This window comes from the organism of the source record quoted next, unplaced genomic scaffold, assembly GCF_019419815.1.
Source record: "Pyrus x bretschneideri cultivar Hongxiangsu unplaced genomic scaffold, Pyrus_bretschneideri_v1 Contig66, whole genome shotgun sequence".
Classification (NCBI taxonomy): domain Eukaryota; kingdom Viridiplantae; phylum Streptophyta; class Magnoliopsida; order Rosales; family Rosaceae; genus Pyrus; species Pyrus x bretschneideri.
This window is the reverse complement of record NW_025999805.1, coordinates 518,506-572,825: the sequence shown is the minus strand read 5'-3', so window position 1 is coordinate 572,825 and position 54,320 is coordinate 518,506. Positions and strand designations below refer to the sequence as shown.

General features: G+C 36.6%; 5 protein-coding genes across 6 annotated transcripts; 1 reads left to right on the top strand and 4 right to left on the bottom strand.

Moving 5' to 3' along the window:
• Nucleotides 1-10,922: 10,922 nt before the first annotated feature.
• On the bottom strand, nt 10,923-11,534 carry LOC125472181 (leucine-rich repeat receptor-like protein kinase PXC1). The gene has a single exon (XM_048573305.1). It carries the CDS (start codon nt 11,532-11,534, stop codon nt 10,923-10,925), a length of 612 nt encoding a protein of 203 aa, XP_048429262.1.
• On the bottom strand, nt 11,531-12,921 carry LOC103941129 (leucine-rich repeat receptor-like protein kinase PXC1). Its single transcript, XM_048573304.1, has 2 exons — nt 11,739-12,921; nt 11,531-11,562 (listed from the first exon to the last, which is right to left on the bottom strand). The coding sequence occupies exons 1-2, from the start codon at nt 12,919-12,921 to the stop codon at nt 11,531-11,533; spliced, it is 1,215 nt and encodes a 404-aa protein (XP_048429261.1).
• Nucleotides 12,922-15,449: 2,528 nt separating this feature from the next.
• LOC103941126 (probable serine/threonine-protein kinase WNK11) lies at nt 15,450-17,626 on the bottom strand. The gene is made up of 3 exons (XM_009351316.2): nt 17,149-17,626; nt 16,444-16,941; nt 15,450-16,163 (listed from the first exon to the last, which is right to left on the bottom strand). Exons 1-3 carry the CDS (start codon nt 17,149-17,151, stop codon nt 15,777-15,779), a joined length of 888 nt encoding a protein of 295 aa, XP_009349591.2. The 5' UTR covers nt 17,152-17,626; the 3' UTR covers nt 15,450-15,776.
• Nucleotides 17,627-28,664: 11,038 nt separating this feature from the next.
• On the top strand, nt 28,665-34,476 carry LOC103938497 (probable WRKY transcription factor 20). The gene is made up of 6 exons (XM_009348499.3): nt 28,665-29,109; nt 30,716-30,880; nt 31,400-31,937; nt 32,032-32,197; nt 32,280-32,438; nt 33,667-34,476. Exons 1-6 carry the CDS (start codon nt 28,867-28,869, stop codon nt 34,154-34,156), a joined length of 1,761 nt encoding a protein of 586 aa, XP_009346774.2. The 5' UTR covers nt 28,665-28,866; the 3' UTR covers nt 34,157-34,476.
• A 1,016-nt stretch (nt 34,477-35,492) lies between these two features.
• LOC103938496 (scarecrow-like protein 21) lies at nt 35,493-38,332 on the bottom strand. Of its 2 annotated transcripts, none has more exons than XM_009348497.2 (2): nt 38,176-38,332; nt 35,493-37,503 (listed from the first exon to the last, which is right to left on the bottom strand). In XM_009348497.2, exon 2 carries the CDS (start codon nt 37,289-37,291, stop codon nt 35,681-35,683), a length of 1,611 nt encoding a protein of 536 aa, XP_009346772.2. In that variant the 5' UTR covers nt 37,292-37,503; nt 38,176-38,332; the 3' UTR covers nt 35,493-35,680. The 2 variants fall into 2 exon arrangements, with proteins under 2 accessions (XP_009346772.2, XP_048429305.1); XM_048573348.1 differs by lacking the exon at nt 38,176-38,332 and adding an exon at nt 38,144-38,164.
• Nucleotides 38,333-54,320: the final 15,988 nt, after the last annotated feature.

Sequence of the window (54,320 nt, the reverse complement as noted above, 5' to 3'; positions counted from 1 at the left end):
GAAAGTCAATTTCATTACAAAGGCAATAAATATCTCTTTCTAAAAGAAATATATATATATATATATATATAAATAAAAATAAAAATAAATAAATAAAAAGATAAATAATAAATAAATAAAATACATAAAAAGAATCAGGCCCACTCCACCACCACAATGGTTTTTAGGCCAACAATAATCTCCAACCTCAACTCTGCCGAGTCGTTTCTCTCTCCTTGTCCACTTCAAGCTCGGGTCTAGTTCATCATCATCATCATCTGCCGGCCCAGTACTCATTGCTACCCACTAGAACTTCAAATCGAACTATCATCTGTTGGGGAGAGGGACGACATGATTGGCTTCATAGCCATCAACCATGACAAGCGTCACCATCTGCTCCGTTCTCCTCGTAGAATGCTTGGTCGGAATAAAGGGCAACAATTTCATCTTTCTCTTTGAGTCCACCAGTAATAAGCTCAACTCCCATGGCCCATCCTCACTCAACTTTAAGTTGGTCCAAATCCTCTCCCAAAGCCTCTGCCACCAAGGGCTCCAAGATCAGATGCCATGAATTGAAGCAGTTGTGACGGCGACGCCAGTCTCCTTCGTCCTCACTCCACCCAAACCCCACCTGCTACACATGGTGCGCACACCCAGGGCAAGTGGACCTCCAGGCTAACCTTCATTAGACACCTTCTTTTTCTGCTCCTTCGTCTTCTTCTTCTCATAGAAATGGCGGAGTCACCTACAAACAAAAGGAAGACCCGCAGATGCACAAGATATAGATGCAGAAGTGGTGTTTCTCTTTCTCTCTCAACAGAAATTGTTGGTGGGTCGCTAGACCGCAGGCGCATCAACGATGCGCTAGGCAAACACCTAGAAAGTCCACCTCATCCACGTTGAGAGCGCTTCAGGACTTTAAAGCTCTTTCTCTAATTCCTGCATCCCCTTTCTCGAGCTTTCAGGTTCGAGGTTGAGATCATCAAACGATTCCTACGACTCCACATCACATGCTTGGATCAATATTCACTCTCGGCTGGCGAAGAAATCCATCTCCTCTTGCTCAACAATTCACGCCATCTCCACAGCCATCTTTTTCTTCATCGCCATTGTTGGATGCAATTGCAGCCTACTCACTGCTCGATACGCTTAAAGTTATGGAGGCAGCGTCGAAGACATCGGCACCACCTGATTATCTTCATCCACATCAAAATCAACATCCTCATCATTATCGTCTCATCGTTATTGTCTCTACCTTCGTTCTCGAACAAGTACTCGAAGGCGGATTCCCCAAGCTCAAAAAAAAAAAACCAAAAAAAGAGTTTAATATGATGCTCCAATGTCTTTAATATCGGTCTAATTTCGCTTGCTGCCAAGTGTAAAATGTTGAAATCATTGGATTTACAGGGTTGCTATGTTGGGGATCAAGGCCGAGCTACTGAGGAATAAGCGGCAGCTGGTGATCCCTTTCGCCGCGATGGCAAGCAGTGCAACGGGTGTGCAGTGGTTGTGGTCAGTGGCTGTGCTCTGTGGTGATAGTGTTGGAGCTTCGGATTCTGGAGGTTTATTTTCCATGACAGAATAGGAAAAAGGGTTTCTTCCTTTATCTCTTCCTCGCGGCTGCCAACAACCTCGAGCTCGTCACTCTAGCTTGATCAAAATTGGCTAAGAACTTCAGTGAAATGACTAGTCGGTCGTGAAGCTCAATGCCTTGCAACAACCTCAAGCTCGTCATCCTGGCCACCATGATCGAAATTAGCGAAGAGCTTTAGTGACAGCTGTCAAACGACTAGCCGGTCGTGAAGCTCGACGCCTTACTCTGCCTCAAGCTCCAGCTGCTTCTGCAACTCCGCCATAGCTGCTGCCTTTGAATGTGATTAACAAAACCAAAGTTTGTCGACTCACACCTACTTGCCTTTATTGCTCTGCACTACCTCAAGCTGCCATGACACTCATCCTCACCTAAGCTGCCATACCCTCTGCAAACTTCTCCTATCCCGCTGCAGGTGGCTGCCTTTCATCCCATACAGCACATATATATATAAAATCATAAAAATAAAATAAATAAATAAAAAACTATTGGTGCAGTGACTGTGCAAATGATGGTCTCTAGATAAGCAAATGAAAATGGTTCGCATGTGGAGAGTGCAGTATAGCGAGGAAGCCCACTGAGGAACCCAGCCATGCCATCTTCAAGCCACTACTCACAAATGCATGCTACTGTTAGCAAGTCAAAAAGAAAGAAAAGAAAAAGGGCGGTGGCGACAAAATCATTGAAAGATAGAAAAAAAAAAAAATGGGGATGATGGTGCATTAGACACCATCTAAAAAATAAAAAAAAAAAAAAGAGAAAAGAAAGGTTATGGGATGGTGCACGGCATCATTAAAAAAAAAAAAAAAAAAAAGGAAGTAACACATCTTAATATGTTTTGTTTGTACTTAGCATAATACGCTGAATGAAATAAAGCATGTCTATTGATATCTATGAGAAATTACAAATGCGTACACAAAAAAAAAAAAAAAAGAAAAAAAAAAAGGGAGCCTTCACAAAGGTTGCTCACATGAAGCCCCACTACTTGGCGAAACCCCAAGAGCGGGAGGCATTGAAGAGAGATTATTCGAAGCCTCAATGCTTGATTGAACGCTAGGTGACGAAGGAAGCCACAAACCTCTGATGGTCACTTTGAATTTGACCTTCAGATTTTTGTAGCTGATCAAGCTTTCTCTTCATGCTCATCGAATAATTATTTGCAAGCATGTGCAAATCTCTATTCTCGCGCTTAAGCTGTCTGATCTCTTGTCTAAGATTTTTCATGAGTAGGCAATCTTCAAAGTGTGCATGCTGGATGTGATCGATACCTCTATAAAAGGAGAGGCAACACAGCCACCAATTCAAAAAAAAAAAAAAATCGAAGAGACACCACTTTTCGAATTTTAAAAGCCGGATTTTCCTGCGTAAAGTTCGTCAACACTTTTTAGACGCAATCTCAGCTTTTCAGATAACGCGTGCAACTTTGTCAAAGATCTCTGACAAAGTTGAAAACGCGTGGAGTTCACTATTCCAACTACCACACTTTTGCCGACAAGCATGGGTGACAAAGCCACACCCGCACCATTACTTGCTATTAAAATCCTTATATATGTCAACATTCATCCTCTATGGCAAGGCATACATCCAAAACGCATAACTCTTCTTCCTTGCCAAGAATGCAACTGCAACCAAACCTCTCAATATGCTCAGTTTTCTTCTTCCCTGAAAACACCTATTCAACCGAGTCTTCAAAAGCAAACGTATCTCATATCATCAGGGTCGAAAGCAAGAGTTTCTCATCGCATGTCTTCTCCCTGTCCTTTTCTTTGTTCTTGCTTTTCCCTGCAGGTCAAAGAAAAAGAGAGTAATCAACCGGCACTTAGAATCAACCTTCCAACTTGGAACTGACTGCCTGGAAACCCCTTCCCTAATTGCTTACCTAGCATTGCTCTCAAGTACTCATCTTCAACCGTTGATGTACTTCCAAAGAAGACACCACATCTGCCTGGAAAATAGATGAGGCAAGTGAAGATGACACATCGAAACATATAGAGACAAGCGCAACAAATACATGTGCTGATTCATCCGCTACTTCTTCAAAAGCAAACGTATCTCATATCATCAGGGTCAAAAGTAAAGGTATCTCATATCATGTTTTTCCTCTGTCTTTCCCTTTGCCCTTGTTCTTGCCTTCAGAACAAGAAGAGAGAAAGCAATCAGTCGGAACCTGAAATCAAACTTCCGATCTGGAACTGATTGCCCGGAAACTTTGCCTGGTTGCTTACCTAGCACCATTCTCGAGTGCTCGTCTTCAACTATTAATAGGTCTCGAATTCCCTCAGCGAATACTTCAGGACAGTTGACATGAAGTCGGCTCTTTACACTGAAGCTGCTAAGCATGGATGAGTCGTTGAGAAGTAATGCTCTGAAAGACCATTTCAGCTATGCAAAAGAAACAAACAGAGAAAAATGCAACATAATGAGCTAGAACAAATCACTGTAGCACGACGCCCTCCCCTGCAAAACCACATAATCCAGACAGAGGAGTTTAAGTCAAATCCAAGCTCGACATCATTGTTCTAATCAAAGAGCTCGAGAAGCCTCAACAACCTTCCGCTGACACTGTCGCCAAAGAGCAAAGCCTTATCGCGCGTCGCCATCAAAACGCCAAGACTTCTTCAAAAGCAAAAGTATCTCATATCTTTAAGGTCGAAAGCAAGAGTATCTCATATCAAGCTTTCTCCATGTCTTTTCCTTTGTCCTTGTTCTTACCTGCAGGGCAAGGAGAAAAAGAGCAATCAGCTTTCCAATCTGGAACCGATTGCCTGGAACCTCTTCCCTGATTGCTTACCTAGCATTGCTCTCGAGTAGTCGTTTTTAACGATTGATACACTTCCAGAGAAGATACCACATCTGCCTGGAGAACAGATAAGATGAGTGACAATGAAACATCAATCTTGTGGATCGTTAGCAAACGCAACAACTGCACATGCTGATTCATCCCTTAACCGTCTTCAATATGAATTGGAAAGATTGAACAAAGAAACAGGCCATCACCTCCACCTCGTGCTTGCCTGCCATGTGTCCGAATCTTAAAACTGTTTGTGGTCCTATTTTCATTCAAGATCAAGTCTCGATGGCCCTTGAAGAAATCACAAGTCTAATTCAAAATCAAGTGTTCACCACCCTTGAATCAAATTCAGCTCCAGATAAAAGAAGTAAGTTCAAACCTTTGGAGGAGACCAGAAAACCTTCCAGCCCAGTTCAAGATTAAGCCTATGAAAAATCAACGATTGAAGGAAACCAGAAAATCTTCTAGTCGAATTCAAGATCAAGCCCTGACGGCCCTTGAAGAAATTTCCAGCCCAATTAAAGATCAAACCTCGACGGCCCTTAGATCGACATCTATATTAAGGGACTTCATCTTCTACACGTGACAAGCACATGTATACGACGGCCTTGAAGTGGGGGCATTTGTAGACATCAAAATTTCAGTGAAATAAATGTTGACCAATGCATTAAAATTACAACCTTTATTCATTTCACCTACATCACACACTCATTTCACCTATAAACTACACTCATTTCACCTACAAACTCCACTCATTTCACCTACAACATCCACTCACTTCACCAAAAAGAATGGATGGTGGTGATTCATTCTCGAAGCCTATAAATAGGCTTCTCTATCAAGGGATAAAGGGGGAGAAAAGACAAATTCACATCACACAAAAACCTTGAAGCTTTGGAACTCTAAAGCTCTCAAGCAAATCCCGAAGGATCAAGAAAGCCCTTTTCGTTCTTCATCAAATCCTCCTTCAAGATCAAGCCCCGACGGCCCTTGAAGATTTGTTCATCCTAAGATCAAGCCTCGATGACCCTTTGGATCAACAACATCAACAAATCCACACAAATGCTCATCCCTAGATCAACCCCTGACAGCCCTTTAGATCAACAGCTTATTCACAAATCTACACCTTACGAAGACAGAATCAGAGGATCAAATTGTAAAAGAGATTGTAACCCAAAATCATTAATACAAAATATTATTTTGTACACGTGTTCTTGTTTCAGGAAAATTTGTGTTTACAACCACCATCTTCGCTTGTGCATATTCTCAACAAGGATCAATGGCTTGCCTTGTCCTTTAGCAAACCCAAGGTTGTAACGTATTTGTGGGGTGACGTTGCTCATGTTGCAACGGCTTAGCAACCCCTTTAGACTTGTGTTTTCTTAGAGCCATGCATGTAATTCTCCTTGTTAATCCTCTATTTGGACTTTCTTCGTAAGTTTTGGCTGTTTGCCCTTGGTGACGTAAATTCTAGTTCACCAAATACTTTAGATGCGGTCCCTAGTCACTAGTGTACGAGAATTTATCGTTTATAGCTAAAATTTAGCTCTTAAATTCATAAATGTCAATTTTTATAAAAACTTTCAAATTTACCCAAAACCTCATATTAATATACCAAAATACTTTCCTAATTACAAAACCACACACCAAAGAGGTGTTTTTTGTCACATCCCGGCCCGGGGGGACCACTTCCCGGGCCCACTCCACCACCGTAGCACGATATTGTCCGCTTTGGGCTTACGTGGGCCCGGGAAGTGGTCCCTCGGGCGAGATGTGAAAATTTGGTATTAGAGCCTAACCCTGATCGTGGTGTGCCGATGAGGACATCGGGCCCCTAAGGGGGGTGAATTGTGACATCCCACATCGCCCAGGGGAGTGATCCTTATATGTATATTCACATCCCTACCAAGCACGAGACCTTTTGGGAGCTCACTAGCTTCGGATTCCATGGGAACTCCGAAGTTAAGCGAGTAGCGCGCGAGAGCATTCCCAGCATGAGTTCCTAGAAACTAAACCGTGAGGGAATAGTAAGCCCAAAGCGGACAATATCGTGCTACGGTGATGGAGTGGGCCTGGGAAGTGGTCCCCCCGGGCGAGGATGTGACACTTTTTCTGTTCGTTCTTTTTTGTTCATTTTCAATTTAAGGTTCTATATTGTAATTCAAAAATATAGAAAAAAGATGGGGTATTTGTTCTGATGGAATTGAACCCATTATATTCTCAAGTTTATTTCATAATTGACAAACTTAGAACCAAGACCATGAAAAAAATTACACAAAAATACAATTTATGTATGTTTTTGTGTAAGATTCAATTGGTATTTTGCAGAAACTTTCATGGAAATTGCCATTAACGTTCTCATGGCATTCTGCACATTTGTTGGATCACCAAAATTAGATTAGCTATTTAATTAAGCGATGGATATTGAGCATGAAAGGCATGCCCAGTCCACCAATTATAACGTTTGGATCCTTTTGATTTAATGGCCGTTTCCATGGCTCTCATCTGTTCTACTAATCTAATTTATTCTTTGAACTTTATACTTGTGGTAGAGTTCTTCGAATTTTATACTTAGGATAGACAAGTAGAATGTGTTTCCATCTTCGCAATGGTGCAGCTGACGTACATCCATGGTGTCTTCCTTGTTCAACCATGGCTGTAACTAATATACATTCATGCGTGCCCAGTTTACCGCTCCCAAAACCTCATTAACAATGACACAAGATTTGAAAGGATTTTGACGTAACTAGGTGTAAATTTTAAGGGCAATTAGGTCTATTCAAGTGGAATTTTGGCTATATTTGAAATATTTTATAAAAGCTGACATTTTTGAATTTGCATGTTAAATTTTGGCTATATACGATAAAATCTCCTAGTGTACATTGCTTAAAACCCTATTAGTTAAAAGATTTTAATCAAAGTCCTTTGACTTTGTAAATAAAATAAATCACCACATTTATGGAATATAAAGTCTCATAAGATTTGAAATTTAACGTTTATGGGATTACAAACTCCACCCTTAGAAAACCTTAAACCAATTAAAAATTGGTGATTAAAATGTGGAGAATAAGTTATGAAAATATTTTTTTTTTTTTATTGAATGTCATGATAAAAGATAAATGTTCCCTTAAGAATGTACCCATGTACAATTATAGTAATTCACAAGAATGTACTCATATACAATTTCAACATTAAAACCCACATGTGACAACAACAGCAAAAATAAATAAATAAATAAAAATGTGCCCATATAAATTCTTAATGTAAAAAATGATTAAAGGATAGAAAAATGGAAGCAAACCATATGACCAATTTACTTAAGGGTACATACTATATAAATCTTATAGGAAAAAGTTATACATATATGGGTACAAAATAATTTAGAAGGAAAAGTTACAATGGTAGTATAGATTAAACATTGAGTACGTGGATTAAGGAACAAGAGAAGAGAATGTATCCAATGAAATTAAAATTGTGTTCATAGCAATATAATGGTCATTTGTTATGATTTTGTTATATGATGGTCATGGAGAAAAAGTAAGTTTGAAATTAATTAGCAAAATTTAAATTTGAAGATACATATTCAATATAACAATGTTGAATTTGAATATGAACACAAATTTGAGTGAGAGAATTTTGAGATTTTTAATTACAAATGTGATAATGTGGTAGAAATTATAAATTAAAATTTGTATAAAAAATAAAAAGATGACATGAAAGTATTTTAATAGTAAAATGCTGAGGTGTACAAAGTCAAGAAACTTTGATCAAAAACTAAAAACCAATAAAGTTTCAGTTTATGAACATTGGTAACTAGGAACTGGATCCTAATTTTTCCAAAAAAAAAAAAAAAAAAGGCAAGAAAAGGAAACTGATTTCACATGAAATGTATGCAGTGCAGGACGTATTGGTATTGGCATCATAGTGGGCCAATAGTTCTACTTTAAAAATTAATGGCCTCATGCCTAATCCAAGCTGGAAGCCTGAGCCTCCGGGCAAAGCATGTTATGAAATGTGCTTTTAGAGAAAATAAAATCTAATTACACAAAATAGAAGACAAAATCTAGCTGTACATACTACATTGGATATCATGAGTTACAAGATCCTTCAAAGTTTGGGTACTTGTGTTTTTTTTTTTTTTTTTCTTTGGGTAACGAACCTAAGATAATCTATACTAAATTCATCTAAATTATGGGAAAGGAAAATGATTTGCACTCACATTGCATTAGAATAAAGAGGAGAGATTTTTTAACGTACATGAAATATAAAGGGGGGTACACTATGTGTTGAAATATAAGTAGAAGGATACTAGAAAATATACCAAAAAAATGAGACATATTAATCATGTCGTCTATTTATATTATAACACGTGATATACATTTATGTGTTATGAGTACAAAGAAAAATATCCTATATTTTAAACAAAAAAAACCTTATCCACTAGAATAATCCATTACTTACAAAGTTTGAGTACCGAACAGAACATATGTTGATAATCTGTGACCAATATATACAACACCTTAATTTCCGGTCACTAAATGAGAAATTATGATGTGGTCCATATTTCTCTCTGTACCTATTTTCTCCCAACTCCAACCATCTCTTAACTTCAACCCTTCTACAACAGAAAATTAAAAACACAAGAATTCGATTTACACCCAAAAAACTTCTCATTACATCCAAACTTTAATTGAGTTTTATGGTAGTTACACCCCTTTTTACAATTACTCAAATGGACTAGTCCTAAACACACACAAAAATTCTTTAAAATTAAAAAGAAAAAAAATCAACTAAATCTTACTCTATATAATGGCTGTCTTTCCAATGTTGACATATTAAACTCGACCTGGCAATGCAAATAAGTGACCAAATACAACCTAGAAAGTAAAGAAACGCCCCAACCATAATGGCTTGTTAGTCAAGATCATGGATGAGGAAATCTCACCCGATGATTCGACCTGCCTTCAGCCTTCTGCATCACATTAAGTGAAATTGGGACTTCTCTCCTGGCTTCTTGCACGTCCCTCTCAGTACATGCAATAAATCGTGGAAGAGGTTAGGTTTTCATTTTTATGATTTGATCAGTTACGTTAATTAAATAAACCAAAAAATTGAGGTCCCTTGATAACAATTTGTTTTTAATTTTTTTGCTAGATATGGTGGGGCAATACATGTGAGAACTAGGGATATAGTATTAGAAAAGTTGATGGATGATGAGAGAAATGCAGAAGCAAATATATAAAAACAAATGTACACAAAATTTATGTGCAAAAATACTTTTAGTTGGACTTAAGTGTTTTTTTTTTTTTCAACTAAGAAGCACTCTCAATTTTTTTTTTTTTTGCCAAACACTATCAAAAGTGCATTTGGTGATCTGATAGCTCTGTTAGTGTGCAGAACAGATGAAGTTAATAGAGTTTCGTATGGCAAGTGGTGGATTACGCGGATGGCGCTTTCCTGTTTAACCCACTGCATTCCAGATTCAAACTCTTCCTGTAATTTAGTATTTAAGTGTGTAATAAAACAAATTAATAGAGTTTTCATACGCTCTTCACCGATGTAATGGAACAGGTCACTTGGTAACTTCATTTGTAACTGAAAATAGAGGATCAAGTATGACTTTTCCAAAATGATTATTTAAAGTTCTAGCCAAGAATATAAACATCTAAATTCGAATGTAATAAAAATATACTATTGTTTGACAATAAAAAGTATGTGGACTATGGCATAGCATTTGTACCTATGAATTTCTTGCTAAGAGTGGGTGAGATTATTTGGATACTTTCCAATAGCATCTCTCTAGTTCATAAAATCTTGCTCCAATTTGAAGTTTCTCATGGTATGTGTAGTTTGGAGTATATGGTACGGGACTCCTAATATAGTATATGCGAGGGCCGCGAATTGATAGCTGAGCCACTTGTGTTCTACTTACCATTTTCAGAGGGATTCGTAAAGTTATCTTTTTCTTTAGTAGCATATAACTTGGACAAAATATAAAAAAAAATTCATCCAATTTTTCTTTCAAAATGGCTTCAATACAATGAACCCATCCTCTCTAACAAACTACGCCTTAATTTACAGAATTCATAGGTAACTAATAATACCAATGATGACATAAACCTTGTTAGTCGAATTGAAAGCATTATTTTCTTCTTTTTCCTATAAATGGTTATCTAATTAAACTGTTTCTCGAAATCATACACGGCTACTAGTCTCTGACATTTGTGATATATATCTATATATATATATATAATATATATGTGTATATATATGGATATGACTAGGATTGAAAGCCAAGTAATTACTAAGACAAGAAGAGATGCCTGATCATGAAACACAGCCCGACATGATATATATCATAAGTTTGTTGTACTCACTCTACCTAATAAGTAATAATACATCCGCTGCTGCCTTCTTTTATCTAACAACAGAAAATACACAGATCTTCTATCCTCAACGGGGCTAGTTCTTTATGTTCAATGTAGATAAAAAGCTTGTCGATCTAAAATCCGGTACAAAAGTACGCGAAACTGTGCACGTATAGAACCCTCAGTTAATAATTTAATAGTTTGATCCAGGAGTATCCCAGGTCTCAGGTATGATGGAGTGAAGCATACAGTAGTTGTCTTGGTAGCCACCACACTCAGTAGTAGAATACGATGAATTCGGAGTGTCATGTATAACCTCTTCAATCTTTTCGTAAACTTCTTCAACAGTAGGCCTGTTTGTAGGTGAAGCTGATACACACTTGAGGGCAATGTTGAGTAGAGGAAAGGCCCATTCTTTTGCAGCTTTAGCAACCTCCTTGTCTAAGACCTCCCCCGTCCACTCCTCCTTAACCATGGCAGTCACCCACTTAGGAAGGTCTATCCCAGTTCCTTCTACAGTTTTGCCTGTTAGTAACTCCAGAAGAATCACGCCGAAGCTATAAACATCTCCCTTCTCCGACAACATTTTTTCTGGGGCTGTGTAACCATTGGAGGAAATGAGACACCCTTTCTTGGGGTCGAAGAAACTTGAAAGCCCATACTCGCTAATCAGTGGTTCATCATTGTCATCCAAGAGGATATTTGAAAGCTTGAGATTCCCATGAGGGATACAGTCATCAGACCCTTGATATATGAAGTCTAGCCCCCTTGAAATGCCGCATGCTATGGAGAGCCGAAGCCTCATGGAAAATCCCTCTTACCTTCTGTGTAACCTGCACATAATCAAAGAAATAGATAATCAAAATGCCTGAATCAGTTAAGGGCATTTGTAAATTCTATTGAAAGTGTATAAGGAATATGCAGATAAGGGTAGTGTGTTTTGCCCCCTTGCACCTGAGTTTGAATCCTGCCCCACACCTAAGATTAGAATAGTTTGATGTGAATGTACTCTCAAGCAGGTTTAGCAGACTTCCATTGCTTTGAAACTTGTAGATCAAAAGTTTTTCTTCATTAGTGGAATTGTAACCAAAAAGTGGTAGAATGTTAGGATGCTTTATAATCCCTATCTGCCTCATTGTTTGGCCAAACTCCTCAAAGGGTACTTGCAGTTTCTTCAACCCTTTGACTGCATATAGGGCATTGTTTTTCAGTATTACCTTATAAACGCCGCTGCTGCTAAAGGACTGATTTCTCAAATCTGCTGTGGCTTCAAGGAGGTCCTCCAATTTAAAACTCTCATGTTCTTCAACAAAGAACACGAGCTCGGAACGGTTCTCTAGTGGCTTCTCTCCCTCTTGAACATTAGGAGGAGGCATTTTCTGCGGAGAGTTTCGAAGCGACTTCAGAATCTCCCTGTCTTCAGCTAACTTAGCAGCCTGCCTTCCTACAAAGTACATGAATAAGAGAAAGAAGCCAAGCCCCACAACTAATGGTACCATGAATTTGTATCTCTTGTACCACGGTGTAGAGGGACGTGGAACACTGTCACTGCCACCATTCAGGCTCTCGGACTCTGTCACTATGGCCATTGAATCTACTACCTTTTCCTGCTTCTGGGCACCATGTCTTTGTAATCTCCTCGATTTCTTCACGTATGTATGAACTGGCTGAAATCCCTGTTCAAAGCGTGAGGCAGTGCTAGTAAAATGATTGTTAGAGAGGTCCAATCTCCTCAAATATTTCAGTTTAGTCAGAGCCTTAGGTATCCTCCCACTCAGAATATTGCTGCTTAGATTCAAATAGGTTAGCCTTGTGCAATGCAATATTGATTTAGAAATAGTTCCCCCAATTTGGTTTCTTGCTAAATTAACAACTCGAAGATTTGGGAGCTTACATAGTGAATCTGCATCAAGTATGCCACTAAGATTCAGATTTTCAAGCCTGATTTCTGTTATCGAAGTAGAGTGAGAACTGCACGTCACACCCTTCCAGTTATGCATACAGGGATTTTGCCGCATAGGTGCATTCTGGCCAACTTTTAGCACATCTTGAGGATCAACAGCTCTAACGAATTGCAGCAAAGCTTCAAACTCTGATGATTCGACTCCCTTACATACTGCGATTGAGCAAGAAAGCACCCCAATGCATATCAGTCCCTTCAGAAACGGATTGAAAGCTCTCCGGCTTGGCATTTTTGTTGGCTCTACTTCTTTGATTGACTCATCGCAAAGTGAATGAACTGTGATAAACTACGTTCCCATTTCTCAAATCACCCACCCCTTGTTGAATAAGAAGAGTATCCAAGATAACTCTAATGATCCCAAGAAGAAGAAAATAGAGCACACTCTTAAAGAAAGCTCACAAAACAAACTAATTAGCAAAGCTTTTCTTATTTAGCTCTAGGCTTTGTTTTTCCTTGGATGATATACAATGCTTGGAGACTTGGGTATTTATAGCAAACCAAATGAAAGCTACACCACACACTTAATTAAACTAAGATTATTTACTACCACACAAAACCCATTAATTGCACCTAATTTTTTTTTTCACTCAACCATACCTAACATTGCCTAACTTTGCAATTGTAAGCAATTACATCATCAAACTAGATATGGACTTGGACTTTAGATTGGGTTATGGATTACTTATGGTTTTGGGCTGACATTGATTCTCAACACCCCTCCGCACCCACACCCCCACCCCCACCCCACCCCCCACGCCACCCCTCCCCCCGCGCGGGGTTCTTCGCAAAAGTCTTGAAGTATCTCAAAGCAGGAATATAACTTACAATATCAAGGTGCATGGCTCAATTACTTTGGTGCATCAGATGAGGATATCCTTCGTATACTACAAAGTTTGTCATAAGTATTTTCTCCAATGTGTGAGATAACCAATGTTTTGAATAATTAATTTTCTTAATCCGTTATCTTTAATGTGATAAACAACAGCCATAAAAGCGCTCGTTTCAAATAACTTGCATAAAGTTAGTTAAGCAGTCTGCATTCAAATGAGTTTTGGTTAGGAAAATAGTTTCAACACACCCTTTTCTTTGATGTAAATTCATGTTTATTTGTGTTTCTTAATTCTGCGTTGATTTATTCAACTCATAAACATTAATAAACAAGAGTATGCATGTCAAGAAAAGATGAAAACATCATCACTTCTCTATTTATTTTTTATTCAATTACAATTGAGGAACTAAATACTGGATTATTCACTCTAACGGGTATATCTACATGATGTCATTGAAGTACTAATTATATGACTTCATTGGTATTTAAACTCAAGATACGGTATTTCGACTAAAAATCTCTAGAATTTGATATTTAACCTCGAGTTCTCTTTAGTCTTTTTATCAAAGAAGAGACATGTCAAGGTAGCATTGGTTCACGTCAAAGAGGTGGACATAAGGTTTCACCCAATTGGTTAGTGCAAGTATTGTCCTTTGTTATAATCACGAGGACGTGACACTATAATTACATAACGTTTCTTCCAAATAAAAAATAAATACATAAAGAAAAGAAGATTGCAAAATGATTTTTTTTGGTTGAAATAAAAATCCCAAATCTTATAATAATTTATGGCTTGTTTGAGAAGTGTTTTTAAATGACTAAAAACGGTTTAGGGAAAATTATTTTTGTAAACAGTTCATTATTTTTATAAAGAAAGGTGACAAGATAAATGGATTATCATAGGATAGTGTTCTTGTTATATTTCTAAGCTAACTACAAAATACACCTTTAATTTTAAAGTTTATTGTTATTTTCAAAAGGGTGATCAACCTTTCAATTTTTGCACATAACTAATATGGCGATTAAGAGTAAACAATCCAAACCACTCTAATGTTGGCAAGTCATTAACAATTTGTGAAATGAAAATCACATGCTTCTGCCCGTTAACAAACAGAAATCCAATGCTTCTAGTATAGTTTGAATTTTTAGCAATTTAATATCTCAAGTAGTAATCTTAAAGAAAAAGAAAAATTTGATCTCATTTTAGAATTGCCCCAAATCATATTAGTTGTTGATGCAAGACTAAAAGATCCTTTTACTTGGGTTGGAAGAAATGGAAGGTTCTGCCAGCGTGGTCACAAACCACAGCCATGTCTTTCCAAACAAAACATAGTGTGTGTGACAGCAAAGACCACAACAGCAAAAGGGGCAAATTGCCCACTCACACTTTTCAATATCATTGTGTTTTGCTTCACGCCAAGACACCCTTTTCAAATCTATTTTTTGCTTGTGAAGGTAATTGTCTCTTTTCCAGGTTGGCTCATCAACCAAATATGTCGGCCATTGCTCATTCCACCAGTTGACTTAAACCCATTTTTTTATTAATTAATATAACTTGAAATCTAATTTATGTTTGTTTTTAATTTGATTCAACACTATAAGCAAACGTCTTCTAAATCTATTAGAACTATAAGTGAAAGGATTGCTCTTGTGGATATGATCTTATTCTTCAATCCACTTTGTTTCGGATTCAACTCGCTTACCTCCACATAATTTAAATGAATTTTTATTGTAGATTATTCTTATCTTTTTTATAAAAGAAAAAAAAATCTATTTACTTTTGTTTACAAATAATAAATCATCTTTTATAATATGCACATAAAATTATGTGAACAGTTTGGAGACAGATTTTGCAAAACAATATTACAGGATCTTCATAAATATTTAATACATACAAGTATTCTAGTCAAGTTATAATACCGAAATCCTTGTAGTTATATAGCATCCCAATATTTGAATAAATCAAGCAACCAACAAAAGAAGAGACTCCAAGTTTTTCAGTCTACAACAATGACTTTATAATGTGAAAGCCCAATGTACAAAATTAACACCATGATCTTGAATCAAAAGCTCCCCAAAACTAAAAACAAGAAACAAATTCAAAGTTAAAAACCCACCTTCCGGTCCCTCCCCATATCTCCCTACAAATCGGTGTACAACTTGAACAAAAGCTAAAAATAAAAATCAAAGCACTAATCCACATTAGTGGTCAACTAAACACACATAAAGACATAAATAGTTAAGAGTGCTCATGGTCAAACGTCTTGATCATTATCGTCGTCTTCAATTGCATTAAAGAATGTGTCCTTGAGAAGTTCAGTGGCAGAAGGTCTCGCTCTAGGCTGGGCGAGGCACTTGTCAACAAACGCTCTCACCTCCGGGTCTTTGATTTTGTTCAAGGCCTGGGGTCTTACTCCTGAGGATACCTTCTTGTATATTTTTGCAACGTTGTCACATTCACTATAGGGTATTTCCAAGGTCACCATCTCAAGCACACACATACCAAATGAGTAAATGTCCACCATCTCAGTGTAATCTTCTTCATACAGCTCTGGTGCCATAAATTCTGGAGTCCCTAACACTGAATGCGCTGAATGGTTCTTCCCCACTATAGCAGCCAATCCCAAATCACCAATCTTCACCTATTGAAACCATAAAGAAAATTTTAGAAAAAATTAAGAAACTACATAGAAACAAATCTGATAAAAAAGAACCAAAAATAGAAACAATTCTTATATAAATCCGAAAAATAAAATCTGGAAAAAAACATGAATAAGATGGAAAAACCCCCAAAACCGAAACTATTTCTTATTAACAAAACCCTAATAATTCAAGGAACGACTGGCTCAATATATGACTTAACTCAGATCCCCACCCGCTCTATAAAAATAATCAATAATAGAGAATGAATAATAATTATACCTGGCCAACATTCCCATTGATAAAGACATTGCTGCAATTGAGATCTCTATGAATAACACAAGGTTCATGAGTATGCAAATACTCCAATCCTTCCAAGATCTGTTTTGACCACTTCTTCAAGGCCTTCATCGAAACATGCTTATGCTTCTTCCTGTACTCCCTCAAATTCCCGCTTGTACAAACCTCAGTAATAAAATTGAGAGTGCTATGCTCAGCGTCCCGCCACACGTTGTACAAAGTGATGATGTTCTTGTTCGTCAACGACCTCAGAAGCCGAACCTCGGAGTAGAGCCTCTCGATCATAGCAGGATCGTTGGTAAAGTTACGTAGCTTCACTTGGTTCCATGCTACCTCTATGCCTTCCTCTTGATCGAAAGCCCGGTACACCTTTTTCACAGCCCCGCAACCTAGGAGCTCGTTGTACCGGCCGTAGCGGCCCGTTGGGTCTATTTCTATGAATGGTTCTTTGTCGGACTGATCTTCGTTTTCACTCGGCATCTGCCAGGAACAAACAAATATTAGCCCAGAAAATAAAGAGCCTCTAAATCAATGGAAGTACTAATTATAGATGCTCAATTATTGTTGATACAATAAAATTATAAAATATTTGTTGAAACTCAAAACGAATAACAATCTTAGAACAAAGCCGGAAAATAAAAGTCAAAGATTAAAGCTGCAACCCTATATTATAAGAAATTAACTTACCATGATAATACTACTAGCCAAAATTAACAACGTGTATGCCGATCGATGAATTTCTTGATCTTGAACGTTATTGAAAACAAAGAAAAGTGAGAAGAACGAGAAAGATGGGTACTTTTAAGCTATCAGAAACTATTATCTGCTGCAGAAACTCACTTTAAACACCTAAAAGGTAGAGGAATGAAAAGAATTGGGTTTAGGAGGCGTGGGGTATATACAGGAGATGTGAGAGTTCATGAAGGACTGAAGGAGTAGGTGGGGATGGCTAATCCTGATTATTGCAGGGTTAGTGAAAATTAATTGGGATGCTAAACAACATTGACCCGTTACTAGAAAGTTTTCTATCAGGATTGGATTCTTCAAGATAAGAAGATATATATAAAACGAAAGTAGTACTAAATTAAATAACTACTTTCTATATAAAAATTGCTCTAACTGGTTTCCCGGAGAATCACTTTGCTTATTTTGTTGAGTTAAGGTGGGAATTGGTTTGGTGTGAAAAATCTGAAATCAAATATTTTTTTCTATTCAACCCGAAGTCAACTGGGATCAGGATCTTAATCCTCCGCGTAGGCGGACTGACGGTCTAGATGAAACCAGAGCTTTCCAAAATTAATGGAGAAGGTTTTCTAGCGGTAAATAATGTGCTTAATTGTCAGCAAATAAAAACTATGAAAAACAGAATAGAACGAAAGAATATCACCCCACCCACACAAGCTGTTTGTTTCGTTTCAATTTTATCGGATGTCTCCAAAGGAACCACACAAGCTGTTTATCTGGCCAAAAAAAACCGACTGAGGATAGAGAAGGGTCAGGAAATTACCCTATGCAGGGAAGGACCTATGTGTCGGCAGCCTTGGGCTGTAGTCCAAGTGAAATTTTGAGAAAATAAATAGAAAATATTATTGGTACTTCAAAAATCTCATTATACACTTCATATAAGTGTATTTTTCTTTTCCAATATAGAAAATTTTGACTGTAGAATATGATTTTTGAAATGCTACTAATAATTCCCAAATAAATAACTACTAGTAAATTAGTAATCAATTATTCCAGTGTAGCCCATTGAGTTTTTAGTGGTAGGTTTGAGATCTGTATCACTTTCTCTCATGCCAAAGTGTCTTGCACAGTTTCTGTTTTACCTGTAACACTTTTTGTGGTTTTCTTATTTAAGATTGTCTAAATACTGATTTGGTACTGAGATACTTTTATAAATTGTGAATATAAAGAAAAGTTAAGCTCAAAAAGGTATTTGGTAAACATTTAAAAACAGCTTATTTTCATAGTTTTAGATGAAAAAAAGCTAAAACGTGAGCAACAAAAATGAGCTTTGAAACAAAAACTGAAAGCATGAAGCAGCATAAATGTTGGATTATATGTTGAATGTTGGATTATGATTTCTTGTTAAAAGTTGGATTATATGTTTAAGATAAAGTTTGTAAATATTTTCCTTTTAAAAATAAAGTATATTTAGTAATTCTTCTTTATTTGTTAAGAAAATTAAATTAATAGCATATCTAGTATTATATTTTTTTTTTGTCATTTCACACTATCTCATCTGTTTTACAAAAAAATTTACTAAACACTCTGATTCTTTATTTTATATATACTTATTCTCACAATATAGTAAAAATAATTTTTATTTAAAGTACAACAATATCAAATCAACTTTTAACTTTAAACAAATGGCTGATACGGTTGCGAAGAAGAAGCCGACAACTTGCTTTCTTAACTCCAATTTTTTTTATTTTTTACTGGTCTTGGTATTGCGGCATTTATGACACAACAAATTATTGAAAAGACATATGGGCCATGTGAAATGTGGCTATGAACTACGTAACTTTCCCCACTTAACACTTGAAGATATTGTAGTAATCTTATAATTATATTGGTAGGTTTTCGTGTGTATTTTGAGGGACAAAACTTATTACGTTTTTTAAATTTAGTGTATATTTCGTGTTATCAGTGAAAGTCTTTCGTATCGTTGAGTTAATCCATAACACGGCGTCGTTTTGGTAAGTCTACCAAACCCACAAGAACAACGTGTGGTTCTCAATAGTCTATCTATAGATATTTGTTATGGGATGTGCTATCTAAATATCAATTTTTACTTTCCACACACCCCTCTTAATTTTTGATCATCTAATTGAATGAATTAAAGAAAATCAAATGACAAAAATTAACAAATGATGAGCGAGAAGTAACAAGGGGTGTGTGGATAGCACACCCCATTTGCCACATCTATAAACCACCATTGGCGTCACCCAATGCTATAGAATTTGAGCATGGGTCTTTTGTCGAAAGAGTGTATTTTAACTCACACACTTAAGTGGTGGTAATGCTTATCATCCTATTTATCACTGTTAGATGAGTTTGAATTTCGAGATTCGTATAGTGGATAGGCACAAATCTCAAAATTCAAACTCATCTAACGGTGATAAATAGGATGGTGATCATTATCACCACTTAAGGGTGATGAGTAAAAATGCACTCTTGTCGAATTCAAATGGTCATATTATTTATTTTATTTTATTGGGTGTTAGTATTGCTACTCTAAAAACTGTATTGTGCACTTTTCACATTTCTATTTTTCTTACAAAATCAAGAAGTTTGAAGTGCACAATGAATTTTTGAAGTGTCAATATATATCAACACATTTTTATTTATGTTCAAACATGTTTGTGTACGTATTCTAGTTGCGTAGGTAGAAAACAATATTAAGAGCTTTTTGACAAGTTGTGTAGCTTACACTTACAACCCACTTGAGAAGAAAATCTCGGCTACTTCCTTGACATAGAAAAGACCAAGGGTCTCGAAAAGACAAGGGGTTGTAACCTGGGAATCGCTCAACCAGGGGGAACGGAATCACTCACGTCTCTACGGGGATAGAACCTAAGAATCACTCAACCAGGAGCAACGGATTCACTCACAATACCAAGCCTCACACTTGATTTAAGAAAGGAGAAAACTATCTTCTTAGATTACTTTTAATTTACTCAATTCGCCCCTTAATCTTACATATAAAACCCTTTAAATAGGAGGCTACCTTACATTGATAGGATAAATAATTTAATACTAAAGATTATAGTTACTAGGCAACTAATTAAAACATGGCTTTGAAAGATGAAAAGTCTCCAACAACATGTTTAATGTAGAAACCATATTAATTGTTCTACACTACATCATTCTTCTATTCTCGAAAAAAAACTGGTCCTCAAGTTTCATTTGGTCTTCCTCCATCTTTGGGATGACCTTGCAGATTCTTCCACAACAACCACAATTGTAAAATGAAGTTCACGGTGAACAAGGTGTTCCAAGAGACAAAATATTCATGAAAACACCATTTTCCCATTCTTTCAAACGTTGTAAGCCCTAGTTCCTTCTTCTTGATTGAAAATGACCTTCATCCACTAGAATGCATTTTGAAACCCTGTTAGAATGTTCTCTGTGATAAATCTATAAATCCAACCTAGCTCTAACCCCCATTCAATTGTGTCTTCATAACTGTAACTTATCACATGAGTGGCCTCTTTAAGCATCACAACTAGGCTTGAGAAAGGAAGGACACATCCTTGTTCCGTCCATGTTGAACTCACAAAAATTATAGACTGTCTGAAATTCTTTTCAAAATTCATTTGGGCCATCAGTAGCATTTTGCCATCATCCATTCCTTGTAGGTTTGAAGCATCTCCATTTACGTCATGCTTGTAGTACTTTGAAAGGTTCTTGTAGCATCCAAAGGACGAATAGCAATCACAGCTTACCATCTAACGTATGGAAGGCTCGCTGCCATCCTCATTAACTTCATTCATAAGATGATTATTGACTTCGTCTTCATCAACGTACTCATCGTAAATTGGTGGTAAATTCCAATAGACGAAACTAATTTCTAAAACAGTGTGCTCTTCAAACAGATTGTAAATCATAGCCATGGTCTTCAACCGCAGCGAATAACCTTCTTTAATGCCACTTGACGCGGAAAAGACCAAGGGTCTCGAAAAGACAAAGGGTAGTAACCTGGGAATCGCTCAACCAGGGGGAAACGGAATCACTCATGTCCTTACGAGGATAGAACCTGGGAATCACTCGACTAGGGGCAACGAATTCACTCATGTTGCTAATCATGGATTCACTCACACGACCAAGCCTCTCACTTGATTTAAGAAAGGAGAAAACTCTCTTCTTAGAGTACTTTTAATTTACTAAATTCGCCTCTTAATCTTACATATAAAGCCCCTTGAATAGGAGGCTACCTTGCATTGATAGGATAAATAATTTAATACTAAAGATTATAGTTACTAGGCATCTAATTAAAACATGACTTTGAAAGATGAAAAGTCTCCAACATGTTTAATGTAGAAACCATATTAATTGTTCTACACTAAACTAATTAGGTCGTTATCAAGGTCACACGGTAAGAACCTGTTAATAACGGGTCCTTAACATGTTTACACGAAGGTAACACGCAGGGTAACCCGTCTCGACACGTTAAGAAAAAAGTTATTTTGATGATTTTTTTTTAATTTTTTTAAACTACTAAAAAAACTTACTACAAAATACAATAGTCATAGTGTATATGTATATATTGTATATTAAATATGTATTATTGTAGTATTATTCTATATAATTTTTTTTTAAATTAAACTTTATTTATTTATTTATTTTTATAGTACATATAGACAAAGTGTGAGATTAAAAAATTATAAAACACATTAAAAATAAAAATAGCAAGAAATTTAAAAACACCAAAAACATTAAAAAATTATAATAATTAATTTACCAGTATGCAAAGGCTCGTGATAGCATCCTCTACGCTTTGAGTATGGGTACATCATTGTTTGAATTTTTAAAACTATACAAACCCTCATGAATAATATTTTTAAAGGACTTCAAAATAAATAAAATTCATAATCATTAATATATAAGTTTGAAAAATGTAAAAGCACTATATAAACGTGCAAGATTCCCCAACCTTGAAGTGCAACTCCCTTCATTTTGTATATCCCTAAAAATTTGGTATTTTATAGTAATGTACTAATGTTTTTTCTTTAGACTCTTATTTTGGAGTATGTAATACTTGAAAAACAAACTTTTTTTTTTTATGCTTTGAAGTGATATTTATGTGACAATATGGTACGTATATACTAATTTAGTATTTTTTTTTTTGTCAAAATATGTTTTTCATTTTTATTATTTATTGAATGAAAATATATTTTCTTTAACGGGTCAATTTTGGGTCGGGTCATATTATCCGTTTACTTTAACGGGTATTACACGACACGACCAGTTAAGATGCTGAGTATGTCACAAAAATGACATGAACACGAAAAACACAACACGAATGTCAAGTCTAACTCTAGTCATGATCATTTAAATTTGGGAAATACCCAAAATGGGACAATTTCTTAATCTTGGGACAGAAATAGGACAAACTAGCCATGCACATTATGCACAAAACCAAAATTACTAAAATACTCACATATAAATACTAAAAATTAGAAGCTTATTGCATCAATGTTCTCATTTAGAAGAAGGGATGTGGGGAGAGCTCTGTGAGCTCTGGGTTCTGGGTTGAGCTTAAATCTCTAATCTCCGATTTTGAAGAGAGGGAAGTCCAAAGAGAGGTGAGAAGAGTGAGCTAGGTTTTGGGTTAACCTCATACCTCTAATTTCAAATAAAGGGAGGCGAGATAGAAATGAGAAGAGTGAGCTAGGTTTAGTACCATATTTTCTGTTTTGTAAGATGAATTAATACTTAGAAGTTAAATTAGGGTTTGTTCTTCATGTTGGGGCTTATGGGTTGTAGAATAAATTTCAAGTTTTGACGTGCTACAAAACTGGGATAGAACAATTTTTAGTTCAAGTGTTAAATTGCAGAAATTTGTGAAATTTTTTCTATAATGTTCATGTGGTGTGCATATCGTATGCATGGTTACATCTTAATATGAGAAGTAAGAATGTCACTAGTTATGATGCACGTATGTTATGCCCTAGAATTTAGCGAGTATGACCACAACCTAGTTGGCCTCATCAAAAGACAAAATTAAGAAAAAACTTAGAGGATGTTAGGGATCATACGCGTCCCATGAAATTACGACAACTAGTATCATGTTTTCCACGTGCACGATTAAGCGGTGATTGATATACGTAACAAAACTTTTTAAACTACCACTGTAACCTTATATACGTAACAATTATGTTTTAATTGTATCCACTATACTAATAGGTTGCCGTTAAAGTTTCTTATTAATGCGAAAAGCAACTTGTTGCTCAATCTCCAGTTATGTGCATGTACTGTACATATGATACGCATATAGTGTATATGGACATGTGATGATGTTATTTTTCTGATTTCGAAGAGAGAGTTGTAAGCTCTGGGTTTTGGGTTGGCTTAGATCTCTGAGCATATAATGTGCATGTTGTGTACATACAGTGAGCAAATCCTGAAAAATTAATCCAACAAAACACCAGCATTCAATGACTAGGCTTTGTTCCCACCCTCGATGCGAGTCCAGCGGTGGTGGTCTCAAGCCTCGATTGTTTGCCGTGTTGCCAGAAAATGGGCGAAAAACTCGCGGCCTACTTGAGTTTCAATCCCAACGATTGGGGATGAGATTCGTAACAAGGTTAGGTGTTTTGGACTCGTGAGAACAAGATGAAATTAGTGGTGGCTTCGATTTGGACGATGTTGGTTGGGACGACTGTGCTCCGTGTGTGCACAGTGAGAATGGGAGAGAGAGAGTGAGGGAGAAAGTGAGAGAAGAGAGAGAAGGGAGAGAGAGAGAAGAGAGAGAAATAAGAAAATGGGAGGAATAACCCATTTATAAACGAGGGCAATTAAGTTAGTTCATGGTGTAGGAAAAATCCTATTTCTGTCTGATTGTTGTGCATAGCATGTGCATGCCGTATGTATATTCAAAATGTCCTATATTTCTGTCCCAAAATTAAGGAATTGTCTTATTTCTGCATATTTCCCTTTCAATTTTGACAAATTTAGGCTTTTGGTTTGCGGTTAAGTCCAAATCGTAAATTTTGACCAGTCATTAGATAGAATTCGATCAATCTGCCGGAGTATTTTGTTGACAATATTTCAAATGCACGCTAGTTTGTTTTATGACAATTTTTCAAAAGTTTTCACTCCATCCTAACAAATAATCTCCAGTTAATCAATTTTCTTTACTTAAAATCGAAACAAAACCTTTTCCCTGTGATAAATTAGTACATGGAGTATATAGAAATATATTTGAAGATACTAGGGTTTTTCAGTATACAGTAGAGGCCTCGTAGGTTTTGTGTTTTCTTGTGATATAAGGCTTTTGCATGCACAGAATCATGAAACACATGAAGAAACATTGTGATTGATCCTGGAAGTTGACTGCATGCAGCCGCTCACTGTTGCTATATAGGGTTTATGCATGTGAAATCATAACTGGTTACTTATATATTTTCGTGATCACCAAGTTACTAAAGGAGCTTAGAAACTATTCAATTTTTCTTGCCATCAATGCATCCCCACGAGGTTAGAGCGATAGTACGGATCAAATATTTTTTCTTTGTACAACTGTTTATCAAGAAAACTATCACTATCTTTTAATCAAAACTGTAGGGTAGATCTTCGTATAAACCATTCTAAGGCTCGTATATGATGGGCATCTTCAGATTGACTCCATCAGGAGTCATTAATTCTCCTATTTGATATTAAATGGGTACTAGGAGCTTATGCTTTTATAGCAGAGAAATGCGAAGCACAGTTGGGAATTCTTCCAGAAACGTTTCTGGGACTTGTTGCTTTCCTCATATCAATTTTGCTTTTTGGTTGGTATTTGTGCTTTTTGTATTCTCCATGTGATCAACTTCTTGTTGTTGCACTCTGCTTGTTTCGTGCACCAATCGATTGATTCACTTTTAGATCATGTTTGGTTATTGGAATGGATTGGATTGATTGATAACTCAATGTATTCAATTTATGTTGAAGGAAGAAAATGAAGGCCAACTTCCATAAATTTTTCAAGTTGAAGGCGGGAGAGAGATTTGTCACAAGGGAAACTTATCCTTCCAACTCCAACATGGAAAAATTTAGACGTTGGCCTCAATTTCTTCATTTAACATATCTTGAATGACAATCTAGTGACCTATCCAATCTAATTGTAGCCACGTACCAAACATGGCCCTAAACTCATTTGATTCTTGTAATAATTTATATACAAATTTTTTCGTTTGTTAATAATTAGGTCTAAACAAGTGCCCTCACAGAAGCAAGGACTTACATAAAACGGGTTCACCACCATTTGATGTCCTTCGTCTAATAATGTATTACCTATGTGCAAGTCTTCTCTACATGACAATGTATTCTTCGATTAAGATGTCACGTGACGGTGAACTTGTTTCACGTAAGTTGCTCTTCAAAGAAAGTACATTGTGTTTGACATATGTAATTTGCGGCAACACCAATTTTAACCAATTGTATGATGTAGGTGGATTGTTTGCCCTCCTATTTCATACTCTTCCCATGCCCTCTTGTGATGTGTGATCACGGTTAAGCCACGTTAACATTTTATATTAATTTTTTATAGAAATAATAAAACAAAAAGTAATAGGAGCATAAAATATTAACGTGACTTAATCGTAACCACACAAACATGAGAGCATGAAGAGAATATGAAAATAGAAGGCAGACAATCAACCTCTTTGTTTGATTTCCGATCATGATCATACATTTTATGCGTGCAAGAGTACCAGATTTATAAGGTGTCAGTTGATAGCTCAACACAGTGATTGCTCTTAGAATGGTCAATTCCTATGACGTTGCCAGAAGCGTGTAGCTGTTTCGAACAGTTTCGGACTGGAAAACGTGGTCCATGAAGCTCCTGCACGATGATGTTGATAAACAGAAGTTATTCCAATAGGTTGCCTCCTTTAAACTGCTACTGTTCCCTATTAATTCGAAGAGGTCAGTCTATGTACGCAGAGAGGGTTGAGTTATTAATTCACGAAAGCCAGCCCATTCCCATGTCGGCTAATGACATTTTGAAGGTAAAATTCTGAAAGTATAACTCATTACTCCCTCGGTTGATGGTACCTATGTTGATAAGAGCACTTTCACCTTTATCAAATCCTCTAAGATCATCTTCAATCGATAAAATAAACTTAAAATATAAACTTTAAAATCCCTCAAACCATCTTTAATCATTGAGCTAAAATAAGTCTACAAGAAAATATATCTCTGGGCTAGATTTCCCTAGGATTTAAGCCTGATTTAAATTATTTGGACCTACCAAACTTTCATACTTCACACATTTTTTTGTTTCACATTACTTATAATCTAATGGCTGTGATAAATAAGATCAAATCTAATGGTTAAAAAAAAAAAGATTTGATTGCCCAAAATTAAATTTAACGTCTAAAATAATTTAGGAAAATGATCTAAATCATATTTCACTTAAAACTTTATAAATACCTATGTATTTGTATGACTTTTAATTACTTATCAGAATTTAAAAAAATTTAGATTAATCATAAAAATAAATTAGGATAATTTACATAAATTTTATTTTCAAACAAGTTACCGTTAAAAAAAAAAAAAAAAATAAAGAGGCTAAAATCATTATTTAATAATCTCAAGCTAAAATTTTAAGCCATAAAAGTTGAAGGAGAAAAACAGTTTATAAGTTATAACTTAAATTTTTAAGCTTTATCCCCAAGGGTGGAAATCGTCTATAGGATAGTAGATTAAATCCCCTCTCTCCCCCAAAACTCCTCCACCCCATTCCAATCCACTCGGCTATGAGGGAGCCTAGTTGCTCACCTAGGCTAAAATCGACTAGCCTAGCCCCTAGGCCATGTGACACAAGGTTGTCGTTACCTACAATTAAAAAATTGTAAAAAATTAATTAAAAATACAAAAAAAATTATAAAAAAATACAAAAATATATTATTTTTTTTTCTGTAAATACCTAATTAAGTTCTTCCATCTTACACCACATTTCAATATTTTCAAATATTCTCAAATACTTTCAACCAATATTTTATTATCATCCGAAATTAAAAATAAAATTATTTTTTCTTTATTTTATAAAAAATTAATAATATTTTAATACAAATTGCCTGAGCTATTTAGTTTAGGGATGGAGATGCACTTGAACAATTACTGTTCACCAAAAATAGTTACTATTCACTTGGGGGATTGAATTGCCTATTGCCCGGTTGGCTTTTTAGGGGTGGAAATGCTCTAAGAGCCCTGCCACGTTAGAGAAACTAACAATTCTCTTAACTTAGTTGACAAAATGTGGCACAATAGATTTGGAAATTTTTTGCATGATCCATTACCTCGATACGGAACGATAAGAAAATAACAAGTTTTTGGTCAACCTGTTAATGAGTTGGGTCGTTATCGGGTCGCTTGTTAAGACAACATGTATATTACAAAAACAACCTGTTTGACAGATCTAGACATTTGACATGACAAATTCTTGCATGACCCGTTAAACAGCTCCAAATCGACATGCAAATAACAAATTTCAGATCAATTCGTTAACGAGTCAGGTCGTTATCTGGTTACATGTTGAGAACTGTTAAAATAATAGATTTTGCATGCTACCAGCCTTTAAGATAATATGTATGACACAAAACGACATAAAAACGACTCGTTTGCTAGGTCTAGATAAAGTGGGGCAACAAAAAAGCATACATAAGATAATGTATGATATAATATAGTGTACGAGGCAAAGTGAGATTGTGTAAAAGTATAACAATATAACTAAAACTGTCATTTTATATAGGGGTGGGAAAAAGTATAACGACATAACTTCACATATGGAATGGGCTAAATTTTCAATTTAACCGTTCATTAATATTAGTACCAACTTAATAATTGATTCTGCTGTTGGACAGATAAAATAAATTATTACGAACACAAAAAAAAAAAAAAAAAATTTATACATGCGTATAGAATTATACTTTGTGCAGAGGAAGCTACATTTTGTGCCACTTAGTATTACGATCTAATAGTATTCATCTTCACTTGTAAAAAAGCTACATTTTGCCACTTCAATTTTGCTATTTATGATATCGAATTTTATCATAATCTATGTTTTTGACTCAAATAAATGGAGGTTTGTTACATAAATTCTCATATTTGAGATTCGTTTCTCTTTTTCTACATAGTGTTTTGTTTTGGTATGGACTCAAAACCAATGCTTGCACTTACGACTGAAATATCAAATATGGTTCCAAAGACTGAGCCTCTAAATTAGGTTTTTTGGATAAAGCTCCCTACTCCAACTTGGAAACCACTTTATTTGATCCAACTCAATGCAATCTTAGACTTGGATAACGATATTTCTACAAATAGATACTAGCCGACGTCGATTTCAATACCACTTTATTTGCATATAACTATTTTCTTAAGAAGTTTAGTATCGAATTCTAACTTAGCATTGATCTCGATTACGTTGATTCATTACTTATAATCAGCTGATGTAATCCACGTTTGCACAAAAATCACAATTCAGTTTACATTCTTGCACGATTTTTACTCGGGACGCAGAGGAATACAGATCCAATGCAACAAGTCAACATGCGTCTCTCTCACTCTCTGTGACAAAAACATTCCGAATTACCATTTTACCCTTCCCTGCTCTCCCCTGTTTTGAACAAAAACGAACCCAGTTGTCCCCTCTTCCTTTGACTCCATCAGACCACACGCTAACCCGCCAGCCCTCCAATGGACTCGACCGCACTCGACCACCCATCCGGACCCTCCGATGACGTCGATCCGGGTCTAAGCGATTTCTACCCTAGCTCCGAGCCGGCCTTTTACTCTTCTGCTGCTGCTTCCGGTGGGGCCAAGTACAAGCTCATGTCCCCGGCCAAGCTTCCGATCTCGAGGTCCCCCTGCCTCACTATCCCTCCCGGCCTCAGTCCGACGTCGTTTCTCGAGTCCCCCGTCCTCCTCTCCAACATGAAGGTTCGTCCGCTTCGACGTCGTTTTCCGATCCTCTTAATCTTTTCTTTTTTTAATTTTAATTAAATTTCTTTTTTTGGGAAGCAAAAAGCAAATGCTCTTTTGAATGTTAGGCTGCGTTTGGCTGCTTAATTTCTTCTATTTAGTTATTAATTTTTGAATTAAATGTAAGACTCTGTTTGGTTGCTGGGAAAATGAATTGGTAGGGACTCAAGTGTTGAAGTTATTTTACTGCCTTAGTAGCTGAGCTTCTGATTTGGGAGTGAAAAAGTTTCGATTTTGAACTTTTTCTTGGCTATTTTCTCGGTAACCAAACAATGGGTAGATAAGGGAAATGGGTTTGACGGCCTGAGATTTTACCACGTGGTATATATGGGATAGTGGGGAATTTGGAGGACTTAAAACTGATGTGATGTTGATGATGAGTGAGCTAAGAGATGCTCCTTCTTTCAGAAAAATTTGAAAATTCCAATTACTATTTTTGTTTATATTGTTGCATTACAGCGTAAGCTAAGAAGATGATGTGATGTTGATGATGAGTGAGCGAAGAAGATGCTCCTTCTTTCGCTGCGAATGCTTGATTTTATTTATATTATGCCAATGGCAGTGAGATTTTATATGTGGGTGCTTCAATGGGACCCCGAGATTCTGATGCTTTGTTGCTGTTTGAGAGTAATGTAATGGTAGTATTGGCCTATTGGGGTCTTTTCTCTTTATGCCCGTATAGATTGTTCGAAAGCAATTGCTTTTGGGAGTAATGGGGCTTTCACTTACAAGTCTATGAACTTTTTTGTTCTTTATTACTATTGACAGTGTTGTATTTTCACATAATGAATCTTTCTTCTCTTCTTTTTTGCTTTGTTGGTGGGTTCTAGCCTTTCTGCTTGTCATTGTTTACCGTTGGCAGTGGATTCAAGTATGACAAAAAGGTTTCTATTTGTGTATGTAGAATAAGGAATAAATGCATCAGCAAGGAGGTATAGGGAGTCTAGAGAGATTGTGGGTAAAGGGTGTGGGTAAAGGTTCTGTTAAAAGTTGTGATCGGCATGTGTTTTTATAGGGGTTATGACCCTTCATTGTTCTAATTTTGATTGGAGATGACATTCGTTGTTCGAAGCTTATTGCTATAACTTCAGTTATCTGGGTATCGGTCTAAATAATCGCTCTTTCATCTTCAGTGGATTTGTTTAAGATATGTTTATCTTCCTTAATAGTATTTGTTTCATTTTTGCTGGTAATGGAAGAGCTTGTTAGAATATTTGGTAATCTGTGCTGGATGCACAAATTCCATCTCTGTTAAGAGATGCCAATCACGATCATGCCCAAGTGATTCTCAGAGTTTCCTGTTATTGGACAGATATGTAACAGCATGCCAAAGTACTGCCAAATTCTTTCCATCAAATTAAAAGGGCTTTAAAGTTGCAGGGATAGCTCATGGGGCTACATTTTCTTGTCAAGTTTCCTTATAGCTTTTGTTTCATGAAGAGTTTTATTTTCTCCCGCTCTAGTTTTACGAGATTCTGTACATGCCTCATTGCTTGATTAAAAGGTATCTGGACCAGGAATTTTGTGACATATTTCTTGATTTCTACTTTTTCTGGTCTTGCAGGCAGAACCTTCCCCAACTACTGGGTCCTTTTTGAAGCCTCAAATGTTGTACGGATCTCTGAGTTCTACTACATACTCAGCAACCACAGTTTGCTCGGATTTCAATACCTCGGATGAAAGAAATTCTGGAAGCTTCGAGTTTAAGCCCCATGCTATATCAAATATGGTAATTTGTATGGATTAGTGGTCCATTATTCTTTCATTAGTTGCGTCCTTGACTGATATGTTTTATGTATGTGAGGAAAGATACTAATTAAATGGTGGCCTCGATCCTAAGTTTAGCTGATTGGTCTTTGGCCAATTTTGTGCTCTAGCTTAAACTTCAGTGGATGTCTACTTGACACTACAAAATCTTATATGATCGTATTCTGAAGATTAACTGATTTATTTAATCACTTACCATTATTGTTTCAGTACTTTTCTGTCTATCAAGTGCTGTATGATGAGTAATTAAATTTGTTAGTGTGAAATATACTTTATTTGGTTTTTTTTTCGATATTGTTTCTTAAAGATGCTTTATAAGAAACAATGTTTTCTAGTGATAGACTCTCGTTGAGATGGACCGTCGTATTTCTTTCTAAATTGTAGAACAATGATATGTCTTCATTCAAGTTCTTTATATATCTACAAGTGTGCCAAAGTGGTTGTAGAATACTGATTGCCTAATGCTTTACAATTATTCAAGGTTACTACAGATTATAACCATTATAGGAATGAGCAGCCCGTGCAAGTGCCAGGTCAAACTCAGCCTCAATCACATGCATCACCAACTTTGGCTAAAAATGAGATGGCAGTCTCTTCAAATGAATTGAGTTTATCTGCACCTGTTCACACTGGAGGAGCTAGTGCACCCGTGGAAGATGATTCGGGTGACTTAACACAGAGGGAACATCCACATCCTGGGGTCCAAACATCTCAGGGTGATAACAAAGGAAATGGGCCTTCAGTAATATCCTCTGATGATGGGTATAACTGGCGAAAATATGGACAAAAGCATGTTAAAGGGAGTGAATTTCCTCGCAGTTATTACAAATGTACCCATCCTAATTGTGAAGTGAAGAAGCTATTTGAGCGATCTCATGATGGACAGATAACAGAGATTATCTACAAGGGTACACATGATCATCCTAAGCCTCAACCAAGTCGACGATATAATACTGGTGCTATGATGCCTGCTCAAGAAGAAAGATCTGACAAGGCTTCATCATTGACTGGTCAAGATGGTAAGCGTCAGAGTAATTCTCATAAGCTATTTAACAAATAAACTAATGTTCTTCTATCATCTCTTCTAATTTTGTTTTTCTTCTCTAATTGTAGACAAACCATCCAGCATTTATGGGCAAATGTCTAGTAACAATGAGCCAAATAGTACTCCTGAGCTCTCTCCTGTCACAGGCAATGATGATAGTGTAGAAGGCACAGGCTCACTGTCAAATAGGTTGCCAGATGAGGTTGATGAGGATGACCAATTCTCAAAAAGGAGGTATAAATGTTCAAGAAATGCTTATGTTTTTCTAGTGTTGTTCATTTTCCCTAACTAACAAGGTGTCAAATTTGTTGAGCAGGAGGATGGATGTTGGTAGCATTGATATCACACCAATTGTTAAGCCTATCCGAGAACCACGAGTTGTTGTTCAGACTCTCAGCGAGGTTGATATATTAGATGATGGATACCGCTGGCGCAAATATGGTCAGAAAGTGGTGAGGGGAAATCCTAATCCAAGGTATGGCTAGGCTACTTCTCACTGATTTTCATCTGTTTCAAGATGTAGCTTCAGTGCTGATTTTATAACTTTGTGAGTACTGATTTTATAGCTTCAGTGCTGATTTTATAACTTTGTGAGTACTCATAAAGTTGTTGGGCTTTCTTCTGTTATGGTTAATGGACTATTCTGAAAACTAAGTAGGTGGGAACAATAACATTCATGCAAAAAGTAAAGCCCAATGTCTCTGCTATGGCAGCTGTTGTTCGAACTGTCATGATCTTGTATGGACGGCCTATGGCAATTCACTCCCCCACCCTCCTCTGGCCGTATCATGCTCCTCCAGGAAGAAATTTGGATAATTTTCTTAAATATAGTATAAGCACTGGGTCTGACAGTTGATGTCTTTAGAGATTAATCGTGCAGGCAAATATGCAATTATTTGTTGGTACTTTTACGGTTCTTCCCAATTAGTTTAACCGAAACTTGCCTTCATCTCCCCAGCCATTTCCCCCTTTTTCGTCTATGAAATTAAAGAGTTTAACTGAGACTCTGCTTTTTAAAGTGAATATTCAGAAAGAAGTCTTGAACAATGGTACTTTCACCGAGATTGTCGTGGTACTTTTGAATATTGCTCAATTGGCCCGAAGCTTGACTTCACTAATTGTGTAAAAGGTCTATCAAAAATCATCTTGAAGAAACAAGGAATAAAAGAATAATGCAAGATCTCTTCCCAAAATTGAACTAGCCTATAACTTTTAACCACAGATGTAACCTCTAGCATTGTAGAAAAACCTCGAGCATGCTTGTTTACTAATTAGCTGCGTGCTGTGTTTGGTCATCGTATATGTATAAATCACAATGGTGGTTCTGAATAACTAGGAAGTGTTTCTATTTCCACCCTGCACTGTTACTTTTTTTTTTTTTTTTTTTTTAAATAGAAAAACACAACTTGCAATACCCCCAATATTCCAAAGAACTTTCTCTCTGTTTATTTGTTTTTTGTTTTTTTTTGTTTTTTGTTTTTGTTTTTTGTCTTTTTAGGTAATTGACGTCATGGTAAACTTTAATTACAAATCGGATTAAGAACATACCACAAATATATAAAATGGGGTGATAATAGGAGCACTCATAACTAGTTACTACCTTTAATTTAAAGTAAGTGTATGAACTATATGGCTCGACTCTTTGTTAACTGCAATTCCCAAAAGATTTATGTGGTTTCTCATCGTTGTCATGTGTTATGCAGGAGCTATTACAAGTGCACCAATGCTGGATGCCCTGTTAGAAAACATGTGGAGAGGGCATCGCATGATCCAAAAGCAGTTATAACTACATATGAAGGGAAACATAATCATGACGTCCCTACTGCAAAGTCTAGCAGCCATGACACTTCAGGACCAACAACTGTGAATGTCCTGTCGAGAATTAGACCAGAAGAAAGTGACACCATAAGCCTTGATCTTGGTGTTGGAATGACCTCTGGTGGCGAAATTAGAACCAACGAGCACCTGCAACTGCACTCTGATCTTGTGGAACGGCAATCTCACACGAATTCCAATTTCAGGGTTGCTCAAAATACCCCTGTTTCGACATACTATGGTGTTCTTAATGGTGGCATGAATCAGTATGGATCTAGGGAAAACCCAAGTGAATCACGCAGCATCGAAATTCGACCTTTAAATCATTCCTCATACCCATATCCACAGAACATGGGAAGAGTACTAACAGGTCCGTGAAATTTCTTACGATGAAGCCAACAGAAATAAGCTGCTTCTCCCCTTCTTCGGCACAGGCGAAGGTCAAAAGGGCATCTCAGTTTCAGACCGAAAAATAAAAACAAAGGTATGTCTATTTCAAAGAAAGAGGTATTATAATTAGGTGCCTGCTACAAAAAGCCTTCTCTGTCCAAGTAATGTATTTGTAACATTAACTTGTCAGGGAATACTAGCATGTACAAATATGAATCAATATTAATATTATATTCAGAGTCTTTGACACCATGTGTTGTAATTCAAATGCTTAAAATGTTCAATTATTATAAGAAAATTTTGTTTCTTTTCGCGTTTGTGACGGGATTTTAAAAGTATATAGTACTCACCGAGCTGCTGCTTTAGAGCCTTAAGTTTGCTCGGCATGGTGAGTGCTATTGCTAAAGCTTGAGCAGGGGTAGATGCCGGAGCACGTTGCAGTCTGGTGTCATTTGTGTCATTTGCGTCTGAAAATGGTGATACTGTCTGTTGCTGCTAGATGATAAAGTTTTCATAAATGTAGATGCAAGAAGTATAATGCATCGTAAAACGACGGAGTCGAAGATAAGTTGTAGGGATGCCCTCCCGTAATTAATGGTCCGAGTGTTGTATTCAGTCAGGATTTTAAATGAGTTTGTGAAAGTCTCAGGTAATCATCAGGAATCAAGTGGAGTTCATAAAAAGCAATAAAAATCCGATTCAATTAAGATTTTAAAGAACTTTACAAACGCCTATATGTATAAAAAAAAATCATCGATTTTAAAGGATTTCTAAAAGTGATGGATTTTACCGGATTAAGGGATTATGAATAAGTGTGGCGATTTAATAAAAAAGAATGGAAAAGGATTTGGACTAACGAAGGTCCCTCATTAATGTATGTGGAAATCTATGAATTCGCAAGTCAATAAAACGATGGGGCTGAAGCAACATTCAACGCCGTCAAGCAGGATCAAAACCGTCCTGAGGGTGTGGAACTCCATAGAAACGCTCAAAAGGTTGTAACCGTTTGTACAGAGAAATGATGAAGATATCCAAAGAGAGAGTTTACGAGGCATCTAAGAAGCACGGTAGATGGAAACGAGCTGTTGAGATTCTATGGTAACGGCACAACAATGGCCTGTCGCAATGGGGAATTGAAGCGAGTATCCGAGCTCTGTAAGTTTCGAGCTAATTCAGTCACACTTTGACACAGAATGCAGAGTGAAGAATGACATTCAATTGAGTACAAGTAGCGAGGAATTCAGCGACGACACCAGTTCCATCGCAAGGTGGAAGAACGTAAATGTAATAGTTTGCAGGACAATTGCAGGGAGAAATGTTGATGTATACGAAAAAGGCTCATTTATTTCTGCTAAAGCATAACCCTTGCAAGTTGCAACATAACATAACTATCACTCTGCCAAAGATAACTTATCCCAACGAGAATAAAAAACGAAAGACGAAGAGTTCAAACGAGCAGAAGATAACTTAGGGTTCAATACAAGACCAAGAAACACAAATTTTCAAGTGTTTTTACCTCCATGCACAAGAGGCAACCAGTGGTTGATTCATCCAGCCGAGATATAAAGCTCCGTCTATCTCTTCAAGCGTATACTTCTCAGAATAACTCTGCAGTAGAGTCTTGATTGTTGCATTTACGAAGGAGCTCAGAGGACAAGGCGAAAAACCAGCCATAATGAATCGTGACCTCCACTTACTGAGAAGCTCATAACGTTCTACCCTTTCCGCCCCTTCACAAGCTATAATGTTAACAATTTCTCGTGCCAGACAGTGCTGCTCGACATTGATCCGCTCCCTATGCTCCCTTGGCAGAGCTACATCAATTGAATCAAATACAGCCCTAAAATAGCTCAGCGTGTCAATGAAACGGGGAAGGAAAGGGGCTGTGTTGGTGTTTGATTCTTGTTCAACAAGAGTCACCACCTTGGGTGACAAACTCTTAGCAAGCCTCATCAACCGGTCCCTGTGATTATGACTACTCACACTCTCATCTGGCATGTGGTGCAGCATGAAGGCAAAATTCACTGCAATAGCCTCGCCAGGTCGAATCTCAAGGTCCTCAAGTTGAACCTCGGAGCCAAAAATTCCAGTAGCATGGAACTCAAAGGGTACCTTACATGACTCCGCAAGCCTTGACAACCTCTGTCCCACAACACCAAGTCCCCCTCCCCGAACATAAGCTGATGCGGAATCATCTATGCCCGTGATCCTAATCTGTGGGGGTCCTCCTGGCCGAGCAGCTAAAGCCTGGATTAAAGTAATCCACTGAGTACCTTGAGCTACCTGAAAATCAATTATATGAACTCTACTTTCATCCTTCATAGCTTCTGCAATCGCCCCATTTGCTGACATATATCCGAACTTGAAATATGGGCAGATTTCATAAAGCATGTGCATGTACGAGAGGAGTTCAGCACTGGCAGGTTCCTTGCATCTTAGGGATGCACAGATAGAACTCCCCGACGAGGCCAACCTTGCAATGAGACCTTCCAAAATGTAAGCTCCTAAACGTTGGATTGGCTCACCTGAAACTGACACCATCTGACGTAGGTCTGAGATCAACCATTCAGTCGTTGACATATCATTGTTTGCCAATGCTTTTGCACATGCGCAAAGCACTTCTGTCAAGTCACCTCTGGAGATCATCAACATCATCTGCTCCCGGTGTTCTGCTTCTGAATAAATTTGATTCGCCCCAGCCTCATCTATGATGTCGTACACGTCAAAGGCATCTGAATCATTTCCCAGCAAAGCATTTTGCAGTTCCCTAATTTTGTGACCCAGGTCATCCGTATCAGTTAACATGCACGACTGGTTGACAGGAGAGCCACCAGACTGGTAGGAATGCAAATCTGGATGTGAAGCTGGACTTCCATTTCCTGAGAAATTTAAACTTGATGCAGAACTGCGACCAGGGTAGGCACTGGTTCCCGAGGATGACTCAAGGGTGGAGTGCTGTTCGAATCTTTGAACTGAAAGCTTAGTTCCTTGGATAACCTCATCAGAGGCTTGATGGTCAGCATTCTGGAAGGAAGGCCAACAATAAGACTCCGGCTCTTCCACAGGCTGTTCTCCAAACGGATGAGAAACATTCGGGATTACATGCTTGTAAGATTCTTGCATTTTCAGGATAGCCAATTCGTTTGATTGATCATAACCAAATGAAATGCTATTGAGCTTTTCTGGCACAAAATTTCCCAAATTAACTGACAACTCTTGTTATTTCAAGACTGAACCTTGACCACATCATAACATGCAGATCCATCATAACCATCTTGGAAACGCTTGTGCAAACTCTGGTAGAAAACGGTGGCATATTAAAGAGAGTGCATACTCTGCAGAAAACGGTAACAAGACAATAAGTGTTATCAAGACGAACAAAGATAATATATTTCAAAGATTCTAGTGAAAAGTATTGAAGCAATCTCTTTGAGATGCCCACACGTTCTAGCTAATGTTGTCAAAATAATTTTTATCTTCGAGGCGTTTTAGCATAAACTGTAAAGTCGAAAAGGAGGACAATCCTACAGATATATGGGAATCGAGCGCATAATTTTCATCTCAATCATTGCTGTAGCTTTATAACTCTCAGTTTATATTAAGAAAATGTTCAGAGTAATCTGAAACTTCATTTCTGGTTTGAACAAAAAATCAAGACCTTGAATTTAACCTTAGAATTATGAAACCATCGCCATATCTTTATTCAAACAAAAACAGAAAACAAGTTCAAACCAAAAGCAAATCCCACTCCCCCAAGTTTACATGAATTTAGCGTAAAATATCATATCGTTGGTTAAAAAAATGAAAAGCCGAGATGAAATACTACCTCTCACTCTCACAACACAAGTTCACGCTTGAAATAACAAATTCAAAGCTACTAAATTTACCACCAAGTTATCACCTTCATCAAATAATCTAATTTGAAGAACAATAAAATAAAATAAAGAAATTAAAAGTATGAGATTTGGTGAAAACCCGTTTGAGTTTCTGATGGGTTTTTGACAGACCTGAAGATGTGGTGTGTGGTTGATGATCACCCTTGAGCTTCAGTTTTCGTGTTCTCCTTGGCTTCTGAGTGCAAATGTAAAGATCCAAAGTCTGTCGGTAAAACATCACCTCCCACCTAATTTGCGTCTTATAACACTGCTTATCTAACAAAAACCTCGTTCTTATCGTGAATTACAATGCTGCCACTGACAGTACGACGTTAGCCCGTAAAACAAACCCGTTATTTCTTTTATGTCTTTGTTTTCATACCCATCATCGTCCTTTTTGTTGGGAAAGGTTCAAGGGGAGAAAGAGAGGCTGCGCAGTTTTAGGAACATGGCATATTATGTCTTTATGAGGACTTCAAGGAGGGATTTTAATCTTCTTCTTTTTTTTATGATTTTTACAGATCTCTCACTAGCGGAATTGTATTATAGTCCCTAGTCAAGGTTGACTTGTGACATGAGAGTCTACTTATGAAAAATTAATAAAATGTTCGACGATGATTTTGCAGTCATTTCTGTTTAGAGTATTAATCCTACCTTGAAGAAAGAATGATCATTACATGTGCTTGTAAGTAATTGAGTTACTTTTTAGATTGTTATTTGGGGATTTAATATGCTTTGGTTGGTATAAGTTTCTTGATTTGTCTTATTTTAGTTCGTGAAAGTTTTTTTTTTTTTTTTTTTTTGGGAAATTAAGGGTTGGATAATCATGAAGCATCTGATGAACCCCCGAATCTGTTCTGTGTCGGAGTCAACTCACCATCCGAATCATTTAACTACCACCTGCATCTGCACAAACCCACTGCTGCAATTCATTCATCCTCGCCGTCACATTCACTTGCGCAACTCCGTCTGCCTGCACAATCCACTCCTGATTTGCAATTTAACCACTTGTACCTGCATTCCTATGATGTGACAAAATCGCAACGTCTGCACCATTGACGCATCTCCCTACACACAACCTATTGCTCACATTGTACATGAGCAGTTTGTTCTATGTGTGAAGGTTAATGGCCACACGTGCTCCACATCATCCGATTTGTGTTGTTCACGTGCTAAGCTTGAAAATTTACCACATGTGAGGGGTGTGTTGAGAGTATTAATCCCCAATTGAGGATAAAAGCAACCTTGCATGTACTTATAAGTAATAGAGTTCATTGGCCTTTGGAATGCCATTTGAGCCTTCAAAGTTTGTGTGTGGATGATCTCAAGATTTGGATACGTTCCGTTGCTCATCCTCGAACTTGTCTCTCTCAAACCCACCAGTATATCGTCAACTAATTTGACCAGTTTTTTATGTTTTGTTCAAGTCTTTTAGATTGGGTCCCTCTTAAATATTGTTACAAGTATGCTTTTTGATATTCGATCGGTTCTTAAATATCAAATGAAATCTCTATCACTTCGTTTTAAAAATATTTTTCACAATAAATTGTATGTGAACTCTGAATTAATTGCTTTTTGCGTTTCTAGCAAAAGGAGTGCGACATCCTTACTTTATTTTCTTGCTCCTTGATTTGATAGATGTCGCTTATAACTTGGGTTATAGTACTCTAGTATTGAAAATCGAATTCACCCAAATAAATAGAGCAATACCAAACTAACTTGAAGGCTCGAGGGCATGGCAGGTCTGCGTCCAAGTACATACAAGAATTCCCCAGAACCGTTTTTTCTGGCCACTTTATTCACAAGTCATACCATATATATATATATACATATATATCAAATATATCTGCGATTATACGACGAATATGAGGGCCACAAGATGGAGAACCAACAAACACAACTTTGTGTCGTATATATCAATGAAGCATGACCCACGTACTTATATTACCCAAAACATATTTTGCAGGCTAAAAACATTTAGACCTTGTTTGACACACTGTATAGAACATCAGATAGGACTAATTATATGGATTCAATTGTTTGGCGCCCTTATCGTAAATATAGTCATCGAACTATTAATCTGAGCCCACCTAAATAATAAGGTTCGTGCCCGCTAAGTTGTCCCCTCCAAGGCGTCGGTCTAATTAGTCGGCTTCACAAAACGCTTGGTTTGGCGAATCTGAGTTGACACCGTTGGAATTGCCTTCTCCAACCAAAGTTTTTCTTCGTTGTCTTCTTCTTCTTCTTCTGCCGTTTGAGTTTTCTGGGTTTTCTCCATCACCAAGGACTTGGGTATTTTTACTGCAGACCAATTTCAACAGAAAACTTTTGATTTTTTCTCATGTGCTTCTGAGCTTTTTGCTTTTCTGGGTTGAGGGTTTTAAATAAAGTGTAAATCTTCGTCAGATTTTATCTTGATTTTCTTTTTGGTAATTACGGACTGCTGCGGCCATTACATTTTCGAGTGCTAGATTTTGGAGGGTGGATTTCACTGAATCGGGATCCATGTTTCCTAGAAATTGAAAAGTTTTCGGATTTGGAGCATGGATTGTAGTATTCTTCAGTAATCAATGGTTGATTCCAAATCTGGGAATACATAGTAGATGCAATCGCTGTTTTTTTTTTTTGGATTTTGCGGAGGAAAGGGTTCGATTCAAGAGCTTATACTATGCATAACATAATGCTTCTCTTATGGAATTACATGAGTCACATATAACTATGTGTTGCGATGGAAGTGCTATCTACCAAACTAGTCAATAAAAAATACTGAATTAATATACCAATTAATTTTCAACGGAAAAGCGGTTGATTTAGATTTCATGCAAACAACAAAATAGTTATTATTAGACTTGACTTTGAAGACCAATTGGCAGGGTTGACTTGCCATAAATTTCAAAATATATGATACAAAAGTCAAAAATTAATTCAAGATAAGGACCTTTGTCTATTGAAATTTGATCCAACAACTACAAACAAGGGTTTACTTTAAAAATTATAATAACTTTAGTCGTTGGATCAAATTTCAATGATCCGGATCCCCAAACTTAATGAATTAGGAGAAAGAGATTCGGAGCGGATCCCTTTTCCCTCTCTACCTCCTGCGTTGATTTTGTGAATAAAAGGCCAAAAGGCATTTCATCATATATTATCCTTGGTCATGGTTGACTTGTGACGTTAGAGTCTATTTATGAAAATTAATAAAATATTGAACGATGAATTTGGAGTCTTTCCGGTTGAAAGTATTAATCTTACATTGGAGAAAAAATAGACATTGTATATGCTTATAAGTAATTGAGCTACTCTCTATGTTATGAATTAAGTTTAGCTTAATCATACTTAATAGCTTTACTTAGTTAACTAATGAGTTGGTTGCTGATAATTAGGAAATATTGTTGTAATTGCCAGCTGGCAATATTTGCTTGGGTTGTTATATTTGGCCACTAGTGCGTGTAGTTGGCCAATGGTCATTTTGATTGAAAATAATATAATACAAAAAACAATAGAGAGCATTTGCTCAATCTTCTTCCCCACGCCTTCTTCCATTGTTGCCTGAGCTATAGGTTGAGGTTGAAGCAAATCTTATCGTTGGTATCACCCATTCGTTCTTGGATTTCCTTAATTTGTATGCCCTGTCACACAAATGCTTCCCGTTTATCCGCCATGGGTGTTCTTGTTGCTGCGCTCAAATCTTCTGTTGATGCGCTCAAATCTTCTGTTGATGCAATTCCTAAGGCCACATCTAACCTCTTTGAAGCTCTTGATGCTAAAATGGTTGCTCTCTTATGGGAGGGTTACAACTTTTTCTTTAAAGATCGTTCATACTAATTCAACTGGCGCATCTAAGGAAGCTGAACCACAAGATCTAGGCCTTCATCGCTCACCTCATTACGAGATCTATGATGGTGGAGGTTAATCTTTGCGACCTCAGTTGTAGTAGCAGATTGATTTTCTTCATTTCATTGAAGGAGACGACCCACTTACTTGGATCTACAAGGCAGAATAATTTTTTGCCTACTACAACACCTTTGAGCACCAGGAGGTGGTGACCGTTTCCTTTCAGCTAGAATGAGAGGTTCTCCAGTCATTCCACTGGAAGAACTGCCTTCAGGCCATACCACACTGGAAGAGTTCACCAAGGCCTTTTACAGAGAAATTGGTCCATCCAAATTCAAGGATAGTGCTGAAGCTTTGTCCAAACTTCGTCAATAAGGTATTCTTAAGGATTATGTACTTGATTTTCAATTCCTTGCTAATCGTACTAAAGAAGCCTATCCAAATTTGCTTAAGAGTTGTTTCTTAGCTGGATTGAAATGCGAATTGAAGTATGATGTTAAGTTGTTTAGGCCTGTTAATGCTCATGAGGTGAGCATCATTTTTGTGCAATTAGATAAGAAATTAGTTAAACTTAAAACCACTACATCTAGGGTCTCTAATATTGCATCATTAATTGCTAAACCTCCTCCATTGGCCTTAACATGTCTACCCCAAAAATAAACAAACAGCACTTTCATTTTAAGAAACTCACCCTCACTGAAGTCCAGCGTAAGAAAGAGAAGAGAATGTTGGATTTGTGAGGAAAAGTGGGTGAGAGGCCATAAATGTAACCAAAACCAATTACTCATGCTACATGTGGTTCAAGGGGAGGATGAGGATATGTTGAAATCAATGAAGAAATTCAGGTTGAGTTCCAACAAATGTCTCTAAGTGAAATAGCTTTTTGTGGTACTATAACTAGTAAGATTCAAACCATGAAGGTTAAGGGGGTAGTGAACAAACAGTTTATGAAAAATTTGTTGGATCCTGGAAGTACTCACAACTTCATTGATTCAAGGCTAGTTAAGTAATTGGGTTGGCAATATTAGCACACCAAACCTTTTGATGTCATTATTGTTGATGGTGAGAAGGTAAGAAGTCAAGGTTGCAACATGAATTCATCCTTGGAAATAGAAGTTTATATTTGTTATTTTGATTTATACTTTTTGTCATTAAGTGGCTGTGATGCGGCATGGGAAGTGTAATGGTTATCCATCATCAGTCCTGTCTTATGGGACTTTCAGTTGTTAACTATGGAATTCACCAAAAGTAAGGTGCACTACAAGCTCAATCATACAGACCATGTACCTCCCCAAGTGCAAGAGATATCATTCCAGTAGCTTGATAAGGAATTTTACAGTTGTAATTTGGGTATGTTTTTTTATTATGTGGAATCTGGTAAACTAGAAGCTTTTGATTTGGACAATAATCAACTGACTAAATTGCAACGGTTGTTTTGGGACTTTCAAGACATATTTATGATTCCTAATACCCTTCCTTCTCAAAGAGAGCATGATCACAGGATCCCATTACTGCTAGCAACTAAACCTTCCAACATTAGGCCTTACCACTATGGAACCCTACAAAAAACTAAGATTGAAAAGGCTGTTCATGAGTTGTTACAGGCTGGGTTTATTAGGCCTAGTCATAACTCCTTCTCTTCCCTTGTGCTTTTACTGAGGAAGAAGAAGGGTACTTGGAGGTTATGTATCGACTACATGGAGTTAAATTCAATCACCATCAAGGATATGTATCTAATTCCCTTGATTAATAATTTGTTAGATACGTTATTTGGATCTAAATACTTATCTAAGTTGGACTTAAGATCTGGTTATCACCAGATAAGGAGAAATTCATCGGATGTTGAAAAGACAACCTTTAGAACTCACTGAAGCCACTATAAGTTCTTAGTTATGCCATTTAAGTTAACTAATGCACCTGCAACCTTCCCAAGTCTAATGAATTTATATTTAAACCCTACTTGAGGAAATTCATTTTGGTGTTCTTTGATGACATACTAGTCTATAGCAAGTCTTAGAGTGATCACCTAAGCCATCTATAGATTAATTTTCAAGTACTCAGACATCACCAACTCTTTGTGAAAAAAAAAACAGAAGTGTAGTTTTGGGCAAAGTTAAGTGGAGTACCTTAGGCATATTGTCTCAAGTGAAGAGGTTGCTGCAAATCCTACCAAATTAAAGGCTATTGTAGATTGGCCTACACTTAGCAATATGAATGACTTAAGGTTATTGTAGACTGGCCTAGGGCTTACTTAGTTATTATAGGAATTTCATTCCATGTTATGGCAAAGTTTGCCAACCATTGTACTACTTAACTTGGAACGGTGGTTTCCATTGGTCTTAGGACATTTGATGATCCTTTCTAGCAGCTCAAGAAGGTTATGACGTCACCTCAAGTACTTGCATTGCCTAATTTTTCTCTGCCTTTGAGATTGAATGTGATGCATCTGGTCAAGGTATTGGGATAGTTCTACAACAAGAAGGCAAGCTTATTGCTTCACTAGTCAAACATTACACCCAAAAAATCAGGCATTATCAACCTACGCTAAATAACTAATTGCAGTGGCTCATGCAGTGAGAAAATGGCAGAATTATCTGCAAGGAAATCATTTTGTGATTAAATTAGACCACAACAGCCTTAAGTTCTTCTCAATTAGAGGATCAATCAGAGGGCTAACACCCATTTTCAGCAAAAATGGGTTACCAAATTACTGGATATGACTATGAAATACAATACAAGCCTGACAGTGATAATGCTGGTAACATATACTTTATCAAGACATCCTGGTGTTAGTGATAGTATTGAGGGTTATATTGATCACTTGGGTGGTAACTTGTAGTGTAAGGAAATTACTTACCCATATTGTGGAAGAAATGATGAATTGAGAATGACCAATGAGAATAAGGAATGGATATTTAAAAAAAAACTCAATGTTAGCACTGATACCAGCTTGAACAACCAATTACCCAAGTTCCAGTTTGACAATGGGTTTCTAAGTATAACTCAAGGATTGTAGTGAGTCCTACATCCCATTAGAGGCTAAAGATCGTTGAAGAACACCAATGTACTCCAATTGGTGGGGGGGGGGGGGGTACATGAAGGAGTATTGAAGACCCATCAGAGGATTAAAAGAGGGTTTTATTAGTTGAGAACGAAAAATGACATTAAGAAGTGGGTTGCTGAATGCAGGATTTGCCAGCAGAATAAGTATGAAACGATTGCATCCCCAGGATTGCTGCAGCCCTTTTTTTATTCCTCAACAAGTGTGGTCTAACGTTAGTATGGAATTTGTGGTTAGTTTACCTTTGAATAAGGGAAAATCAATAATTATGGTGATGGTAGACATGCTTTCAAAATATGCATATTTGATTGCATTAGCCCATCCCTACACTACTGCAACATTAGCTCAGAAGTTTTTGGAGAACATTTTCAAACTACATGGCATGCCCAAAACCATAGTTAGTGATATGGATTATGTATTTCTCAGTGCTTTTTGGAGGAAATTCTTCAAACTCCGTCTAAGCTATGCATGTGTTTTGGTTACCATCCTCAGAGTGTTGGTCAAACTGAGATAGTCAACAGGTGCTTAGAAACCTATTTGAGGTGCTACACTAGCAATCAGCCTAGAAAGTGGCTACAGTGGCTTCCATGGATTGAAAGAAGCTATAATACCTCTTTTCATACCTTTGCAAAATTTAACCCCTTTTGAGATTGTCTATTGCTACCCCTTTCCACACTTATCAACTTATGAATTGGGAACTTCTAAATTGGAACTTCTGGAACAAGGGTTGCTAGCTAGAGATAAACTATTGTCAATGCTCAAAACAAATGTGGTGGTTGCTCAGAACAAGATGAAGGTGCAATCAGATAAGCACATAAGTGAAAGAGAGTTTGTGGTGGGTGATTGAGTTCTTGAAGTTGATACCATACTAATTACAATCTTTGGCTGCACATTTTTACCATGAATTGCACCCCAAATTCTATGGTCCTTTTGAAGTCAAAGGAAGAGTTGGTTTAGCTGCATACAAGATCCAATTGCCAAAAGGGTACAAGATACATCTAGTGTTTCATGTTAGCTGTTTGAAGAAGCACCTTGGACCTAAAGCATCTCTGGTACCAGTGCCGCCACAATTCACTGATGATGGAATGGTGCCAATAAGAGCCCTATCAATATTGCAAAGGATAATGTACAAGAAATGGAATGCAGTTGGAGTGTAATTGCTAGTTCAATGGGTTGGAAACAATGAGAAGAATGTCACATGAGAAGATTATGAAGATTTTGTGTCTCAATTTCCTACTTTCTAGTTTTAAAATTGTAACCTTGAGGACAAGGTTGTTCTCAAGGAGAGGGTAATGCTATGAATTTAGCTTAATCATACTTAATAACTTTACTTAGTAAAATAATGAGTTGGATGCTAATATTTAAGAAATATTGTTGTAATTGCCAGCTGACAATAGTTGCTTGGGTTGTTATATTCGGCCACTAGTGTGTGTAATTGGCCAATTTTAATTAAAAATAATATAACACAAAAAACAAATAGAGAATTTGCTCTTTCTTCTTCCCCATGCATTCCTCCATTGTTTTTGAGCTATAGGTTGAGGTTGAAGCATGTATTACCACTCAATATTGCCAATTGACTTTATGGTGTAATCTCAACTTCGTCATAGTATCACAACAAGTTTAATATGCTTCATTTGGGGTTTAATCTACTTTGGTTGGTATAAGTTTCTTAGTTTGTCTTGTTTTAGTGCGTGAATGTTCTCTGTTTTTTGTTTTCGTTTTTGATTCTGATTATGTTTATGTTTGTTAGACCTAGATTATGTTTTTGATGAAAATGAAAGATTGGATATCATGAAGTATTTGATTAACCCCCGCATCTATTTTGCATCATAGTCGACTCACTATCTGAATCGTTCAACTACATTTGCATCTACACAAATCTTTTGTTGCAATTCATTCATCCTTGTCGCCACACCGCACCTACAATATGCTGCACTTGCGCAACTCTGTCTGCACGATCTGCTCCTGATCTACAATTTAACCACTTGTGCTTGCATTCCTATGATGTGACAAACCGCACCGTCTGCACAACTGCTGCACCTCTATTCGCACGACCCGTTGCTCACATCATACTAGAGCAGGTGGCCACACGTGCTCAACGTCACCCAATTTGTATTGTTCACTTGCTAGGCTTGAAAATTGACCACACATGAGGAGCTTGTTGAGAGTATTAATTTCACATCGAGGATAAAAAAAACCTTGCATATTCTTATAAGTAATTGGATTACGTCCCATATTGACAATAATTTATGATCGAACCTTGACTTTTTTCACTTCCATATAGACATGATTACCTATTCCATCGGATTGATAAAGTCAATGTCATTCTACTCTATTTAAGAATTATGTGCTTCAATTAGTCATACTTATTATGGTAAAAATTTTATAAACTAAGGCCCAAAGACAAGAAGTAATCATGTTGTTTAACTTGAATTTACAAGAAGAAAAATGATCAACACAAACTTTTTTTTTTTTAACTTTTTTTGTTTAACCATGCTCATTCATTTCGTTTAATTTATTCACATCTGATAATACTAATATAAAAGGTGTGCCTATGTGAGAGATGCTAAAAAGTGTTTGTTCAGCTCCCGACAATAAAAAGATGAAAAAGCAAGATTCTTTCAACGTAATTTTGAGTTTTTCCTAGTAAGAATTTTAATTTTTGTTATTGTGTTACTAACTCTTTCCGGATCTACTTTGTTGTAATTGGTATCTTCGTTAATGGTGTTGAGCACAAAATTCACACTAGTATGGACACTAGTTGGTTAGTTCGCCGAATCCTTTTCCTAAGGATTTGGGGGATCCCGTAATCATGTTCGTTCCTGGATCCTCAGGAAAAGGATTCGGCAAGGATCCTTTTCCGTTAGTTCCTCTCCTGAGTCGGCTTTGCTCATTATTGATGAGTGTCTTCATATTCATTATATTGCATGTTTTATGTGTAGAATTTCTCATATGCCAATTACGTATTGAGCTTCTTTTTTTATTAGGAATGGAATTCATTTGCCTTTGGAATGCCATTTGAGTCTTTTAAGTTTGGGTGTGGGTTTCAAAATTTTGATGCGTGCCTTTGGAATGCCATTTGAGTCTTTTAGATTGGATACCTCTTAAATATTGTTACAAGCATCCCTTTTGACATTTTGTTCTTAAATGTATAATGAAATCTCTATCACGTTGTTTTAAAAATATTTTTCATGGAAAGTTATATGTCAAATCTCAATTAATTGCGTTTTGCGTTTCTACAGAAAAGCAGTACGATAATCTTACTTTGTTTTCTTGCTCTTTGACTTGACAGGTTGCATATACATTTGAGTAATACTATTATAGTATTGAAAATCGAATTTACCCAAATAAATTGAGCATATTACCAAACTAATTAGGTTCGAAGGAATGGCAGGTCTCTGTCCAAGTATATACAATAATCCCCAGAACCGTTCTTTCTGGCCACTTTATTCACAAGTCATACCATATATATTAAATATCTGTAATTATACGACGAAGATGAGGGCCACAAGACGGAGAACCAACAAACACTACTTCATTTTTGTGTTGTATATATCAATGAAGCATGACCCACGTCCTTACCAAAAACACATTTGCAAGCTGAATACAATTAAGACCATATATAACACAATGCTTTTCTTAACGAATCACATAAGTAACATATAACTACGTGTTTATATTAAACATATAATTTCTCCGCATTAAACTTCTACATCTCACGGCATTCTGTTGAAACTCAAAATCGAATAATTTTATGGCAATGGAAGTGCTTTCTACCAAAACCAGTCAATAAAAATAATCTTAATTAATTAAATTTCAACGGAAACGCGGTTGATTTAGACTTCATGCAAACAAGTTATTATTACGCTTGACTTTGAAGACCAATTGGCAGGGTTGACTTGACATATATATCAAAATATATGATACAAAATTCAAAAATTAATTCAAGATAAGGACCCTATCTACATCCGGCGTTGATTTTGTGAATAAAAGGCCAAAAGGCATTTCATCATATATTGTCCTTAAGAAAGCAAAGGCCTTTAGGCTTTCGCAAGCAAAATACCAATTGATTGTGGAAACTGAAAAGTTGGTTGAATGTATCTGTACGCCTTTTATTTTCATAGTTGTTTTCATGGACTTCGGGTTTCGACTTTACTTTCGATCGAGCAGTTATATTTAGATGGCGTTCAAACTGTAATAAGATATCCCGTCTGTAATGCGTCATGCCGTCGTAATATGTAATATTGTAATGGGAATGAAGTTTGAAGTTACTAATGTTGATGGCACATGATGCCAATCCTTTTTTGAAGTTACTATTGTAATGGGAATGAAGTTTGAGGTTACTACAGTTGATTACTAATGAACTGTTAAGATTAATTAATTTTCAAGATCTTCGAAGAGAGAACTCAAAAAGAAACCTCATCCGTAGACTACCTTCTCACAATGCGAGATTGCACTTTTTCTAAAGAGGCTATGCACGTAGAGAGGGATGGTTATCAACCTTTTCATTCGGAGCTTCTCGATTTATCTTTTGGGCTCTATTTTTATTTGGGTTGATGTTTAACTTGAGGATTGGAATCATCACCAGATCAACTCTTTATAAATTCAACTAAACAAGAAATTGTTTTAACTGTTTGATTAACATTCGTCAAAATTTTAGTATTTACGTGAGAAACATATATTATGTATTTATTAGATGATGATTAGATGAATAAACAATTTCAAATCTAGTTTTGCACATATGAAAAGAATCAACTCTTCCAAAAATCAACCAAATTTATATTTGCACATATAATCTTTAAAAATAGACGCTTCAGATTATTATACAACATTGCAAAATCAAAAAGAAAGATGAATAGGTAAAACGAGAGAGTTTCTGACATTCCTCATATATAGGTGCTACAATTTTTTTTTAAACGAAAATAAAATTACAAATATGATCATTTTAGGACACTTCACTTACTTACACACACGTGAATGTAAGGATAAACGAACTCTATACGAATCAGCATAAACTCCCACAAAATCCCTATTAGTATTCAAGCCTTTTGTTATATATGTGTTTCAATAAATTTGAGTGAGTTTGTTCTTATCATACCATGCACATATTAAAGCATGAAAAATGTGGTCAATATTAAGTATAGCCACCGACGTTACTTTGTTTGATCTTTCTGCTGCCTGTTTACTAAAAGTGTCGTCGGCCAGCCGGCCGGGCCATTTATACCGATGACTAACAAAGTAAATTTATTTTTTGAACAAGCGATATTATCTACATTAAAGGAATGAAATAATAGGCTAAGCCTCACAATGTACTAGCAATAATGTGGTTTAAATTCATTTTTAGTGGTAATCGAATCTAAGACCTCCCACTTACAAATGAAGAAGAATACTACTAAACTGTAGTATTAATTAAAAAGAACATATTGGACATTTTATTAGAGATAATCAAAACCCTTCAGCGACGTCTTTCACTGTTGATAGAAGTAGAAATGGAATACGTGAAGGTGACATTTATGAATTAAAGGTTTTAAAGTTGAGGGTTTGGAAGAATGTATGCCTCTTCAAAGTCAGCGGATTAGATGTTCAAATTAAAGGAGGAAAGCTGATCGTAGTGGGGACTTTTAGCAGCCATGATCAAGTTTAATAATTAAAGGGCAGCTTTGCTAATACTTTTTGGTTGCTGGAAAGTCAAGGATTCCCACAACTACTTTTTGATGAAAGATCAATTTGGGAATATTGATTGGGATTATTCATAAAAATACTACCTAGTAAGATTAATACACGTGGATTAAGCATGTTTAATACTCGAGTCCAAAAATATTCTTCACCTGCTTTAAATGAAGCAGACGTGACCTCAGTAAGTTTGCCCTTATATGCTGGACTCGAGTATTAAACACGCTTAGTATAAAAGTTCAAGCTGCTAAACTCAGCATCGCTAGTAGGCCTCAAAGGCTTAGCAAAGACCAGAGCCATCCCTCGAACCTAGCAAGACCTGAAAGGTAAATTAGCCCAACAGATCTGGATAAGGATGAGATCCAACAGAGTAAAAGACGAGATAACAATTCCTATAGTCATGGCCCATTCATAGCCATGATCTCCGATGTGGTTACTAGCCTTCCTTATTTGGACCCTTAATGACACTACTCATCATGTTTCCCTAACAGAGAGGAAGATGTTATCACATTGGTGTATGATTTTATGTGATAATTGATGTGTACATGTCACGTTAATGAATGAAATTATCTGATTGGATGTTTATTGTATACATTATTTGCCACATGAGAATGACATGCAAATGTAGCATAAATATGTGGTATCCCTAATATTACTCTTAGTGAAATAGCTAATTGATTTGATGATCGGGATAATGGGTTCCAATCACAGTACATCACACATACACTATTGAACCACCTCCGTGCTCATCCCTACAAGTATACAAGAACATGACCATAAACTATGAGAGGTAACTGTTCCTCCACAAAGAAACCTTAATCTCTTGAAATCTCATTAATATTCTTACTCATCGGAGAGTCCTTGGCTCCCACCACACTAGGTGACAAATTCTAACTTATTTTTTTTTGCTTGGTTATAATTGTAATTATATGTTTGTATGAAATTTGTTCCCGACCATTGTTTAGGTTAATAAATAATTTCGTATTTCGGCATAGGTTGATAAATAGGTTGATAAACATATTATTTTCTAACGAACGTCCATAGAAGTCACTTAAAACTACGATCTAACAATATTTCTCCACATTTATAAGTGATAAGACTTAATTTCGACTCTAGCGGTGACCGAAAACAGTGAGGATTTAGTGAGTTCTTGGCCAAGACCTTTTGTTATCTGGTGTGCTCTCAAGGTGCCCAATTATGTAGTTCAGTCCTTCAATTTTCATAAAGTGGAGGGTTTAGTTCTAATCCGAGCTATTATGACTAGCAAGGGGATTCTAGCTTGGGGATGTGTTATTTCCTTCGCTTGTTGGTAGTGGTACCTTTGAAGATGGAAGAAACTTGAGCTATTTAATCTAAATTTTAGCTTCCCCATTGAATCGCAGAATATCACATGGAGTTTTGCCTCTGAAAAGTTCTCCACTGAATGTGTTGATGCCAAAAAGTCTAAATATGGGACATGTGAAAGGTGTACAACGTGGGATAAGTAAGTTTTTCCCGTCAAAGAGGCTCAAAATTGTATTTTGATCGCCTAAAAGAAGGATAAGTAAGTTTATACAACAGTTGTTCAATATTCTGCAAGCATACATGCACAAAACATCATTGGCAGATCCTATTCTGCCTGGCAGATTGAGATTTTCGCCCTACAATTTCTACAAAAGCTTCCACATTGCTGCTTTTGTCCCACGAAATCACACGCCAAAATGCACAGAGCAACTTATGCTTCAAATCAAGTTGCAGCATAAAATTGGATGAAATGTCCCCCATGCATCGAACCTTACAGAAAATGTACGTATTAATGCTAAAAATTAATGTATCTTAGCCAGAAAAGAATCTTTTCCATGATTGCCAAGGGAGAAATCCACCCGGAAGAAAAAAATTCGAGAAGGGAAAAGGAAACTGTGAATTAACAAGACAAGATCATAACAGCGAGTTTTCAGTCCAAAAAAAATAAAAGAACAAAAAGATTCGCACTTTCGTTTTCCTCTTGCACTCCATTTTTTTTTCTTCGAACCTCTTTTTTTATTTTTTTATTTTTTTTAATTTTTTTTTAATTTTTTTTAATTTTAGGAGTTCTTCGAACCTTTGGATTGAACAAATTAAAAGAGATTCAAGAGTCTAAGAAAACGAATTGTACTGGAATTGTATTTCCTTGTATATTCATTCAACTAGGTTTACATTCTTATATACATATCAGTCAACACATTCCTATTCCTATTCTATTGCCTACAATCAAGGCTGGACCAAAGACTAAACAAGGAAGTAAATTAATAAGAGATTTCTTTCTCAACACTCCCCCTCAAGTTGGAGTGTATGTTAATGACACCCAACTTGCCAAGAGATTCAAGAGTCTAAGAAAACGAATTGTACTAGAATTGTATTTCCTTGTATATTCATTCAACTAGGTTTACATTCTTATATACATATCAGTCAACACATTCCTATTCTATTGCCTACAATTAAGGCTGGACCAAAGACTAAACAAGGAAGTAAATAACTAATTATCAATTTACAATATATGGTAAATTAATCAAAGATTTCTTTCTCAACATTCCCCTTCAAGTTGAAGTGTATGTTAATGACACCCAACTTGCCAAGTAGAACCTCAAACCGTGTCGAGCTTAGTGGTTTGGTGAGCAAGTCTACAGGTTGATTCGAGGTTCATATGTAAGTTGTTTTCACCATTCCTGTTTGAATCTTCTCACGCACTAAGTGGCAGTCTATCTCTATATGCTACATTCGTTCATGAAACACTGGATTTGAAGCAATGTGCATGGCAGCTTGATTATCACAAAATAGTGTGATAGATTGCGCATGGTTCACCCGCAAGTCCTTCAAAATGTTCTTTAGCCATATAACTTCACAACATGTAGTAGCCATAGAACGATATTCTGCCTCTGCACTAGAACAAGATACGGTGCTTTGCTTCTTCGTTTTCTAGGAGATTGATGCTTGACCAAGGAAGAAGCAATAACCGGTTATCGATCTTTTAGTGTCTTTACACCAAGCCTAATTAGGGTCACAAAAGGCTTGTAATTGTAACGAACCTGTAGAAGGTAAGAAAATTCCTTGTCTAGGAGATTGTCTGGTGAACCTGAGAACCTTATGCACTGCTTCAAGGTGTGGTTGTCGTGGCTTGTCCATGAATTGGCTTAACATATTAACCACAAAAGTCAGGTTAGGCCTTGTGATGGTTAAGTAAATCAGCTTCCTTACGAGTTGCTTGTATGAAGAAGGGTCATAAAGGAGTGTCCCATCCGTTTGTGTGAGGGACAAGTTTGGTTCCACCGGGAACCGTGAGGGCTTCGCACCAAGGAACCCAACATCTTTTAGTATCTCTAGTGCATATTTGTTTTGGCACAAAGCAATCCCCTATTTTGATCTTGCAACTTCTATCCTCCAAAAAATTTAAGTTTTCCAAAATCCTTTAGCTTAAAATGTCGGGAAAGAAAGAGTTTAGCCTCTACAATTTCTCTCAAATTGTTTCCTGCAAGTATCACGTCATCAACATATACAAGTAATGCCATGAAATTACCTTGATAGTTTTGGACGAACAATGAATAATCTAACCATGATTAATGAAAATAAACGACCTTGAGAGCACTAGACATCTTGATAAACCATTGTCTCAAGGCCTGTTTTAAATTGTAAGGGGATTTGTTCAATTTGCATACTCAAGTCCCCCCCCCCCCTTTTGTCCAAACCCAGGAGC

Coding starts and splice junctions, on each gene's coding strand:
- LOC125472181 (XM_048573305.1), bottom strand. CDS start 11,534: ATGAGGCTTCGGCTCTCCATAGCATGCGGCATTTCAAGGGGGCTAGAC.
- LOC103941129 (XM_048573304.1), bottom strand. CDS start 12,921: ATGCCAAGCCGGAGAGCTTTCAATCCGTTTCTGAAGGGACTGATATGC. Junction 11,563..11,738: donor TCTGCTAAACCTGCTTGAGA/GTACATTCACAT, acceptor GATTATGTGCAG/GTTACACAGAAGGTAAGAGG.
- LOC103941126 (XM_009351316.2), bottom strand. Junction 16,164..16,443: donor TCAATGGGAATGTTGGCCAG/GTATAATTATTA, acceptor TGGTTTCAATAG/GTGAAGATTGGTGATTTGGG.
- LOC103938497 (XM_009348499.3), top strand. CDS start 28,867: ATGGACTCGACCGCACTCGACCACCCATCCGGACCCTCCGATGACGTC. Junction 29,110..30,715: donor TCCTCCTCTCCAACATGAAG/GTTCGTCCGCTT, acceptor CTGGTCTTGCAG/GCAGAACCTTCCCCAACTAC. Junction 31,938..32,031: donor ATCATTGACTGGTCAAGATG/GTAAGCGTCAGA, acceptor CTCTAATTGTAG/ACAAACCATCCAGCATTTAT.
- LOC103938496 (XM_009348497.2), bottom strand. CDS start 37,291: ATGCAAGAATCTTACAAGCATGTAATCCCGAATGTTTCTCATCCGTTT.